Consider the following 61,247-nt stretch of genomic DNA (forward strand, 5'->3'; position numbering starts at 1 on the left):
CAGCTACAACAACATATCACATAATACCTTACAATTCAGCTCTAATAAAGAGAAATTCAATAGCAGTGTCTAACTAAAATATTAAGTAGAAACCTTAAAAAAGCAGCAAAACAGAATAAAAATTGAGCCTTTAATGCAACCCAGATGACTAAAATATCCAAAAATCACTAAAACATCAGAAAATAAGAAAAAAGAACATATTTTTAACCAAATCAAGAAAACCCCAAATATTACAAGAATCTTGAAAAAAAACAGGAAAAAGATAAAGAACGCATTTTTAACTCACTTGACCAGACCCAAATGTGTTAGATTCCCAAAATGCAAAAGAATTTCTAGCTCTGATCTCTGCTTAGGTTTTTTCCAAAAGGCCAACCAAGTACAGTGCAAAGTGGAGCTAAAGAATGAGTGAATTGTGTGGTGTCTTTATATGTATATAATAGTTTATAGGGAAAATGAATAAGTATCCCCAGGCTATGTCCAAAATTCTAAGACACACCTAATTTTTATTAAGGTCTTATTACCCCTCGAATTTATTTTATATATAATTTTCTATCCATTTTTGGCTTACGTGGCACTATTTTGTGGGTCCAATGCGTGTTGGCAATTTTTTCAAGAATAGTGTCACGTAGGCTAAAAAGGGGTAGAAAATTAATTAAAAGATAAGTTTTGGGGATAATAGGACTTTAGTAAAAGTTAGGTGTGTCTTAGGAATTTTGGGTATAGGCTGGGGTTACTTATGCATTTTCCCTAGTTTATACATCATAGTTCCTTTCATATATATTTATATATATTAAAACGTGTATACTTCATTTTTATTTGTCTCTCACTCGATGTTTAGTATGTGTATTAGAATCTCTGATTAAATTAAATTTATACCGCACAAGGACTAAGGAAAAATCATTGTATTGAGGTTTCGATTAATTTTAGATTCATATTATATAAGATTAATTTAGAGGACAAACACCTCGATTAATTTGAATTCACGCGAGATAAAGTCAATTTAAGAAGAATCTCTCCATTGAGGGGCCAACTAATTCATGTTTGCACTGGGTAAGACCTCTTTATTTAAAAGCTTCCTAAAAACTAATAATTTTATATTCAAAATGAATCTGAAATCTCTAATTAAAATGAAGTCATTTTATTCATTTCACCATAGCCTAACATTTGTTAATAGTAATACTTTTAAAAGTTCATATAATGTGAAAGTGATTTTTGTGTGGTGAGTTTACTCGAATTTAATATTAATTTAAATATATATGTAAAATGTTATTGATTTACTTTAATACATTCTAAAATGTGAACTCATTTTTAAAAGTATAATCAGTTTAGTGCTGAAAATTTAAATCTTGATAGATTTGATTCAATTGCCTAATTATGTTTTCCTATCTTTTTTTTCTTTTCATACTCTTTTATATTATTTTAAATCGTGCTAGTCGTTTAGTTTGAACACTATAATATTGGAAACATTTCCACATTAGTGTGAACACATTTTGGACCTTAATCATTACAACACTCCTTTTCTTTTTGGGAAGATACATAGTACGCAACATATGTCCAAAATTTCTGAGATACACCTAATCTTTACTCAGATCTTATTACTCTTTAAACTAATTTTTTAATTAATTTTTTACCCCTTTTCGGCCTATGTGGCACTATCCTTGAAAAAATTGTCAACACACGTTGCGCCCACAAGATAGTGTCACGTAGGCCGAAAGGCGTAGAAAATTATATATATAATAAGTTCGAGGGGTAATAGGACCATAGTAAAGGTTAGGCGTGTCTTAGGAATTTTGGGCATAGACTGGGGTACTTATGCATTTTCCCTTTCTTTTTTGACCAAATTCAACTTATCATATTACTTAGTATGAATTTTAAAAAAATATAATTAAAATTATTAAATTATATGTATTCAAAATAGAGATACTTAAATGTACATATACGAAAATAACAATCATTAAAAAGTAGCAACAATTTTTGTAACAAAACATATTATATAGAGGGAGACTAAAAAATGTCAAGAATAAAATAGACATTGCATTAGACGGGAGGATCGGAGAAGCTAGATATCGTTCTTCTTCTTCTTTTTCGAAAATTGTTTTTATTTGAAAATATTCCGGCAACCAAACACCAAAAAAACAAAATTGGTTTTGAAAAATACGTTTTTGTATTATTATTTTTTTGGTATGAAAGACACCATAACTATACTTGTGACTAAAAAATAAACAGAATCTATTGGAAATCACCTTAAAATAGAAAAAAAGAGCAATTTCAAATAGTACAATAGTTCATACAAAGATAAATAAAAACTTAAATTAAAAGATACTAGTACAAGTTTTTTTTTTTCCTAGTACTAAATTTTACTACTTATTATGCTCTCCAAATGATTCAACATTATTATTTGTCTCATCAGGATTAGCCTGAGAATTTGGAGCAACATTGTCATTACTCATGTGTGCATAAGCAAAGTAGCCATGATGATGATGAGCCATTGTGAAATTAGGTGGCAAGGGATAATTAATATGGGTCATGTTGTCAGCAATGCTAGTTGAAGCCGTGGGGTCAACCATAACACCCCGCGACTTCATTAGCATGAGTGGCTCCCCTCTGAGGGAGCCGCGCTCACCGCCATCGCATTCTCGATAGCGGTGCAGATGCATAGTGAGGGGCTCTATGTAGTCATCAAACCCTAGCTTGCTCATGGCCCAGAGCACGTCCTCGGCAGTGATAGTCTTGCGTTGCTCGCGCTGGCAACGGTCGTTGGCTTCCCCGGTGACAAAGCTAATGAACTCGGACACGCATTCCTGGATGGTCTCTTTCGCGTCATCCGATATCTTGGCATGTGGAGGTAGGGTTTTTCGCATGATTCGAATCACGTTTGCTATTGGCATGAAACGGTCTTGCTCACGAACGGTGCATTCAGAATCGTCTGGGACTAAGGCGTTATTGTTGTTGTGGTGGTTGGTTGTGGGAATGGCTTGGTTGAGTGTGGCAATGCCATCTAGAAGAAATGAAAAGATTAGACAATTCTGACATAAGACTAAGCATTAAAGTGAAGTAAATAATTTAAGAATAATTAGCTATACTATACGAAATTCATCTCTAATAAAGTAAACATGTCATCTAAGGGGTGTAATACAACAATATGGTATATAATTTAAACTCATACTATTAATTTGTTATTTTTTTACAAGGTACACTTCATTGTATATTTTTGGTGTGTATATACATCCTCCGATTCATATTATTTGATGTTTTTACCTTTGACACACCTTTTAATAAATTACTTACTCCTATAAACTAAAAAGAATTTTGATTAACTACTCATAATTAAATTTACATCTTTCTAAGATGATATAAGTATAAAGAGTAGAGAGATTTGATGTGCATATCAAATATTGTTAAAGAAATAGTAAAAATACATGTTATATATATATATATATATTTATAGGAAATAAAACTAATATTAATACCTTCTCGATTATGTAAAATATTGCTTAATTTGAACCAAAAAAAGAAGTAAGAAACACCAAATAATATAGACCTATGGAAGTATATAACTAATTAATTCCAACTAATGCTAATAAAGTGTATTAATTGGTTAATTAGTAGTACACTTGGAAGTTTGAAGGGAAGGTGTAGGAGCAACCGCAAAGTTATCTCCTTGTAATATCTCTCTCTTTATAGGAAATAAAACTAATATTAATACCTTCTCAATTATGTAAAATATTGCTTAATTTGAACCCAAAAAAAAAAGAAGTAAGAAACACCAAATAATATAGACCTATGGAAGTATATAACTAATTAATTCCAACTAATGCTAATAAAGTGTATTAATTGGTTAATTAGTAGTACACTTGGAAGTTTGAAGGGAAGGTGTAGGAGCAACCGTAAAGTTATCTTCTTGTGATATCTATCTATCTATCTATATATATATATATATATATATATATATATATATGTTTGTAAAAGCAATTACTAATTCTTATATTAAAACAGATTGTCTATATCACACCTTTGAGATCTGATCTTTGTCTAAATCTTATATAACACGAGATATATATTTTGTGTATCAAACTTTTTGTTTTTTTATAAAAGTACCCTTAGGAAGTAACCACCAAATAAGATTCTAGGTTATATGTTATAGTGCACACATAAAGACAGCAACTCACAAGAGACCAGAAGAAAGCCCTAGACAATTTCTGTTATAAAAACTCCAAATTTTTTAAAAAGCCACAAGACAAAATCATAGAGTGAATATTGACCCAAAAAACAACAAAAAACATATGTTAGTGGTTTCAAAATCAACCTTTCCCCACTTTTTACTCGGTATTCGATATTCACATGAAAACTCTTAATACTCATAAAAAGTACTTATTGAGAAAAAAAATAAAAAAAAAGATTTAAACTCGAGATTATCAAATAAAAAATCTTGTTCATCTCATGATAGCTTTTGGTTGAAAGATATTTTCTAGTCTCCTTGTTCTTTTTTTTTTGAAGGAATATCAATCCACTTACAAATTGTGTTGATTCATTATTTTTTAGAATATAAGTTACACACAATAATAGACAGTAATTGTTTATAACAAATACGACAATCTAGAAAATAAAATAAGAGATATAATCCAATAGGTTAAATTACATTAATAGAAAAAAATTATATGACAAATGTTTACAGCTTATACCATTTTTTATCTTCATGTTTTTTTCTTTTTTAATTGTTTAATTGATCAAAATATTTCAAAATATTTTTTATCTAAAACTTTTTAACTTCTTGAAAATTAGAAAAATGAACTTTTCTAGTGAACTTGTACGAAATAAATTTCATAAGTAACATTTCATGACACTGTCTCCTATCCAATTTCCGCCACCCACACCCTAATAATTTTTTCTATTTATCTACCAAAACATTAACAAACAATTGTGATGTGGAGCATTTTCTTTCTTTTTCTTTTCTCACACTTATAATATAATATATAATTAAGAGAAGCATGATAGAGTGCCATATGTAAACATAGGGTAGAGAACAAATATGTATACAGTTGGGGGTCAGGAATTTACATGCATATATTCACTTGTTTTTTATTTTATCTTTTTCTTCAAATTTCAAGCAAAGCAATATATATATATATATATAAAAAAAAAAAAATTTGCTAGACCACCATTAATGTAGGTATTATAGAATGCAGACATTTTTTTCTCTCACTAGGATTGAGAAAAGAGTGACAAAATGTTGATGAACATGAGCAATGGCAAAGCAAAATCTTTTACTAAGGGTATCAGAATATAAAAGAGAAACTACAAAAACATAGTCAATATATATAAACCCATTTAAGAAAAATCTTTTAATCTAACTATACTATAATTTCTCGATGAAGATACCTTAAATACTTGTGGCTCCACGACTAAACATGAGGATAAATAAGTAATATTTACAAATGAGTACACAGAAGGGTTTTTAAATTTTTCTTTTCAAAGGTATGATGCATAATTAAGAAAAATAGAAGTGTGTTCCTTGGAATCTTTGATGTGAGATATTTGCATACTTTAACATGATATTAGAATAGTCAAATTTATTAACATAAGAAGAGTATGTGTTGAGACATAATTAAAAAGAAAAAAAATACTTTATGTAACAAATTAAGCTTTTAGACAAAACAACGAAACATCTCAAATATCATGAAAAAGCATATAGTAATACTTTTAAACGAAATGATCACACTTACCAACGGAAGTTGTTTGTGGGAACCTACTGTAGCCATGAAAACCTCCACTGCCATTGCCTCCTCCAAGATCCATTGCTTTCTTCACTAAGAAAATAGGAGAAGAATGCTAGTGTATGTATGTTGGAAGGTGAATAAGCAAAGATATGGTCATTTATATAGGAGATTCAATTAGGGATTGTTTGGTATTTAGGATGAGATAGATAAAGTTATTTTACGAATTGAAAAATATACTCTTTTTATTTTATATTAATTGACTCATATCGACCTAATACACTTCTTAAGAGAACTTTTATGTGTTGTTGGAACTCTAATTCTGACTACTATTATGTTGTTATTTAATACTAAGCTCTCTTGAATTTCCATTCTAAATTTGACAAATAACAAAACATCTGTTTTTAATATATATAATGTAAACAAAAGTATTATAGAATTACTTATCCCATAGTATATATGAAATTAATAACTTATCACTAGTATAAATAGTGTGATAAATAATACTCCCTTATTTTTTATTTATATATCATCATTTTAGATTTTATGCCCCTTATAAGTAGGAACAGAGGAAATATCAAAATTAACATAAAATTATTATCTCTTATCTCTCGTACCAAACAACGATCGAAAAGAAAGTTGAAAAAAGATTGTAGCCGCGTGGCAAGAGGGCGTGGTGAACAAGAAGAGGTAATACGTTGGTAAGAAAATAGAGTTCATCAGTTGGGCAATTATGTGCAGCATTGACCGGCACACCATGCAATAACAAATTGACTAATTTTACTTTATATTATACCCTTCGTTTCAATTTAATTATTTTATTTTGATTTGACACAGAACTTAAAAAAGTAAATAATTTTTTTAAAATTTATTGTATTAAATTTAAAATATGTCGAATGTACCAAAATAACTTTTCAACTTATAGTCTTAAATATGCCACGTGATACAGACAAGAGAGAGTAACTTTTTTCTTTCTCAATGCAATTGATGATATTGAATTTGGCCTTTTATGTATAGTAATCGTAGTACTAGCTAGTTCCCAATCCAATTGAAACTGAATGTTACTGCCAATTCAATCCTCCATTATATTCATGTAACCAAATTAGCAGGAGGGACGTACGGTTTGACATAATTCAATAATTTTAATCGATTTTAAGAGGATATATATAGAGTATCACCTTTTGCTTTTTATTAAAAGTCACCTCTATGGTGAACATTTAGGCATGACCCGTATCACGTATATTAATAATAACACAGCGAAAGGTATGAATAGCCTAACCTCTCCAATAAGATAGAAATATGATTGTCATGCATACAATGAGTATAACACTAATATTATATTCAGTATAATTTCATAAATACGTGGAAAAGAGAAATAAAAGAAGTCAAAGTAAAATATTGTAGTTACTACCTTTTTTTTTCTTTTCCAATTAATCCAATTGAAATTGAATGCTTAAATTCAAAATATCCTCGATTATTGTGACAAAAGTATAGTAGTATAAGTACCAAAACAACAAATTTAATACTATGAACAAACCAGTGTTCCCTTTTAACTTGTAAAGTTGCTGTCTTCTGGTTGGTGTGGAACTTGGAACTTGCTCCTTATATATAATCCTCATCCAATTCATCTTTCTATATGTCCTATGTCATTGTCATTACAATACCTTTTTTTATTTGACGTTTGATATTCATATTAGGATCAGAGGCGGAGCGACATGGTGCAAGGAGGTATAATTAAATCTTATTCAGCAAAAAATTACACCGTATATACAAGTATAAAGTTATTTTTTTATGTATATATATAGTAGATGTTGAGTCCTCTTGACTTCTTCATCTTTTAAACCCTTTTAATGAAAATTGTAATTTTGCACCACATGTGACCTATTTAAGGAGCTTCTGCTAAAAAATATTTCATTTCCACAACTCGAACTTTAGACCTTTAAATCTGATTAAGGATGGAGATATCATATTCATTCTATTGCAACCATTGATATCTAGATTACAATGGTGATAAGTGTTTAGGTTCGAAACTATAAGGCATATGTAACTAAGTTTATTAGTAGTAAAATAGATTAAATCACTTTATTAAATATACCAATTATTAGTAACAACTTAATTTGTATCCGCACATTTTTTTCTGAAATATGTATCTTTCAAAACCCTTACACTAGAAATAATCACAAATCACTTAATTAGATATATCAATTATTGTAACAACTTTTGTTTGTCGCTAAAAAGATTATAATATTATATTTTCATAAGGGGTCTAATTCACTACTAGAAATCAGTCAATTTCCGATGAACAAGTTTATCGGAAACATTTGCAAAAGTACATTTCTTATGGATTTTCGATAGATAGTCCCTAATATTTCCAGTAGTATAATGTTCGGTTTTGGTAACAGTGTATATATATATATATATATATAGAATTTCCATTATATGGGAGGTGTAATTGTTTGATCTAAACATAAAAGGAGTACATATATCTCATACTAAGAATTCTTCGCATTTTCTACAACACATTCAATGTAGTCCCACAAATGGAGTTTGAAGAGAGTATGCAAACCTTAACTCTACCATTGTAGGGTAAAGAGGTAGTTTCCGATAGACCTTTGGCTCAAAAGAGAAGTTTTGGAAGCAAGGAAAATACGATAGTTAAATCTCAAGATATAAATCAAATGAAACAACAGATAGTATCACATAAAAAAAAATAAGAAACAAGTGTTACTTACCACTATTACTGATAGGAGGGGAGGGGATGAGGCAAAAGGATATACTCCTTTAACCTTAACAAAAGCTCTTGAATTTTGAGCCCGGAATGGAGTTGCCTTTGGTAGAAAGTATTTGTCCCCAAAGTGGACTCATGATGCGAATCCAGATTAGTCGAGAAAACCCCATAAAAAGAACACTGAGCTCTCCAACTAGAACTCGTCTCAAATAACTTTCTACTCATAGCTCATCAACAACATAAAATTTCCAGAAATCACCTTCCAAAATGCAAATATTTTACAGCAAAAAAGTAAATGCTTGATGTTTTGATACAATTTATCGCGGTAAACCTAAGATGCATTGAACAAGTCAACTATAGTACTATAGAAAATATTGTCACAACTGGCAATTGTATGATCTTAGGATTGACATGAACCTAAGATGTGTTGAACAATCAAAGCATCTTTCATTTGTCATCTCATTATAATGTTGTTCAAGCATTTTGCACCAAATATAATGACAAATAACATCAACCTAGTGTGGCTTCCCTTCTTAATACCTGTACAAACAGTAGGTAGCATCAGTATTGAAGCACTCATAAGCTTTTCCAAGAAAGAAATTATCAAAGATAAATTTACTCTATGCACTTTGGTAGTCTTAGTATTTTTCTCGTTTCCTTTTTGTGCGGGAGTGGGGGTGGGGCGATTTACGCTTTTAGTCCATCAAATATCAATAAATTCTTGCTTTTTTTGTTAATTACCTTTCCGTTTATTGATATGTGGGAGTTTTGATCCTCTACTTATGAATCTTTACGATTTTAACGAGCTATAAAGTGCTAAACCGTTTAATCACCGATGTTGTATGTTAGATTTGTATTATTTTCTCCATATTTGAGCATAATGCAATTCTAAGATAATCTAAATAACATATTTCTAATATAGAGGGACTAAAGACATTTTTATTAGTTTAAGGTTAGGTGTGCTTAAGCAACCTATTATGACGACCAAATTCAGAATTTACCAATAATTGAGGGACCAAAAGTTCTTTTATTTTCTTTTGGGGGGTTGGGGTGGGTGGGGGAGGGGGTAGTGTGAAGGAAGACATAGGAGTTCTACATCTTCAATGCCGAGATGACTAACAATCTAATAGTATCGTCACGTAAAAGACATACTCAATTTGTCTCATTTGATGTGACACTATTTTCCTTTGAAAACAATTAGCTTTAAGCTTTGCAGTTTACCCTTAATGACATGATTTAACAGCCATGAGTTCTAAAAGGCATTCTTTCTCTCTTAAGCTTGGCGCCCAATCAAACAGGTTTTACAAAAATGAGCCGGAAGAAGTAGCCAATAGAGTCTGTGGCACTTAAAAACTCAGTAGAGCAGCCAACTAGTATATAGTTAAACAGAAAGATCAAATAAAACTGATTTACCTCTTCAGCAAATTTTATCAAAATTGTTGTCCGGGGTCGGTGCTGCCCCTCCACAGGAACAAAATGAGCTGTCACTACTGCTGGGAAACCTGCATTTTCAAGAACTCCCTTCGAGAAGAAAAAAGAAAATAAATTATAGCTCTCAGGAATGGTAAGCGAAGTAAAGCCGATAATGTTCTTACCCTTACAATACCCGCAACAAAAGCTCCGCAGTTGAAAGCACCCATATCTTTTGGAATTGAAATGAATCTAAAATTCAAATGCAAAATATCCCAAAATGGAATACAAGAGTTAGTCCAGTAAGTAGATAATCGGAAGCAATTATAATGGCTTCAGTCGAGATCACCTGTTGACAAGGAGCTCCTTCTCACTAATCATATATTCATCTTCATGTTCAGTGCCTTTCTCGAGAGAGTCAGCAACCTGGTATACAACAGCGAAAATGTTTCACCTAATCCAATCCTCAAACAAATTCATACACAGAATAACTTGATTAGTCACTTAAGGTACCAATTAGGCTAAATGAGCTTGATGCCACTCAATCCAAACCCCTGGAAGTCCTCCTAATGTGGCCATTGAAATCTCCCCCTAGGAAAAGCTTCTCAGTGAGGGGAATACCACGAACAACCTCATCCAAATCTTCCCAGAAGTGTCTTTTGACCTCCTCATCCAAGCCCGCATGAGGTGCATAAGCACTGACTACATTAAAAGTAAGCCCACCCACAACTAACTTAATAGCCATCAACCTATCGTTCACACTCCTAACCTCTACCACTAGATACCTGAGTTTCCCATTGACCAATATACCTACTCCATTCTTACCTCTCTCTACTCCCGAGTACTACAGTTTAAATCCATCTACATTTCATGCCTTGGTACCCACCCACCTAGTGCTATGCTGACCTTCCTCTTTTGGAGAATCTTTACTAACTCAATAGACTTCCCCATCAAAGACCCTACATTGCAGGACCCAACTCTCAGCCTAGAGGTTCCCGTGCACCCCACTCCACCCAAGGACAAGACCTTACTCTACCATTGTTAATCCCAGCCCACATGTCACAATAAACAAGAGTATACTAAGATAGCACTACCACAAACAGTTAAGAAGATAGAAATAGCAAAAAAACTGAAATTTAAAGGCACTAATCTAGTCAGACTACCAACTCCATTATGCTTCATTATAAAGATGTTTTTCTTTCTTGTGACTTCATTCATGTGCAATCTCTCTCACAGCATACTGAAGAATCCCTAGACAAAAGCTCACCAGCATATTGAATTACTACAGAGTATTATACCCGCAGAGTTTATTGATATAATGAAGAAAAGATGGACCGCAAGATTCACATGCTATGTGTAGCACATCCTAAGAAGACGAGGAAGTGATAGAATATAGGCTTAAGTTTCCATGCTTGCTACTAGTTAAGTGAGTTACTTGAAAAGATGGTAATATAGCTCCTAGAAGTGTAAGAACTGAATCTTGTCAAATGATCAGTTTTTCTCCTTTTGCACTGAAAAGGTTTCCAGTCATCCCCACCCCCATGACATAAAACCAAAATAAATACAACCACTAATAAACAAGAGAAAGTTGTAGCACAGTCCCCCAAGAAACAAAATTAGTATAATTCAAAGAGATGGAAAGGTGTTTCAACAAAAAAAGGGTTAGAGAGAAAGAAGAAAAAGAAGTTGACCTTCCCAAACAAAACCTTCCATACTGTGCTATGCACAAATGATAATATACCCAGTAGTCGCGTCTCCCTTCTGTTTCCCTGCAGCATTATGAAGATTTTAGAGCAATTACGTCAACTTTGAAAATAAAGCTTGTCAAATAGTTCTACAAATGGCCATCACAATTTGCTTGCTTAAATTATTGAAAGTAACTTCATAGGATTTTATGTAGTATTGCATTCTTCACATAGTAAGGATTAGCCTAAGTACAGATAGCTCCTCTCCCAGTCTATTCTTGAGTTTGCCCAAATTCTGGACTCTTTATTGGGGAATGACTGATGTCAAGGATGTGGCTAAGCTTAGAGGTAGTCGTCATATTCTCCTCCATAGTTTCCCAGTCTAAATTGTCAAATTCAAACGATCATGGTTGAAAAACATTTCGCATTTCAGTCTTCAGGAACATTTTGAAGACACAAACATGATCATGTTTAAAAATACAGTATGTGAACATGCTTGAAGTATAGATTTCTATGTAATGGACATAGATTAAATGGAAAGAACTGGCCCAGAGAATTATGTAATCAAGGTTTACTAGTTTGACAACGAAAGATACCTAGCATCCAGATATGGAGTTGCTCTAAGTGAAGAAATTCAAAGAAGAACATTACGGTGGCAATTGCATTGAAGCTCCATACCTTTTCCCTATGGCAGAGAAGTTCTAAAATTCGGGCTCCAACCGCATAGCCAGCATCCTCTAACCTGTTTCCCAGAAAATCATTAACATCTACAAGAATGCATTCATGGTTCACAAATACACTGAAATTTGTGGCAACATCAAAATTTTACTGCAAAAAACTACATCAAACTTAAGATACCTTTGTCTCAAAAAAAAAAAAGAAGCTAAATCCAACTTAAAAGGGCATAAAAATCTAAGCTCAAGTTCACAGAAGATACTGCTTAACCTTTGGTAGTTCAGTTAGACTGATATTCAATCCCCTTTCTTAATGCCTTCTACTAGCATTAAATGTTCAGACAAACAGTTCTTTCCACAAGTATAGGTGTCAGCAAAAATAGCAATTTCATTCCTTTCGGTAAGGGAAGAATCCGAGAAAATGGATGTAAAAGTATCAATCATTGCATACAAGCAGTTAAAAATAGCTAATCCTTACCCCAAGGTGATCATTCCTTTCATCTGACACTAATAATATGGAGAATGGAGATGCCTTAATTGTTTTCCTAATTTCTTTTAATGACAAGGGGACCCGCAGCCACTACCCTTTGGGTGCGCACAGGTTAAACTCCGCTCCAGTGTAATTGCCAGCAAACACTCAGGAGAGGTAAACCGCACTAGGCAAGCCTTGAGCAATGAGCTCGACTGACAAAACATGCAAAGGGTTTCTAACCTCCATTTGGGAGATCCCTTGCTCAACCAACTCGGCCACCATCCTATATTGACATGATACCATGGAAAAGACTCTTAAGCACAAAAAAGATATAGCTGGAATGAGAACAACAAAGAGCATCTTCATATTTAGAGCAACGCTAATGTAAAATGATCAATCAATCAACTAAGCCTCCCCTCCAAAATAGTTGGTGTATGAATCTTCCATAACCATTTCGCCCTACTCGGGTCCAATCCAATACTAGTAATTCTCTCAGTTCCACAAACATGCAAGTCGCTTCCCTCTAATTTCAGCAATACAAGGGCAACAACAACCACAACTACAACTCAGTGTCAAAAAAGTCAGGGTTCGACTATACCAATACCCAATTTTTCATTTAAGCTCATTTCATAAAAAATCCTTATAATTCAGCAATACAAGGGCAAATAAACAAAATAACAGAGTTCTTGAAAATCACCTTCGCTCTAATTCAGTAATGTTGTCCACTTGAGTCTGATTGTACTGAACAAGCTCCGAAAACAAGAAAGCAAAAGCACTCAAACTGACCTGCAAAGGACCTCATTCACTAATCAGCAAAGTATATCTCCAAACCCACCCCAACCCACCCATACCCTCTAGCTAAAAAGATTTAAAAGTGGTAACATGGGTCGATGTTATTAGTATCTATAGTGAAAAAGAACCCCACCCCCTTCTTTTCTTGAACAGCTAAGAGAATTTAGAACACAAAATTGAGTTAACCAAAAGCACTAAAATTGATCTGCAAAGGGCCTCAGCCACTAGTCTGCAAAGTATATCCACCCCCACACCCTCTAGCTAAAAAGATATAAAATTGGTAACATGGGTCAATGTTATTAAGATCTATAGTTAAAAGGAACCCCCACCCCCACCTATTTTTTTTCTTGAACAACTAAGAGGATTTAGAACACAAAATTGAGTTAAGCATAAGTACTCAAACTGGCCTGCAAAGGACCTCAATCACTAATCTGCAAAGTAACCCCCACCTTACCCCACCCACACCCTCTAGCTAAAAAGATTAAAATTGATAACATGGGTCAATGTTATTAGGATCAATAGTGAAAAAGAACCCCTTTTCCCCTTTAACAACTAAGATAATTTAGAACACAGAATTGAGTTAAGCTTTAGGCTTCAATCACTAATCTGAAAAGTATATCCACCAATTCACCCCAAACCCAGAACCCCATCAAGAACCTCTAGCTAAAAAGAATAAAATTGGTAATACGGGTCAATGTTATTAGGATCAATAGTGAAAAAGAGCCCTGTTTCCCCTTGAATAACTAATATAACTTAGAACACAAAAATGAGTTAACCTTTAGCCTCAATCACTAATCTGCAAAGTATATCCCCCAACCCACCAACACCCTCTAGCTAGAAATATCTAAAATTGGTAACATGGGTCACTATTATTAGGATCTATAGTGAAAAAGAACCCCTTGTTTCTTCATTCTTGAACTACTAAGATGATTTAGAACACAAATTTGAGTTTTTTTCCTTGAAAAAAAAAAGAAGAGAAAGAAGAAGTACCTCTTGTTTGCCTTTGCTGAGGGGTCTCTCAAGAACATTTGAGTACTGTTTGATCTTCCCTACATTTATCATCTTCTTCCTTCAACTCTCTCTCTAGATCGCTTAGCACTGTAATGTCTACTCTTGTTTTGGTTACTCAGATTTCGTTTCGTTTTTCATTGAAAAGGGCGATGAAGGATACAAGAGAAAAATGACAAAATGACCCTTTTATGTTTGAGGAGGTTTAATATAGTACCTTTCAAATATAATTTTGAGCACTTTTAGTCCTTTCATTTTGTTAAAATTGAGTATTTTTGAAGTCTTGCAAACAAGAATGGTAAAAAGAAAAGAATTTATAGGAGACATTTGGATAGTATCGTAAATCTTAGAATAAATTACAAAAAAATCTGAATATAATTGGGTTGATCTGGTTTTAATTAAAAAAAAAATAATCCAAGACCAAACCAATTAGATATTATAAATATAATTTTTAATATTTATTTTATAAATAAAAGAATTTCTTTGATATAATTTCTAAATATTTCTTGTACTTTTTCATATTTTTTTCTTTCAACATATTATTTCGAGTTTTTGAGACTTAGAATTTTGAATTGTTCAATAAAAGGTTGTAGCATATAGATATTAGTAGCTCAAATCAAAATTAAATTAATATTAATGCTAATAAAAAAGTAATTCAACACTAAGAATGGCAATTATGTTATAATTGAATAATTTTATATTGGTTTAGAAATTTAAAATACATAACCTAATTTTAATTTTTGTTTAATATTTAATCATGTGATTAATACTTATTAGACTCATTTCAACATGATTTAGTACTTTTAAATTATGATCATTTTCATTATGACTTATTAATCATATTATTTAGTTCTCTAGAGTTTGTATGATACATAGGTTATTAAAAAAAAAGAGTTTGTATGATACATTAGTTTATATTATTGGTAAACTCCAAAACGAGAGTAATTGCTAACAATAATGATAACATACCCAATCAAGTCTCACAGTTGGAGGTCTGGAAAAGATTGAGTGTAGGAATATATCATAGAGATAGTGAAAGCTTGTTTCTGAACGATCCTCGATAACGTGGGGCTAACCACCATTGAGGCCAAACTTTATGGACCAAACTGTATTTAACATAACATCAATTTGCCTCTTCAAAAACAGCCCATATAAAAAGCCACATATTTTATTTCATTATCCACTCACTCATTCTTTTACTAGCAACAAAAAATTTTATGATAACACATTGCTGAAAAATCCAAAGTTAGGATTATCACAACAATGGCATCAACATCTCTTGTACATCCACTCAGTAAGCTCAATTAAATCTTGAAAAAAATATTATTTTTTTACTTTTTTTTCATATTCAATTTTGTACTCATTTGGTTTACATATTGTGTTCTTGAATGTAAAGGTTCAGCCTTTTCTATAAATTTGTTCAAGAATCATCATCAAACAATCAGAAAACCTCAAATTGGAAATGGGGTTACTAGGAAATGGGGTTTAAGATTGTGGGCACAAGAGAATTTGATGGGTACTGTTGAAGAAGCTGAAAGGTACAATACAACTAAGCGCAGAGATTTGTTAATGGGGTTGGGGTTTTGTGGGGTTACAAGTTTTTTGGTGGGTTCTTGTTATGCTGAAGCAGCTGGATTGCCACCAGAGGAAAAACCAAAGCTTTGTGATGCTACATGTGAGAAAGAGCTTGAAAATGTATGGTGAGGTTATTTAGCTCCCTCTCATTTTGTTTTTGAACTCTTACTAATACTTGTTCTCATTTTGTTACTTCCTCCGTTTCAATTTATGTGGTGTAGTTTGATTGGACAAGTAGTTTAAGAAAGTTCGACTTTTGAAATGTGTGATCTTAAATATGCCATGAGATTTATGTGTCTATAAAAGTAGTTACTAAGCATTTTAGGTGAAAATGAGATGTTTAAAGTTAAATTAAGATAGGTGTTGTTGTTTCTTTTTTAATATTGATAACCATGGTATTTGAGTCAGCTTTTGTGTATCTCGACTAATTTCATGGGATATGTGCCACCTCCCACCGGAAACGGTACCAGTAACACTGTCCACCAAGTCCAAGACAGATGGAAAGAAATCACATAACTTTTTTTGTCTCTGTTGGGATTTGAACCTTAAATCTGATGGTTTCCAACCCACTTCATTAACCACTAGATCATACTCTTGGGTAGGTGTCATTCGTTGTGAAAGGGACTAATAAAGAAGTAGTGTCATATAAAATGGAGCAGAGGGAGGGGTAGTCATGGTCAATTTTCTACTCCTTCCATCATAAGTCCTATGTTGCTTGGATTCTTCAAACATACCCCCAGATGTGTGATGGATTCTCCAAAAGCTATACATTTTTAGGATCCGACATGGGTGCTGCTGTATTTTTGGAGGTTTGAGCAAACATAAATCATACTTTTATAACAGCATTTGAGTGAATGAGCAATTTTAGATGTTAATCTTTTGTATAATACCTGATAGAGCAATTAGGATTATGGATTTTCAGTTTATGGGGTAGTCTGGGATGCATAGTCACGGAGAAAACTGCCAGTTTGGTTGAACACGTTGCCCATCGAATTTTGCCTCTAATTGTATTGTGCCTTGTGGAGGCGTACATGCAGGAAGGAAGTTTGAGTTAAAGCAGTGGCTGTAAACTTACTTGAATAGAGCAGCCTTCATAATCGAAGTTTAAAATTTGAAAGTTAAATGACTTTGAACTTTTGAAAGTTATGAAATTATAAAGTAATATTATGAATGGAATGATGTTAAGTACTTTGGGATCTCCCAAAATGAAAATTGTGTGATATATAAGGGACGGATATGAACTATTAAATAAAGAATCCTGTGAGGAAATTAATTGTTGCCTTAAAAATTCGATGTGATGCATGGTTTTTATTTACTCATAAGGGGTCGTTTGGTAGAGTGTATTAGCAAAACTAATGCATGCATTAACTCCGTGTATTAGTAGTCCCTTGTTTGGTACATTTTTTCACTTTATTGTGTATTGAGGAGTGTATTACTAATACCATGGATTTCTAGGTATTAGTAATGCAAAGAGATTTAATACATGCATTAGCAACATTACTTTTATACACTCTACCAAACGACCCCTTAGTGATATTCATTTGCCAGGCTAATGCAAATTTCAAGAGAAGTTCTTCGCTTGCATTTGGTATCTAGTCTAAAAAAAAGTTATTGCACTTTCACATTCACGGAGATTGTTGACAAACTATAACCACTATGAATAATTTTCAGCTTTCTTGTGTCGAGTTTATTACTGCACTTATTGAGCTGGTCCTTACTTTTTGAGTATCCTTGTTAAGATCCTGCAAGAATTAATCCCTATTCTAGAATGGTAGGATATTATGTGCCTTTTGCAAAGACATCTAAATATAATCACACACATTTAGGTAACATATTATCCCATTCTGTCTTAGGTCACAGATACACCCCTTTTTTTTTTACTTGCACATGGCAAGTGTAAGTCCACACTTCCAAATCAAGTATATGTTCCTATTGAATGTTTTCATTTCAACCTTTTCTAAAAGAGAATCAATAGTGTTCCTACTTGCCCTCCGGTGTGACTCGAAACCTCAACCTACCGGTTGATGGTGGAGGTGCTCAATCACTTGAGCAAGCCTCACTTGTCCCTATTGAACGTTTTTCTGTGTTTCCCAATTTCTTTTAATAGTATATGGTGAATACTGAATTCTTAACACTGTTTAGATTTAGTGATTTGAAATCCATATAGTTGGACATACAATGGCTATATGCATGCACAGATTTGCAAAAGTTGATATTCTGACTGCTATGGTCCGAAGCTTCTTGCAACAATGAAGTTGCGATTTAGCATGAATTAGGAGTGCCATTTTATTTAGGTAGTCTTTTTCAGATACTTAGCTGACAAATGATAACAAGACCCAAATTGGTCTAAGAATTGAACTGAAATAGCTTCATTACTATCATCTTTCTCGGAGATATTTCGAGTTCGAATACAATCATGGTTTACATATGAAGTTTAATAGAATATCCATCAACTTAGGAATTAGGATGTTGTGGCTGATTGCTGAAGGATACATATAATCAAAGGTTATGTGATGCAAAAGATTCACAAACATATCCTTTATCATAGAAACCTGAGAACCCCGCTAATAGTAGAACTTTTTCATAAATGAAGGTTCCTATGGTAACAACTGAGTCAGGCTTGCAGTATAAGGACATCAAAGTTGGTCGAGGCCCTAGTCCCCCTGTTGGTTTCCAGGTATGTATCCTGATTTCTGATACTTCTTATGTAAAAGTGAAGGACAAATTACGGTGCAATGAACTTTCTTCTTCACCAAACTAGCTTGTTACCTTACCCATTTGGTAATTAATGGTAAAATATTATGCTGCTTTATCTTCTCAAATCACAAAGTTGTCTTTTATCGTGAATAACTTGAAGGGTATTGAGGAGAAAAGGACATGCAAAAAATTGAGAAAAGAGTAGTCTAGTCAAAGTAATGCATCATTATTTAAGGTGTAAGAAGAAATATCTGGCTCCTTCAACATATTTTGAATTATCATGTGGAAGAAAAGATGTCTGGCTCCTTCATCCGTGTAAATTCTATTTCTATTCTTTATTTTGATCAGTCAAATTTTGTTTCATGATGACAGGTCGCTGCAAATTATGTTGCCATGGTTCCCTCGGGACAAATTTTTGACAGGTCATTACACTAATTGCACTCTGATTGGTTTGTTGAATATTTTACAAAATTGTATACAAGCTTTGGCTTTTTTGGTCATTTGGAAATTGCATTCGCTGAAGCATATGAATGTAATATGCCTTAATACAGTAAGGCGATGATGTTTGTATGTGCTCGTGCAGCATGGCATATTTATAAGGAGGCATGTAATGTACTGATCCACAACTAAATAGCATAATGATACTCAGAAGAAAAACAAAAAGACTCAAATTTTAAATTAAATGTATATATAGCCTCCAGAAGAAAAGAGATAAGGAGGAAGGTTCTCCTTGTAAATATTTTTGTTACAGTTTCTTCTTTAGATTTGGTGCTTGTTTTGGACATGAAGGAAAAGTTGCAGAAGTTATTCTTTTCGTTTTCTCACAATGCTCATACATGTAACCTTATAAAAATAACATGGCATTTCTCGTTTAAGAAGTCTGATTCTCCTTTCCTTCAAAAAGCGCATGCATTCCTAATTCTGCATTTAGGATAAATGAGGTTTACAATTCATTGTTTCTTCAAAGTCTTAACTCTCGCAAGATTTCTTGATTTCTGAATTAACAGCTCCCTGGAGAAAGGTCGACCTTACATTTTCCGTGTAGGCGCTGACCAGGTAAACTTTAGTACATGTTCATGAAAATTTGAAGTTAGTTCATACATGACTAACTAATTTCAACGGCTAGAGTAGGTAGTCAAAGGACTTGATGAAGGGATCTTGAGCATGAAAGTTGGAGGACTACGTCGACTCTATGTACCTGGATCTGTAAGTTCTCTGCCTTCTGAATTTCTCATTCTACAGATGCAAGGCAAATGAGAAAAAGATAATAATCAAACCATTAAGCAGGGGTAAATGCTTCTCTGTGGGATTGACAGGTTTAGATATAGCCCCTTTGAGGACGTTTGGTAGAATGTATTAAAAAAAATAATACATATATTAGTTGTGTGTGATTTAATTCTTTATTCAGTAGGATGTTCACCCTATTTATAGGGTGTATAACTAATACATAGCAAATCATGGTATTAAGAAGACAAGAGTTACTAATACATGGATAAACAATGTTAAAGATAGAATTTCCCTTAATACATCAAACCAAACACTGGATATGAAATAATTACAACATTATTAATCCCCACATTACTAATACACCCTATTCAATACTACTCTTATACACTCTACCTAACGACGCCTTAGTTTCTTATTTGGGAAAAGAAAGAAAAACAATATCTCTAGTTGCTTACACAAATAAGAAGCTACCTGCAAGGCTGCAATATTTCAAAGCCTTGAGGTTTCTCATACTTTATCCTCCTAATAATTTGTTCTGCTTGATGAGAAGTTATTCAAAATAATGTCCCGAGGATGGCCTAATACTTTGGGCGGGGGTTTCGTGAACTTGAACCTTTTCATATAAGCAATAGCTTACGGTCAATCTGTTTAACGTGCATGCTTTACTGCATTCTTGGCAATTGACTTGAAATCATCCAAGATAAATGCAGATCTTTTATCAGACCAAGTCTCTTACACATATTTCTGTTGAATAGTTGGCATTTCCAAAAGGCTTGACATCGGCTCCTGGAAGGCCAAGAGTGGCTCCTAACAGCCCAGTGGTATTCGACGTGAGTTTGGAGTTCATACCAGGCCTTGAATCCGACGACGAGTGATCATTTTACATTATTTTTTTTTGTATTGTTTTCCCCTTGGCATGTATCTATAAAGCTAAGGAAAGGCTCATGTAATTATACTATCATTATTCCTACTGCATTTCTTTATTATATGCTCATTTTCTTTGTTTTATACAGTCCAGTTTTGCTATTGTATTTTAGTTCTTGTAAGTGCATATATGTACATGAATATAGACATGACAAAGAAATGTTAAAGAAGATCTTGAAGGGGAGCCTTGACGTAATTAGTAAAGTTGTTGTCATGTGATCAGGAGGTCACTAGGTTCGAACTGTGAAAATAGTCTCTTGCAGAAATGCAGGGTAAAGTTGTGTATGATAGACCCTTGTGGTCGTGCTCTTTTCCAGACTCCGCACATAGCGGAAGCTTAGTACAACATCTGGCTACCTAATTGGTTAAGAATTTCGAGCTAAAATACGACGAGACGAGAATATGGATGAGCTAAACTTTTTATTTCTGCAAAGTTCAAAGGCAAACTTCGTACTTCGTAATTATCTCTTTGTGACCTATAGGTTACTATTCGAGTTGTGGAAAGTCACTTATACTTGTATTAGTTACATCACACTTCTCAAGGTGCGATTCGGGTCGAATCCAAAGATTACCATCCTAGAGGAGAGGACAAATATATACAAACATAATTTTCTTGGAAGTGACTTTACAACCTTTCAATCTTTTTATGGTTACAATTTGCAAATGTGATGGAATAGTGGTCCTGAATAAGTATTTACTGCTCTGTATAACAAACTAGTACTCTGTACCAACTGACACTGGGAGATCTACAATGATTTGAATTATCCGGAGAATGCAATGCCTGATATATATATATATAAAGTAGATAATCAAAACTATTTCTCGATTCACTCAAAGAGGTTGTATTAGGTATGGTTCGAACAACCAAATAGCTTATGTTTGACTTTGTATTTACATTAGGAATATTTATGGAATTGATGGCAAATTCAAAACTCATAAATTATAAATTTTCAATAGGGAGGGATAAACATTAAATATCATAAGCACAAAAGTTTAAAACTTTCAAAGTATGTACATCTTGTTCAGCAACTTATAGCACCAAAATTATTAGATGTTGAGAAAAATCTCTCAAATAGACAATTTAATAAATCTTTATTAGCATATACTAGACTAGAACATATCGAAAATCGAACAATAACAACACTACATGCAATGAAATTTCCTTGTCAGAATTCCTGGTTCCGCCACTGAGTAACCAAAAAGGTTACATGATAGAGCAAGCATTAGGATTCTCATCACTGAAAATCTGAGGGGGGTAATTAGCATACTCCATGAAAATGTAGTCCCTTTGATGCATATATTCATTTTTCTTGATATCTATTGTTGTCTTATCATCTTCCTCTTTGCCTTTTTCTTCTTCACTTTCTTTCTTTTCTTCTTTTTTCTCTTCTTCTTTCTTCTCTTCTTCCTTTTTTACTTCTTCTTCCTTCACTACTATAGCTTGCTTCCCTGTCCTCTTGTACACATCATTCGCTAACTTCTCTGGATCAACGACACCTTTTACTACTACTTGATTGTTTCCTAGGTCCGTCGTTACAGATTCAACACCTACAATATATACATATGTGAGGATTCAATAAGAATTGACTAGTTTTACGTTGACTGTCAGTATAGAAGTTGGTTATAATAATGCACAATAATATATTTGATAATGTATGCATTTGCAAGTTCATTACAAATGTAAGGACTAAACATGAATTGACTAGTTTTACGCTAATTGTCAACATACAAGTTTGTTATACTAATGCATAATAACATGTTTGATGTTTGTCATGAATTGACTAGTTTTATGTTGACTGTTAGCATACAGGTTCGTTACCATAATGCATAATAATATATTTGATATGTGCATTTGCAAGTAAGGATTCAACATGAATTGACTAGTTTTACGTTAGCTGTCAACCAACAAGTTCGTTACAATAACGCATGATAATACATTTGAAATTGTAAAATATGGAAATCATATGATATATGTACCTTGAATTTTTCGGATTCGTTTCTGCATTACTTGTGCACAAGCTTCACAATGCATCTGAACTGTCATCTTCACTGTTATGACCGGAGGAGGCTGTCCATTATGTGAAAAACATATGACATTTTTCGCGTTAATGCACGTACTCAGTGACTAGTTATATTATGAAATATAGACAAATTGACAAAGACAGAACAACTATAATTTGCTATTCTAAAGTAAAATGCAAATCAATGTCTCAACAAAAAATATTACGTCTCAATCCCAAATAAGGTAAGGGTTGGCTCAAAGGTGGAGCCATTACATCGCGTCTCTGTTGAAATGAATCCTGTTAGGGGTCTACTATATGAATCTTGACTGACTATGTTGAAAAATTCGACCCCCAATCCCCTTAGAACAACATTGTCGTCCCACTAACGAATTTAAAATTTTAAATTTATTAGCGTTACGCCAACTCTTCCCCCCTTAAAGCCACTAAGGTCAAGATTTTTTGTTAGTTATAACTTAAAAGTTGATCATATAATATATCCATTTTCTAAGCATGTTTACTTCATTTAACCTCATCTCAAGCCGATACGATATGATATATTACATTAGCACAACAAAAATATGATAACACGATAAATTTGTGAAACGAGACGTAACAACCATCCAACCAAGATGTAAGTTGTTGTATTGGGATTGTTATTTTATAATATTGTACATAACTATTGTTATATTCAGAATACTACAAAATATTGAAATGTCAGTCTCGAGAATCCCTTATAGGCCCCATTTCAAGATTTTACTATACTGCAGTATGGCAGAGTAGCCCACCTACACTTCATTCAAACAATTTTTGAATTTACAAAAAATAATTTAGATTTTACAATTTTTTTATTTTATTTGTAATAATAAGTTTTTATAGGCACACAAATATTACGTATACTTTAAGTTCATTACATACGTCTTCAAAGTATGATATGTTAAAGATATAGACGGATCGAGAATTAGAAGGGGGTAAGAATGTTTATCCAAACCTCCTTATAGAAAAAACACAATGTAAATAAATTTAAACTTTTTTCTATTTTACGTATATATAATAGATGATAAATTTTTTTGAGTCTGTCACTCTATCTACACCACACATTGTTTAGTGTGCCCTTCAACACCCCCCCCCNCCCCCCCCCCCCCCCCCCCCCAAACTTTACCCACCAAGTGGATTGCTCAGAGAGTTGTCTTTTTTGCTAAACTTTTTACTGTAAAAACTATATGTTATGTTGCTTTCATTGTCAGCAAGGATACAACAGCCATAGGCTGTGGTTGCTCTATTAATTCCCTTAACACTAAAAGGAAAAAATAATACACCACATACTTTGTTTGAATTATTAAAAAAATGTATAATATTTGTATCGAATTTTTCAAAAATATAATCAAATATTAATTATTTAGGATCTTACCTTAGGAAGGGTTCATCTAGTACCGGACCGATAATTTAGACAACATGCCTCAAGTTTTTTTTCCAAAGTGTGGAAACCCTAGAATCAGAAATAGTAGGATTGATTCGAAGTAGTAAGATTGAAAATAAAATAAATATATTTAATGTTGTCATATTAAAAAAAATAGTATTTGTGGAGGACTCGACTCACACTTATCGACATTGTTTAAGTATGCAATGACTAGTGATTAATTAGGGTAGTTTGATGCATGAAGTACATGCACACAAAATTCAGAGAAAAACCATACCTCAAACGAATATAATGTAGTCAGTTTATCCTGACGCAAGCATCTATCAATAGCAAATTTCATGACTCGAACTCAAAATATATTAGATCACATCACATGAAAATAACTTTACTGATTAATTAAACAATAATAATATTTACCTCATCTTTCTTCTCTTCTACTTTTGGCAACTCCTCTTTCTTTTCTTCTTCTTTTTTATGTTCTTCTGGTGGTTTTGGCAAAGGTGAAATCAATTCCACTTTTCTACCACTTTTTTTTTTAATTCTTTCACACACTTTGAGAGGATCTGCATTTTTCCCTTTTATCACCACTTTGCTAGCCTTAGAATCTGCCTTTACTTCCTCCACTCCTATTCATTTACCACAAACGAAAAAAAAAATAAAAAAAATTATACTCAAAAGTCTTTTTTTTTTTTTTTTTACCATATGATACAAAAAGAATAGATATTAAGTATATTATAATAAATTAAAGTTGAATCTGTCTCGTTCAATACGAACTTGCGGAAGCAATCACTAATGATTATAATAGAATAGATGGTATGAATCATATATTTTTATTAATGCAAAATATTTTGTGTACTCCTTCTGTTCCACAAGGAGTTATATATAAATAAGAAGATAACTTTACTAATTCACCCTTTAAAAAATTTCATGAACAAATATAAACATTTAAAATAAAATAAAATTGTAAGAGGTAATATAGAAAAAAATTATCAATACTTTCTTGATTTAATAAGATAGACAACTAATATATGATAACTATTTTTAGTAAAATGATCAACTAATATGGGATGGAGGGAGTATCGTCCCAGCCTTTTTTTGTGTTTTGTTTTATATGTTAAGCTTTGTTTATTGGGTGCATTGTTCAAGAATTTACTAATGAATAGTTGAATTGAAAAACGTGATAATGAGATAGGAAACCATAGAATAAATTAATGAAGTCTCAATATATAGTGTATTCTTTAATCGGAAAGAATAATTTAAATTATTTTAAAAAAAAATTAACTTATATTCATTAATAATGTTGTTAAATTTTATATTATCACAAAAAAGGTCAAATTTGACATTATGCTATTCGAAATTGAGCAGCTTACTCTTTCGTTGTTATTTCGATTTAAAGATAAATTTTAAATCATGATTAAAAGTTGAAAGATTAATTTAAACCTCTTTTCCGAAGATACATGAAGTTCAATCATTTCACAATAGAGGTATGTTAATAGCATGGTTATCTCCGTTACAATTTGCTAACGACAAGAATATAAATAGAACAAAATCATAACATATAACATCTTGAGCAATTTTGAATAATACTAGGGATACATTTGAACATTTTTCTTACTATTAATGTCATTTAACTAATTCACTTATCATAGGTAATTAATTTATTTAATTAAAAGAAGGAATTATTAATTAAGGAATAAATTAAATACCTTGAAAACCTTTGAGGGATCTTGCAACTTTTCTTGCACAAGCTTCACAATGCATATCAACTTTAAGCACAATTTCTTGAATTTCATCTTCTTTTTTTTCCTCTACTTTCTTCTCTTCTTCTTTCTTTTCTTCCTCCTTTTTTACCTCCTCCCCTTTGTTCTCTTTTTCCTATCAAAATCACACAAAAAATAAATAAAATTAAAATGAGAATTAATTAAAAGTATACATATATAAATTCTTCATCAAAAGGACAATGTAGAGAGTTTAATGTTATAGGGTTCATCTGTTCAGTAATTTTGGTTCAATTTTATGATATATACATATCTTAAATAAATCTCATAAAGTTTGAATCTTGAATACGTCTTTGTTATCATCATACAACATTAATTCTTGTTACATAACTCAACTAAACATGTATAAATAGTAAATTTCAAACTTGAAACTAGAAATGTTCAAATTTTGAATGTCTTTGCTATTAATGTAGAAAAAATAAAAGATTTCAAACTCAAAATCATAAAAGTTCAAATTTTGTACTTTTTGTTACAAAAAATCCACTTAAACAACTACAAGAATGATAGATTTGGAACTCGAACTCATAAAATTCAAATCTCGAATATATCACCCTTGCTTTCAGTATAGACAAGATTATTATACACTATCAATATTATCCATTGACAAACTGTATATATATGAAACTACAACAAAACAAAATTAGATTAATTTATGGATTGTTGATTTTTTTGAGTGTTTGAACATACCTCAGCCATGTAGTAAAAAAATGCTCCAACAAACTCTTGATTTTCAATGAAAAACTTATAAAGTAAATGAAAAGTTTTTCGTACTTTAAAAACACTCTCTCTCTCTATATATATATATAGAGAAATAGTCAAGGATAGATTTAGTGTATCTATTATGAAATTTATCTGAACTCAGTAATTTTGACTCAACTTTTGTATACGTTACAAAATTTACTAAAGGAATACAAATAATGAATTTTGTACGTATCGTGCACTAAAATTCACGAAATTTAAATCTTGAATAGTTTACGTAAAAACTATGAAACTAAGGCGAAAAAATAGATTGTAGAATTAATGTGTTTGAACATACCTCACCCATGTAGTTAAAAAGCTCCAACAAACTGATGATTTTTAATGTAAAAATAAAGTAAATGAAAAGTTCCTCTTCTTTTTTCCTTCTTTAAAAGTACACTCTCTAAATAGATAGATATATATATATATAGAGAGAGAGAGAGAGGGGTACATTTATTTAAGTTGGAGGAAGATGAGGTGATACTTAAAAAAGTAAAAATTTATCCGTATCAAGTGTTGATACATAACATGTATTTGAATATATATATATATATATCTTAAATTGTGTGTATTTCTCTTTATTATATTACTTGACTATGATAACCTTCACTGATTTGATATAAATACTTTGTGCGCATACGTTTTACCCACAGAAAATAAAAATGATATAAGGTATGGAGGAAAACATTTTCAAGTAAACGTTTTTCAATTTCTATTCCTAAATAGAATTAGAAAATACAAAGTTTACAAATGGTATTTTACATTGATTGTATCGTCCCGCCTCTATCCATCGCCCACCTCACCACCCTTACATTAACCCCGCCTTTTATTGTATTTATCTATATTATTTATAAATATGTAAAAAAACATTTACTTCCGGTCCCTCCATCTTATTATCATCCTTCTTCTTCAGTCCCAAAAAGAATATCACCTTATTATATTTAAAAATAACAAAAAATTATATCTACACAATTATCTAAAAATTATTTTAGACCACAAATTACAAAAATCTTCATTTTTTTCTTAAACGTCATATATATCAAATCAAATAATACCATATAAAATAAAATTTAAAAAGTACTAAAAAATATTTTTCTCCGTATCGAACATCCGGACAATAATTTATTAATTGCAGGATATAATACAGAGACAAATAGTACAGTGGTCATATTTGCTGACTCAGCCTCTCATGATATGTCCTTCACAATATTTACTATCAGTCCTATTGTTATTATTTTGGTCAATGTACAACCAATCAATATTTAGGTACTGTTCCTATTAAAAACCATGTTTTTTTCCCTATTGATTTTAACTAGTAGATATAATAACTACTACTGCTGATCTGTTGGATATGTTATGTATCCAAAAATTCCATTTCAAAAATTTGTACATTATTATAATTAAGGTGTTTCAATTCGAATTCCATTTTTTTCTTAAAAGATAACGAAATTAGAGGTATGAAAGGTTAATTTATGTTGAATGCTCTTTAATCTACGTCAAGTTGTAGTTTACTTACATAAAATATTGGTCCGGTGAACTTATTGGTTAATAGTTGATGCTAGGTAAGAGTTTTCAAGAGGACAAAGAAAAGGAGATATATTGGTGCATATAGTATAGTATTTATTTCATTTTTTCTTTAAATAATGGAATCGAAGATTTGAAAGACTGATTTATGTTGAATGTGTTTTAATCTATGGACAATTCGTTAAGTTAGTAAATTCATGGTAGATAGATATTGAATTATTTTTGTAATTTATTTTACATACGATGTTGATCTGATGGAACTTATCGGTTGATGTTGCGAGTTAAGACGATAGTAATTGGGAGTTTAAGAAGCCAAAGAAAAGAAGAGATATTGTTTTTTTTTTTTTTTTTAAAGAAGAGATATTGTTGCAGTTCAATATATATTTATTTCATTTTTTCTTTAAATAATAAAATTGAAGATAATGGAAGGTTGATTTTGAGTTAGATGCTCATTTCAATGTTGGTCCGATGAAACTTATTGGTTGATAGTCATGACACTACTTGTTCAACTTTATATAAGTTTAAGTATCTATTTATATACATCAAAACTTGAAGGATATATATAAATTGTCGGGTGATGATAACTTAAAAAGGACATATGTAGTATATCATTATTTAAATATGGGGAACTTATGCATATAGCCATTCAAAAATAGCTTAATTACGCTTCATAGTTATAATTTGTTAATTATGATTCGTAGCTATAGGAGAGTGGCGAGCGAGATTAGGAGAGGGAGGAGAGAGCCGAGAGAGAGGGAAGAGAGTGGAAGAGAGGTGAATTGTATATGTATATCAGTTAGATAACTGGTACACATATGTATTATATATATATATGGCAAGCGAGATTGGGAGAGCCATGAGAGAGGCAGGCGAGATTGGGAGAGGGAGAAGAGAGGCAAGCGAGATTGGGAGAGTGAGAAGAGAGGCGAGCGAGAGAGGGCAATAATTTGTATAATTCACATCTCGGTAATATAATTCGCGGGCACGTTTGTACAATTCGCGTGTTTTTGTATAATTGAGTAATATAAAGTCTGGAATTATACAAATATGATAAACTCGAAATAACGAATTGATACAAACATAAACATATCAACTTTATATAGTTATACAAATTATATTATACAAATTACATTATATAAATTATATTATACAAAATCCAAAAACTACACGTTTATACAAACTTTATAAAGTTATACACAAAAAGATTGAATGCATATGGTGATAAAACTGAAAAACCAAAGGAAATCATCGTCATATACAAATACTAACCATCGTATACAAATATAAATCAAACGAAGAATTGTTAGTTGCGAATTATACAAACGTGGCGAATTATACAAATGTGGCTAATTATACAAACTCGAAGTCAGCCCACGTAATTAATGGTTAATGTTAGTCGTGACAAACTATAACTATAGTGACTAATTAAGTAATATAAGTTTGCTTAACCGCATAATTTTCCATTTAAATATTTCTTTATTACTCACAATAACATATTAGTTAAATTAACAATTTACACTATGTGTCCAATTAAATATGGTTAAAAAAGCATATGCAAAATCTTGATTGGGCAATAAAGATTGGACAAGTCACTTTCTTATCTTTGTGTCTCCCCTATAATGGGCTGTATATGGTCCTAATGGGCCTGCCATCACATGGCCCAATAGTATTTGCCACCAAATTTGGAAAGTAGATATTTCCCATTTAGAAGCTAAGGTATACTTACTAAATTATGCTACTGCCCTAATAATTATATAATATAGTAATTATTATAATTCATTTGGTTTTCATAATATAGTTATGATAGGATTTATCATGTCATATTTGGTTACACAAATATAATTTATTTGGTTTTTATAGTATGATTATAGTTAGTGGCGGACCCAGAATTTTCACGAAGTGGGTTTAAGATATAAAAAATAAAACAAAAATGTGGCAATAGGGATTCAAACTCAGGTTGGCTGGGAAAATTGAACTCTCTTCACCACTCAGCCAGGGTGACACTTGTGTTAGTGGGGTCAAAAGTTAGTATATACATATAAATTTTTAAACCTGATAAAATATACATATATACAATGTTATTTTTCAACGAAGTGAGTTCATATCTTGACCCACTGTAGGTCCACCCCTGAATATAGTGAATTTCCATTTTACCCTTGAGAATTGTTTATTAGAGTATTAGTGCTTCTTTATTTTTTTTGTAATTTATCTACTAATGTAATATTATTTTTTTTGTAATTTATCTACTAATGTAATATTTTTCCTTATACAAAATGTCCACGAATCTACAATTTTTTTTATCTTTTCGAAAGTCTAGACCATTTTTATGAAGAATATTTATATTAATTTCTATATTATATTGATCAAGGTAATTACTTAGCTAGTAGCTAAACTATGTTATAACACCCAATTACATCCACATTTTACAATTTAATGTGACCATTCAAACATGTCCTAAATCTTTTAATAAAATAAATTTTATAATTTAGATCTTTCCTTTGTTTCTAAGCAAAGGGATTTATTTGACAAAACAAATATTCGGCCCATTTCCCTAACAACCTTTCCAAGAACAATTATTAATTATGAAATACCTTTTTACTTTATTGATCATTATAATTATTTTAATTATGATTACTTGTAGATTCGGTGACTTTTAGTTTTTTAAATAAGAAGCAAAAGGTGTAAAAATAAATTGTAATTATGAATCTGATGAAAAGTTTGATTCTAGTTCAAGATGAACATTGTCAATGTGTTTTAACACATGTAAGTTGGTCGGAAAGTGATTTTTTAGTAGGAGGTGAGTGAGTAACGCGCAAGAATTTGGGGCTGGGGGGCTGGGGGGCTGGGGGGGGGGGATAATCGAAAACGGATGCTAATATCCTGTGGCTATGTTGAGGAGCAAAACGAGAATTATCCAAGAGAGTTTGCGTCTAATTAGTTAATTAGTTGGTAAAATAATAGCTTATCAAGACGATTATCAGTAGCTGCTGATCCTAAATGATGAGAAATCATACTGTAATTTGAGACATAAAAATACAATTTCTTGGTTATTATATAAAAAATATGAATTAGTGACATATACATTCCATAACTAAATACTAAAGTTCAACATTAATCTTATTTAGGGATAGATCAACGATGAATTGTCATAAAATTTTATTAGCTATGCACAACATAATTTGGCGAAGAAGTTCATAGCAAATTCTAATTATTATTTGTTTAGTATTTTAGTTCAAGATAATTAAAACAATAAGTGAAAATTTATGGTCATGTACCAATCATTGAGCTAGGGTTGATAAATGAAAACAAAAACAAAAAGAAAGAAAAAGGGAAATTGTAATTTTAGATGCAGACGCACCGACAAGAAAAAAATTAAATTATTAGTCAAATATTACACATACAAGTTGGACCATACATAAGAAAAATGGTCTAATAAAATTTTATTAATTAATATTCCATGTTTTTTTTTTCTCGATATGCAGTTGTTTTATATCTTGTTATTTTGTTAATTGTCATATTTTCTCTTGATTCGATTAATATTCATTTTCAGCCGACAGTCTGTTAGAAACAAAGAATAAGATAATGTTTGCATTTATCTTACCCTTTCTAGACTTCATTTATGAAATTACACGGANAGAATTTTAATATTTTTTTAAAATAATAAACTACAAACTAAATATTTTAGTAAAAGAGATGCATACACCAAATTTAAAGTACATTGCCAACCAAAAGGGGTGAAAAAAATATATTCATACACCTTGTTAACAATATTTTAGAGTAGTACTTTTTAAAATTCACTTTAAATACTTATTAGGTTGTTGTCCTTTCAAGGATCTTTGATAGAGCATTTATTTGATTAAGTTCTTTTTTTAAATATACATGATACTTTTCATCTCTATGATTTAGAAAATTAAATTCAAAGTAGATATTAAAATAGTTAGTTTAGCCACTAAAGATTACAGTGAAATGGTGAATATCTTTTTAGATCTCGAGTTCAAATATTAAATCTAAAATCATCTTAAGTAGAGTGTTTTACTCTTTATTATAAGACTTTTAGATATAAATATAAATTAATTAGACTCCGTACAAATACTAAACACGAAAACCAAAAAAAAAAAAGTTCTTTAGTTTGAATATGATAGTTTCCTAATGCATTACTGGCATAATTTCATGCATTTCAATTATTCACCTATATACATTAATAATAGAAATAGAAAAACGTCTTTGATTAAATTTGTTATATATGTTAGGTGTGATAATTTATTGGGAGATTGTATTTTTAATTTGTTGATTCTAAATACTGAAATAGGTTCATTTGGTGAAAAGGAGTTTGTTGCCTTGTGGGGTGGGATTGAGCTTCCAACATTTCATCAGACATTTTGAATTTGAGTTATACAAATAGTTCTTTTTTATATGGGAAAATATTTTTTTTATTTGTTTGATTATCATACTATTTCTTATTATTATTGTTCTTTTCTCGATTATTTTCAGTATGACTTTTTTGTTATTGTGTTTTTCTTTAAAATTTTGTATTGACATATACGTTATTTGAGTCTAGAGTTAATTGAAAATAACATTTCTACCTATAGAAGATAGAAATATATAAGGTCAACATACACACCATCTTTCCTAGATCAATTTACTCGTGAAATTATACTAGATATATTGTTATAATTATTCAACCATGCCATTTAATAAATTTTATGTGGTAGGAATTTGAACTAATCGAATCAATAAAATACCAAACTACCAAAAAATTATAAAAAAAAGAGTCAACCACCACGTTATTTGAGTGACCTAGCTTTAATAACGTTTTACCATATTTCTTTAGCAATAAGACAAAAATGCGCATAGCTAACAAATTAAAGTCATGTTATCGAAGATCACTTTAATTAACTTTATAAAATAATAAAAAATATATACTATTAATGCACAAAAAATAATTTATTTTAAGAAATTGCTAGTATATATCTACCCATTATGCGAAACTAAAAATAAGAAAGAGGTTCAATTGAATTTCCTTCATTATATATATAATATTCTTACATTAATTATAATTATTTATTAAAATTTTAATTCCGTCTCTAATTATACACTAGGTATCTATCAATCCCTACAGACTTTCCATTGATTATTTAATGATACAATATTCTAGAATTTTGTATCATGTAGGGGTCTAGAATTTGGACTTTCCAAGTGTTTGAATGGAGAAACAATAGGGGCCCAAATGTCGTAATCATTTCTCTAGGGCTATTATTATTATTATTATTATTATTATTATTATTATTATTATTATTATCATAAATATAAATATGGAAGAAAAGTCTAATATTGAAACTCCTATGGTCACATATAATATCTATCAATATTTAAACCAATAAAAACCCCTAGAAGATTCTTGGTGTTGGAGGATGGAGATGAGAATGACATTTTTTTTGGAATTTATGTAGGAAAAAAAAAGAGTTAATTTCAAAAAATATTTTTTCTCGAGAAAATAAGTTTTTTTTATGGATTAGAAAAATAATTTTTGTAACAAAAAGAAAAAAAATAAGTATCATAAATAAAATTGTCTACTTCCTATCCTTAGTCATCCGACCTTCCAACTAAGTATATCATAAATGATATTTTACGTTGATTGTCTACTTCCTATCACTAGTCATCTAGACTTTCAGCTAAGTATTTTGTCATGCACGATGTGAATGTGTAAGTATTTTTTTACGCTATCATATCATTTTAAATGTAACTATCTATAATAAGTGCAATTGATTACTAAATAATAAAAGCTATTATTAACAAATAAAAAAAGCCAAACAACCTTTTATAACATATTAAAATTCACTTAGTACATATATAGGGATTGGTTTTATTTTTCATTATAATGGTAATTTTAATTATATAATTTATTTTACAAAAAAATGAAAGGTAAAATATCGAAAATCTTTGTAGAATCATATTATTTTATTCAAAATTTTAGTTAATCATAGGAGATTTTCTCATGTAATTAATTAAATCCTTTTATGATTAAGGGACATAATATAATATGCTAATAAATGAAACTAGTGAAAAAATAACATGGGTTAAGCATACCTGCCATGTGGGGTACATCTTCCATTATTGCCCTAACCAAACTAAAACCACTTCCTACTCTATTCTTTACTTTTTCTTACATAATAATAATAATAATAATAATAATAATAATAATAATTAGCTACAAATTTCGTTAGTAATTTATTAGTATTAATAACTTTTAATAATTCATCGTTTCAATAAAAGCAAAATATTCTATTCCATCAACGTCATATTAGTTGTCATGTTTCACTTTTTAAAAAGATGATTTGACTAAATTTTAAAGCTAAATTGAACTAGATATACTCAGTATTTACAATTAACATATAAAAACTATATGAAAGTCATGAAAATATTTTTTAAAAATATTTGTTGGTCAAAATTTACCTAATTTGACTCTTGAAAAATAAAAATAAAAAACGAAAAAGATAAGTTGTTTTTTAGTTCAATTTAAACTTTGATAGATATAATTATTCACTATCTGTCATGGTGGAAATAGTCAAATAAAGTGCCCATAAGTTAATCAACTACCGACACATAAGTGCCTAGTATAGAAGTGATTATCACTAACTATAGTATTTCCTATTTAAAGGCAGAAGCCAAATTTTCACTAAAATAATTAAAAATATTAAAATGAAAATACTGAAAAATGAAAGAATTCATTATCTACTATATATATATATACATAGAATATAATTTTAACCTACGTAAACAATATCATTTTCCCCAAAAAAAAAATATTCATTCGAATTCCTCAATTCTATCTGGCTTCATCCATATTCTATTCATTCGAATTCCTCAGCTCTATCTGGCTCCATCCCTAATCTATTTATTCGAATCCCTCAGTTCTATCCAACTCCGTCACTATTCTTACTTACTATTAAATGATATAATAATGTTTAGGTTTGAAAAAAATAATATAGAAAAAGTAAAGGTGAGGTGTGCCAATCAAATCCAGCACATGCAAACAAAGAGTATATAGTCAGCAATCAACAACTAGCTAGCTATAGCCACCAAACAAATCAAATCAATATCATGAATTTCAACAAATTCTTCTCCTAACTTCACACATCACACACTTATCTCTTTTCCCTTCTTTCATACTATTAATATCACACCTTTTTTTCCCTCCTTCATTCTCTCTTTCCTTCTCAAATAATCACAAGGAATTCATTTCTAGTTTCAGTTCTTAGCCATGGGTGGTGATCACAAAGAAAAGGTATTAACTTAGCCATCATTTCAATTTATGTGTTTTACTTTATTTTTATTAGTCCGTCTAGAAAGTATTACCTTTTTTATATTTGATGTACGTGGTTGTTCAATTTCGATAGTTCAAAGGTAAAATTGACTATTTTCCCCTTGTTTTTTCGAAATCGATTGTTAGTGGGAAGAGAATATTTGAGGTACTTGATTTGTATAGAGGGTATTTTTGAACTACTTAACTAACAATATAAGGATATTCTTGTTTCAAAAATGAAACAAAGGGCAAAGTTATTTTATTTCGAATCTTTAGGGGTATTTTTTTTTGTACTAATTCTTATTGAAGAGTATTTTTATCTTAGTATTCTAATTAGGTGATTTTATATAGCAATATAAATATTTATGATTTTATTTAAATCACAAAATTTAAGAATTTATCTTTTCTTGTCAAAACTCTGTATCTAGTTAAATATCATCTAGATAAGTTCGAACGGAGATGTATAACACAACAATTTCAAGTTTTAAACATTTTTTTTTTACCAATAATGAAATAATCACCTTACAATATTTTTTTTTAAATTTTTCAACAGACCACTATAATGGTGCTAAAGGTTGATCTTCAGTGTCCCTGCTGCTTCAAGAAGGCCAAGAAAATTCTCTGCAAAATGCCTCGTGAGTCACCTTTACATAGAACGTTGCCTGTCTTATTTTCAAGATTATAATTTCAAAGAATTACTTATAGATATCTTTTGGAGTGATGTGATAATGTTATTTTTTTTTTTTTTGTATTTGATGTTAAAATGATTTGAATTGCAGAGGTTCGAGATCAGAAGTATGATGAGAAGGCCAATACTATCACCATCCTTGTAGTCTGTTGTAGTCCTGAAAGGATTCGCGACAAATTATGTTGTAAAGGAGGAAAAGCAATCAAGAGCATTGAGATCAAAGAGCCCGCAAAGCCCAAGGAGCCCGAAAAACCCAAAGGGGGTGATAAGCCCAAAGAGCCCGAGAAGTCCAAAGAACCAGAGAAGAAACCTAAGGTTGTCACTTTTGAAACGCCCAAGGAAAAAGCAAAGGAGCCCGAAAAGCCCAAAGACAAAACGAAAGATTCTGATAAGCCCAAAGGACAAGAAAAACCCACTGTAATCGATAAGCCCAAGGACAAACCAAAAGATCCGGAAAAGCCCAAGGACGGTCCTACATCTGCAGCAATGGTGGCAACCCCATGGATATCTGAACCAATGATGATGATGCCACCAGTTCACGGATACCCGCAGGCAATGCCTGGTTGTGGCTGTGGGCAATGCCATTATACCGGTGGCCCGTGTTATCAGTATTACGGAACACCTGTACCCCCACAGCCTGCTCCATACTACGGTAACTACTCGTATGGATATGGGCCCGGCCCGGCCCCATCTAGCTATGGAAAGGGTTATTATGGGAACAATGATTACTATAATGAAGAAAATGGTCAAGGATGCACAATTATGTAATGTGACTCAAATCATTGTGGGATACTTAAATGGGCCTACTTAGTACTTCTTTATTGGGCTTATAAAAGAGCCCAGAACAAAGTTTTGGGCTCCATATGGATGTCTATTTTCTATATTATTACTCTGTATTCATTAATAATAGTACCAAATTCGATGTATACAAGGTATATAGTTTTATTTTAATGATAAAAAGTGCATAAAGAATAATAAGTAGGTGACCAGATGGATGGTGAACTGTCTTATTATATAGTAGTAATTGATTATACAATTTGATTAAAGAAAAGCACTTCATTATATAATCATTGCCCTTTTTAAAATAATACTTTGTGGTATAATATTATATCTTTGATTATTTATTTATTTTCCACTTATTTTCTCAATACATGTACCTATGTTGTTTCTATCGCCGTTTTTACTCGTTAGTCTATGATTTATTCTGTTAGTGGTGGAATTCAAGAATTTTGACGGTGGATCGAATTTGAAAAATGTAAGCTAGTACTTGATCGATGGTGCGAGTAAGATTTTACTCCTAAGTTTGTCGAGTTTCTTTATTTTTCTATAAATATTAAATTTAACTCATAATTTGTAATTATAATAAATTTATTATAAATATAATTAAAATTTTCACTTCGTTTCTATTTTATCGTACTATGAAAAGATCAACCTTAGTGTGGATAATGCTATTTTTTTTTGTGTCCCTCCTCTTTAGCACCGACATTGAATTGACCTTTGAATTTTCATGTTCTCATTAGGTATAATATTCAGGCCTCTGACTTTGGTTGGGCTAATTATTAAAGTATAATATATATATATTATATATATATATATATATATATATTTATTTATTTATATTACTTGATTCTTGTTGATATGATGACTGATGCATCCCTTAAGAAGCCTTTAATTAGATGAAGTCGTTCGGATGATAAACATCTCTCACTTCCAACATTAAGATTATGAGTTCGAGTCCTGAAGGGAGCTAAAGAAGGGACGAGGAGAGCCTACGAAGGGTGTATATTACTAAATTAACCTTAATGTTATTTAATACTAAGGGTAATATGAAAAAAAAAACCTTTTTTTGATTTGTTAAAATCATGAACAAATAAATTGAATCATCTATTTTTATATAAGGAACAAGTAAAATGAAACGAATCAATGTTAGAAACATTAAAAATTAAACTCATTAAATTAAATCTGGTATCTGACTCAGCCTCCAAGGGTTGTCAATTAACACCCCTTCGATGGAATTGTGTATAGATAGGTAAAAAGAAAGAAATAAATCTTTTATGTACATATACTAACTTATTCATATGTTTACTTTTTTATATTTGACATTTAATTCACTTTAGTGAAAATTCTGATTCTGTCACTGCCTTAAGCATGCCTTTGAATAGCAGAAGTGCCTCTTGATGAGCTCTTTATTCCATTTCCATATAATAATATACTTCATTCTTTCTTGTTCTTGAAATTAAAATATGCATGGTTGCACAATTTTTTATTTACTTAAAGTTGCTCTTAATTAAAGGTGGTCTGCACGTTTGAATATTATTTTATCACTATGTCATCACTATAAATATAGATAGTCCTTTGTAAATTAATAACTCATAATTTTTTTCCGTTCAATTTTCATGCAATTAATCATGGGAAATTGTATTGATACATTATTACTATCTCCATCTTTGAATAATCAAGAAAAGGATTTATCCAATGATCAAAAATTGATTAGATGTGATGAAAAAGAGATGCAATATTATGTTATTCAACAAGTAATTCATCAACAATGTTTATCTAATGACAAGAATGATAATTGCAAGAATAGTCAAAGAATCAAGATTGTGCTATCAAAGCAACAATTGGAAGTTCTTGTGAATAATGTTAAAGAGCTTCAATTTGGACAAATCCCAATTGATCAATCTTTGAGAGTAAGTGAATCTTGTAAAAGATGGAAGCCTTCTTTAGATACTATTCCGGAATTGTAACAACAACTACGTATCAGGAGTTTCTTCATCTCTAGGGCTGAAATCCGAAACCTCTGGTTATAGTGGAGGGATCTGATCCATCCCATCACGTACCTTGGTGGTATGAACTTGTTGGAATGCTAAAATTTCCAATCCAAGGTTGTCTAGACACATATTTGACCATGGTCAACCCTAATATTTCCAAATTTTACTAGTTTTGGGCGTAAAGTTGTTATAAAAAGAAGATGCGATTCAATATAGGTGCAAAGTTGACTAGTTGTGTTTCTTGATTTCTTCACATTATATTTTGGAAAGGGAGAAATCCATAAATGGAACATTCCTATGTAAATATGTCTCTCTAACGATTTATGTAACAACTTACAAAATGATCATCTAGACACCTTCAAAATTTGTATGATACGTCAACTCTGGTATCCACGAGAAACAGTGGGGACGAGTTGAGGTGTCTAGATGTGCATTTTTAAAGTTGAAGTATTTAGTTGTCAGTTGAGGACAAAGTCTATCCCATCTATGTATTATGCTTTTTTTTTATTGTGCGTCTTGTCAACGTGTTTGAAATAAAAATATATATTCACAAAGTTAAATGTTCGCGTCTCTTTGAAAGAAGGCTCATCTTTAGTTGTGCAACTTCTTGTAGAAATTGCAAGGTAAGACTGCATACAATAGACCCTTGTGGTCCGACCCTTCCCCAAACCCTGCACATAGCGAAAGCTTAGTGCACTGAGCTGGGGCACAAGTGTCAACCTTAATATAATGACATAATTGTATATGTTAAGGTGTTGAGGGTTAAGAGTTCATCTGAATCTAAAGCCGAGAATAACTATAAAAATAAGAAGCAAAACAAAAGAATTATTACATTCCAGTTGTGACAGAGTTAATCACTCACTTTACACATCACAAATTAATTGAATCTTTATTCCTTTGATCAATTACTATTCATTCTTTGTATGTATATACAAGAAATACAAGAATCAGACGGATGAAAACCAAGAGAGTAGCTTCACTTTTTTGTTCCATTACATGAATCTTCAAGATTCATAGTGTCCCACGCATAGCAGGAGCTTAGTGCACCGAGCTGCCCTTTTTTTTACGTGAATCTTCAAGATGTTCTCATGATCCTAATTCAAATATAGACCATCTTCAAAATTAGTATGGTCTAATGATAGTGTACAAAAAGGTTATGTTGCTCGGATCCTTCAAAGATGTTGCTGAGCCCTTGTCAGATCTTCCGAATATGTTAAATGTTTGGATGATCTGAAATACTTTTTGGAGAATCCGAGCAACATAGCAAAAAAGATGATAAAAGATACACTGACCTTGTTGCTTCACTTTTCGTTTTCTTGCTTCAACTTCTATAGCTTTCGACAACATCTCAATCTTCTTTGTTAGCATCTGTAAACATCAAACAGATTGAAAAAAATGATAAAAAGAAGACGATAAACGTGTGTAAGGATTTCTGTTTTATGGTAATACTTCACCTTAATCTCTTCATCTTTAGTGCTCAAAGCTGACTCTTTTGTCTCACAAAATTTCCTCAAGCAGATAACTTCTTTCTGTAGCTTGTCATACAAAAAACCAGATACTATATCATCGTTATCGCTCTGGCTGCATCCATTAGTCTTATTTTCATCCTGATCACCTCCTCGGTTCTTGATCTTATGCGTGTCTATGGATTCTTTGTAGTTTATATCCACAATAGAGTTCTCCTTCATTTCTGCATTTTCCTTTCCAACAGTATTGCCAATGATCTTATTTCGAGAAGTCCATAAACTCTTTTTTACCAAGCTATTTCCAAGATAGTGTTTAGTCTTTTGAGGTTTTGTCGATCCATTAGGATTGAATGCTTGCTTCAAACCTTCTTCGAGTGTTTTGAGCCTCAGTTTTAGCTTATCCTATAGCAAAAAAAATTTACCGGATGAGTAGAAAACAGATTAAGTTAGGTCCAAGGATCGCGTAGTGTATGACAATTGAAAAGCTCACCTTGAGTTGTGCTTCTGCCTTCGCTGTTCTCTCTGATATGTTTAATTTGTCTCTTAATCGTTGCATCTCTGCCTATAAACACATAGGTAAAAAAGTATCTCAGTAAGTCTAACTGATAAGTTATGATCAGAAATACTTATTTAGTAGGCGTTTGGACATAGAAATTTGGTAAAAAGAGTTTTTTGAAGTTGAAGTTCTGTTTGGACATTCATTTCACTTGAAAACAGGTTGAAGTTTTGTGAGTGGAAAATGTTTGAAAAATTGGTCTATGTCCAAACGTCTCCTTAAGTCGCGCAATATCTTGCTTTAGTAACCTGCAACAGCCTTCTTTCTTCTAGCCATTGTTTTACAGGCATAACTTTGTCATTTTCATCTTTCCACTCATTTGCCACGACAGTTGCTACTCGGTTTGCTGAAACCTTTACTCTTGATAGTTCCCTTTCCAATGTCCTCTTTTCCTCCTACATGATTCGGAAAAATTAACCTCAGGCCTTACTGATCTATAAGATAGTCGTACGTCTAGTAGCATTATTAAATATGTGTCTAGATGTGTTTTTAATTACTTGTAACTCAGAAATACGTCGTTTGTAGTCACGAAGTGTATTAGCTGCTGCTCCTCCAGCAAGAATTGCCTCCTCAAGCTCTAAAATAGTTTGGCTAAGCTTTTCCACCTCAAGAATCTTTTGACGGTTCGTCTTATCAAGTATTTTGTTCTCCTCCTGCATTGAAAGGAATGCCGTAGCCAGAATTTTCACTGGGGGGATTCAAGATATAAAGAAGGAAACACACGAAAAAGCTAAGGGAGTCCACCGACTAATGTAATTTTCTGGTTGAAACTCCTACCTGGAAGATTTCAATCTGTCTTCTTAGCTCAAAGTTCTGATTTTGAATCTCTTCTACTATTAATGCTCGTTCTAAAGCACTTTTTAGAATCCGTTCTGCTTCAAGCAACGCGGCTTCTTTAGACCTCGTGTGTCTTTCCAATGACCTTGTATCCTCCTGTAATGCTGCAATCTAAAGAATTTGCCAAAGAAAACAAGTTAATACTTGCCAAAGCACTTGGAATGAGTTCTTTTTATCTTTTTTTAAGTACCTCATTCTTGTACATCTTAATCTCTGCCTCGAGGGGAGCAATAATGGACTCAAAAGGAGGAGAATCATCGTCTTTCTGATCTGCGTATACTCTTCTAAGAGTTGCTTCAGCAGCATATTGTGCAGCCAGTGCTTCTTTCTTCTCGTTAACAAGACGTTTGATATCAAGATTCTGCATTTTGACGCGCCCTTTTTGAGTAAAGAAGTGGTTGATTTTGAATAGCATTACATTTTACACGAACAATGAAATGCCATACCTTTTGTTCAACTACATTTTCGCCAATTTTCAGCTTTCCTTCCAATCTTTGAAATTCATTTCCGAGCTGTGAAAAATAGGAATTTCATTATCAAACAATATAATAGCTAAACTATAACAAGCAAATGTATGCAAAATAGCAAATCCAATTGAGTTGAGAGTACCTCTTCAAGAACCTTGTCTTTGAGGACTTCAGATGCTTTCAGAGCCTTAATTTCACTTACCGCTGCTCCAAGTTCTCGATCCTTCTCTGATGAAATTCACATCAAGATTTGAATGTCAACAGCTAAATATCGCGCTTATATCCATACGTAGCATGTTACAAGCATGCACATATATACGTCGAAGCTTCAGAAAAGCCAGTTACCAAATAATTGATATACTACATCCCAAAATCAGGACTTAAGCTAGTCTTTAAGCCAAAAAACTATCTAATGTTTATACAAAAATGCAAGGTTATCTAATCAACAACAACAACTACGTCTCAATCTCAAACAAGTTGAGGTCGGTCATTTAAGCTCATATCATATCATCATCATACCTAATCGCTAAGATCATTTCGGTGATAGCCTAACAAGGACTACCTGAATTTTATCAGCAGATTTTTATTTGGCCTATTTTAACACAAGCTGGACAGACAGAATCAGAACAAACTTAGAATATACTCAATTCTTGAATTCTTAAATTTTCAGTTGTTTTGCTCTGATGATTGAAAGTTCCACCAACCTCTGTTGCTCGGACTATTCAAAACTAACTCCAAGTACATGTCAGATTCTTCAAAAGTATAGTGCATCTTTTGAGGACTTGACATGTATACAACAACATTTTTGGAGAGTCCGAACAACATAGCTACTAATAGAAAGCTTGTCCCTTTGTTTGACAAGAATCATCAAAAAGAGATCAAACATGTTTCCACATATCTAAATTTGAAAGCTTTTTGGTAAACAGGATGATGTAAAGCTTGTTTTTAACATCTTAAACAGAGTTGTTTAACTCCTCAAGCAACTATTGTTATTGATCATATGTCCAAATCAATCCAATTATGAAAGTAATAATAATATAAAAAAAAATCATCAATTCAACATGTTAGATATTGAGAAAAGACAAAAAAGGGACACTTTGGTCCACCAAGCTCCCGCTATGCATGGGGTTTAAGGAAAGGCCGGACCACAATATGTCTATGTAAGTAGTCTTACCTTGCATTTTTACCAGATGCCGTCTTCGCAACTTGAACCTGTAACTTCCTGATCACATGGCGTCAACTTTTTACTATCCACTTCATATGAAGCATGAAGGGGAGCCTTGGCGCAAAGGTAAAAAATTACCGACATGTGATCAGGTGGTCACAGGTTCAAGCCGCGGAAACAACATCTTGTGAAAAAAGGCAAGGTAAGGCTATGTACACAAGACTTGATGTGGTCCGGTCCATCCCCGTACCTTAGCCTAGCGGAAGCTTAGTGCACCAGGACAAATACACAAGAAGCACAATTTAAGAAAGTGAAAACTAAAAATTAGTTTTTTAACCTTTGAGTTGGTTCTGCAAATTATTGAGTTCCAAGATAACAGGATCAGGATGAACATGAAAAAGTTCCTCACCACAAACTTCATAAAAGCCAGACATATTTTTTTCTATGACTTTCAAACTATAGTACAATTCTTGAAACTTAAAAGGTACTAAAGAAAGAAATAAGATGTGTATAAGACTTCGTAATTGTAGCTAGCTATTTGAAGTGTCCATTTATACATATATAAAGAAAACAAATTGAGTTGAATTAAGAGAATGGACTTCCCCTCTTGTTAAGCAAACCTTAGCAAAAAAACAAATCAAAACCAACTTAGTTATTTTTAATATTATCTTTTATAAGTTTTTAGTGAAATACTATTGTAGAGCCTGACGTAACTGATAAATTTGTTGTCATGTGACCAGGAGGTCATGCGTTCAAATCGTGGAAATAACCTTTCGCAGAAATATAAAATACGATTGCATACAATACAAATTTGTAGTTTAACTTTTTTTTAATCACACGTATACGAAAGCTTAGTGCACCGGATCGACGGCTTTATCTTTTGAAAGACTACAATATAATATTTCAATTCCTCATTCTTTTTCCTAGTTTAACTACTCAACTTTGAAAAAGATAGTAATGATTATAAGGAACAATATCTCTATATGCTTCACACACTTTTTTTATGCTTATTTAATTTGTATGGTTTAGCTGTAACATATTCTTGAAATTTGTTTTTAGTGGAACAGAATTAAAAAAGAAACAATTAAAAAAATGGACCACAACAAATAATAGTAAAAAAATTAGTGAATTTAAAATTAAACAAGACAAAATGCTAGGGAATAAAGGCTAAGTTGTCCTACACTTATCTGGACTTTAACTTTTGAAGCTTTCCTTAAGCAGAAAAGGGGTGTTAGGTAATCAAGTTTCATTTTATTATACTAATAATAAAGCTCTTTTTATTTTTCTATTTTGCCCCCTTTTTTTTTTCTTTTAGGGAAAGAAATTCTTATATAAAAAAAAATTGGTTTAATTATATGATGTTTGGAATCTGTTAGCCCAACTAATTCAGATTGGCAGGTTCATTTAAGTGGGAAATGCCCTCTACTAAAAGTTTCTTCATTTACGAGCTTAAATCACCATTTAATAGTCGAAATCCACATGTCCGATTAATTCATATTTACATGTCGTAGGACTCATTTAAAGACGAAACTGCTCTTTACATAAATTTCTTCATGCCAAGGAATCGAACTCATTGGGCCGCCTAATTCATACAGCACCACTTAAGGTTCATTTAAGTGGAAAACATTCTCTAACAAGACATATTTTCATTCCCAAGGCTCGAATCCACCATATGGCCGGTACCCTGAACCCATTGGCCCAATTAATCCATGTCAAGTAGGGCCCATTTAAGGGGAAATGCTTTCGACCAAAAATTTCTCCATTTTTGATGCTCGAACTTAAAACTTCTGATCAAGAAATGAAGGAATCTCATCCAGATGTAATAATAATAAAAAAGAGATTAAGATGTATAACTCTAATATAATTAGCTATGAGAAAATTAACTTAGGGAATTGATGTGATATTTTCCAAACATAATCTCTAAATATTGATGGAAAGCTCCTTCCACTTTAGATTAAGAGGAAATTAAATTGCTTGAGCGTTAAACACTCCTTAAAATCTTGAAATCATTGATAAAATTCAAAGAAAATGAGATGTTGATGAAAAATAATTGAAAAAGGGGATTTAAACTAAGTTTGCTTTAAAGTACATAAACAAACTTTGTTGCTTTTAAGTATGAATGACTAAATATAATTGAAGATAAGAGCAAAGAATTTTTTTTTAACCATATGCTAATACTTCTCAAGTTTGATATTATATATAAAGCTTCTGATAGTTGGATGACACTTGGCAAATGGAATTATTCAAGTTGTACATGATCAAATGTTTTGGCGAGGAAAACAAAATAAGTAAAACAATATATTTAGTGTGATCACACAAGTAACATCTTGATAAAATAGAGAGTATACATATTTTATTTTTGCCTTGTGAAGATAAAGTGACTGTTTTCGAAAAATCTTCAGCTCTATTAACGCATATTAAAGTAGTTTGAAAAGAAAAAAAAGTGCTAACACAAAAAAATGATAAAAATTTATGTACACATAATATTTACATCAAATTAATATATTTTACTATATTTATATAATAAATTATATTAAAACGTATGCTAAATTAATTATAGTTAGGTGATACGAGACTATGCTATAGATAGAGGCGGAGCTACAATATTAAGTTTGGGTTCAAATGAATTTAATAGCTCTTGCTTAGACCTTTAATATATTTGTATTCGGAGATTTATTAAAGAGAAAAGGGCTTGATATATCCCTCAACTTTGTCATTTAGAGCTGATATATTCCTCGTTATGAAAGTGACTCATATATACCCTCACCCTTACACAAATGGATCACATAAACCCCTACCGTTACAAAAGGTGCTCACGTATACCCTTCATCTAATAGAAGTGAAAAAATTAGTTTTAAATTTATATTTTTTACTTTTAATTTTTTAAAAAATCTTGTTGGGGTATATATGATCCTTCTACCAAAGTTCAAGGTATATTTAATCTTTTTATATCATAAATTGTTTTTTGACTTCTTTGATTTTCATCATATGATCATTTTTAGTGTAAAAAATAATTTAAAACTAATTTTTTTTTTGGCTATATTATAATTTTAAAACTATTTTTTTCTGGATTTGTAAAAAAATTGGGGTATCTATAATAAAATTTACAAGAAAAATAGTGAAACATAAAGAAATTTGACCATCAAAATAATAAATTTAAATTAGTCGTTGAAACAAAAAAGTCAAAAAAAAAAAAACTTGTGAGGAGGATCAAATATACCTCATATGGATTATATATATATTTTTAAAAATAATTAAAAAATTAAACTAAAATTAAAATTTTCACTTCCGTTAGAGGAAAATGGTATATGTGAGTCGTTTGTATAACAATAGGGGTATATATAAACCATTTTCATAACGAAGAATATATCAACTCTAAATGACAAAATTGAGGGTATAACAAACCCTTTCTCCTTTATTAAATATTACTTATGGCTAAAACAAATTATTATACATTTAAATTTCATTTAAATTTTGGCTCCGCACAGAAGGCATATGTCATGGTTTGGTGTAAATACAAAGCACACATATATGTTTACCTAGAATAAATTAATGTGATCCTAATGTTCAAACCAATAATTGATTCAAATACTTAAATGAAAAAAAAAAATAGCAATAAGATTACAAATATTCAAACAAGTCCTGATTGGCAAATGATTTTTCTTTTCTACATTAATTACTTAATGAAATTACAATATTTTATAGTTCTAAAAGTGATATGATCAAATTAGTAGGGTTTCTTTGCTACATTTATGTAATGAAATTCCCAGTTGTAAAGTTTCTATAATTTTTATTTAATAATATCTCTTGATAATTAGCTTTAAGTAGGTAAATTATGATAAGGAATTTGTTCTAATAATTTCCTAATAATTTCTTCCTTCTTTTTTCTCTTTTTGTTTTTTATATTACGTATATATCACTCCATTATTGATGCCTTAAGTACTTTTTTCTTGTTTAATTAGGAGTCCATTATATTAATTAACCTCCGTTGACATATAAATCAAACTTCTTATATGGATAAGAGCAAATTAATTAAGAAAGAACGAAAGTGTGACGTTTTTGACAGAGGGTGGACCGATTAGGACATGTCATAGAGAAGGATCAATAAACTTTTAGGTTGACAAGTTTTCGAAGAAGATCAGATGTACATAATATCTTGGCTTATCTCACGTCGAAATGATTTTTTTTTAAAATTAAGTTTTTATAAGGCTAATACAACTTCACACACTTTTAAACTCGAAGATGTTCAAGGGACAAATTACCGAACCAAATCGATAAATTAAATTTATGTTTTGGTTGTCATAATTTTTTTTTCGAAACTTGTGATGTTTAATATGTATGTCATAACGTTCGCATAACTATTAAAATTTATTATGAGGGATAAAAATGAGAAGTTTAAGTTAAATTAATTTCAAATTTAGAAAAGAAATAATTTTCTAGAATGGTTTGAAATTAATATAATTGTTTGGATGGTTGTTACCCGTTTAGTTGTATTGTATTGTTAATTTAAATGCAATATTTTTTTGATTGTTACTTAAATTTTATTGTATCGTATCATTTAAATTCATAGTTAGGTAACAACGAAAAGACTCATTTTATGTAACGACCTATTTGGTGTGGTCGCGTCGTTATACATTGATATTTTCTTCTCATTTTGTCTTTATTGATTATTTGATAATCATATTTGATCTTTTATCCTACCTTTTCATTGTAGCTCTTTCCTGTATCTTAACTTTTCTTGTAGATTTATCATTCAAATTATGGATGTGTGACATTATATAACGACAAAGATCGATACAATCTATCCAAACACTGTATTCATTAAAATACTACAATACGATACGATACAATATAACACCATACTATAGATTATGAAACAATATGTAACAACCATGCATCCATTCAGAAATGTCTAGTAAATAATCATTTTATTGTTTGCTTAAGTGATATGCCTTATATACGACTAGGAGTTCAGTCCTTGGTAATAAAATATAATAATAATAATCAAAAACTAACTAAAATAATTTCGATTCAGTTTAATTTTTGTAATTTTGAATCGATTTATTTGGAAGCAATTATTAATATTTACATTATAGTAAATTGTCTATATCAGTAAAAAATACATATCCTTTCTTTGAACTCCGATTAACACGAGATACTTTGTGAATCTGACAAGCTATTTTTTCCCTTCATATTTGACCTGTTACAAACCACTAAGATTTGATAATGATAGAATTTAATGATGATTTTGTTGATAATTAATGTAGTTGAATATGTGCACTAATGAGAAGGATTAAATCTTTATCAATGGACTAATAACACAACATTAAGGGCAATTGTCTTGGTAGTAGGTATTGATGTGTATTTTTGCTTAAGATCTCTCACCAAAACCTCCAAATTAAGACTTAATTTTGCAGATGTAGCTATCACTTTAATTTCTTTCTTCATTATCATTTTATTTCCCCCCTCTATTATTACTTTAATTTCCCCCCTTCAAATAATAAATTTTTGGAGTTAATGACAAAAACACATTTGATTAATTATCACGTTTCGTGAGTTTTATATCTCAAATAGATATTGTTTTTCTTTTTTAAATCTAAACTATCACTTTCTTTGTATTAAAACATAGCTCGACGCTGAGTTGTGTCAAGGTAATTAGCCCCTCTCTTTAACTAAAGATTCAATTCAGGAACGCTTTGTTAGGGTTTTGCCCTGATTTTCTTATCTTATTTGAAGTTTATTTTTTCCTAAAAGAAAAGACAAAATATTACCATAAATGTTTTTACTTTTTTCCAAAAGGAAAATATAATTTTCTTCCATATTTGGTTTATTCTTTCCTTAGAAGGAAAGTTTGGAGATCTATAAATTGATGATCCATATTCTCAATACACAACACAAGAGCATCCACAATGTAGTCATTTAGAGAGTCTTGTTTATGGGGAAATTTTCTCCTAAACATCTTTATTTTTTTCAAAATTAGTTTTTAATATATAGGCTAATTGGGCAAATCATATAATAATATTTTGATTTTTAGTATAAGTTTTTGTCATCTGATTCATCAACCATATGATTTGCAAATTATAAACTTACGCATGACGCCCTAATAACTTCCGAACCCAACACGCTTGATATTGATCGAATTGAATCTTCCAGTTTTTTATATCAGTGCGTTGGACCCTTAAGATACTCGATACACTCCCTCTAGTTCCTAGGTTCTTTTAAAGGAAAATTACATGGTTAAGCAAATATATACTACTTAATTAGTCATCATCATAGCTATAGTTTTAGTTAACTACCACTCGCGACCAATATTCAGTGATAATTACGTGGGTTGGGGTTTCGAATGTGTATAATTCGCACTTTTGTATGATTCAGAATCTATATAATATAATTTTGGTATAATTGTTTAAAGTTCAGATGTTTGTGTTTGTATAAATTTGTGATTTCGAGTTTATACAAAAAATAGCTCAAATATACAAACATACTTGCGAATTATACAAACAAGCAGCTTAAACTGTAGCTACATCCTGTAAATATGCAAACTATAACTATGAAACATAATTAAGTTTATTATAGTGAGTATTTGTGAAAATTTCTATTTTAAAATAATATTGTCTTATTTCATTCATTGATTTCTCCAATTCATTTCTCTTTTCCTCAAATAATAATTGTGTTCATAGTCAAATATCAAGAGAATTTACTATGTACATTTTTTCTATATATAGAGAACCTGGAAAAAATTTTTATTGGTTCAATCTCATATCCACAATTATGCCTTTCTTAGAAAAAGTGAATGTAATATTTCAGAGGTGTCCAGATTTATACTTTCTTAAATATGTCTAAGATTCATTCTGTGAACTTTTAATAAGTTTTTATTATTTCATGTAACATACTTTGTTATTTTACTTAAACTTTATTTTTGAATTTTTCTTCTATTAAAAATATAAAGAAAATATTTGTTAACTAAGAAAAAAGAATGAGTTTGATATACATCATACATAATATATTACATATTATATATCATATATTATATATCATATATATATACTATATTAAAAACATAAATGTCCTTAATAATGTTTGATCATAGGCATATTTATATGCCTAAGTTGTCAATATTGGCCCATGAATTGATTAGATTTAAGAATGATCTTTAGTTATTAGCTTGATTTTTGGTGTAACTTGTGATGATTGTGCACTTACCCACATGATTAGTTGTTTCAGGAACTCTCAAAGGAATTGGAGTTGAAATGAAGGAAGAAGGAACAAAGACGTGCAAGAAAATGACCAAGGCAAAAATCAACAATGCCTGGTGTACTGTTGGGCGCGCCGCGCCGCGCCAAGACTTGAAGGACAGAGTCTTGTTTGTGGTGTGCTAAGAGGCGCGACGTGCCACTACTGGAATGACTGGAACGCTTCTCAGGCGCGCTGAGAGAGGCATCGCACCAAAGAGTAAACTTCAGAGGCCTTTCTCAGGCGCTCTGCTAGGCGCGCTGCGCCAAGGGGAAAAAGCCTGCAGCAAGTGCTAAACGCGATGGGCGGCGCGAAGCCCCACGAAATTTTTGACTTTTCAACAAAAACATTAGTTAAATAGGATTCCTAATTGTAATAGACTTTGGCTCTAATTTTCCTACTATTATAAATAGACCCTTAGGGCTCCATTGTTAGGGTTCACCTTTTATTGGGTGTGCAAGAGCAAGTATTCACGTTTGTAGTAGGTTTTGATCTTTTAACTCTTCTATTTTCCGAAAATCGCATGAACAATTGTATTTTGTGGTTTTCTAATAGCATGAGTGACTAAACACCTTAGTTATGGGCTGTAGCTACGAATGAATTGTTGATTATTAAAGGCTTGTTGAATTAATTCTTGGTTGTCATTATAAGTTACTTCTATATTCTTGTTTTAGTATTTTATGATTGATCACCATAAGATAAATATATTGTCTAAACTCAAATCGGGAGAGGAGAGGTTAGATAGACCAGAGAATATAGAGAGCTTGATCGACCCATTAAGTTGAGGTGATTTGTGTTCAAGAGTTACACCCGGACGAACAACTCGCTTGGTTACCAAACATGATGAAATATAAATGCTTGCCAGTTAGTCTATTTATCCCCGCTCAACGATGTAGTTAGATAGATAATTGGGGTAGGCGACTAGAGGTGTGAACCCGACTCATACAATTAACCCTGTAAATCAGTAACTTCACGACTTAAATTAGTGTTAAACCAATAATATGATACATGAGATTCATTGCATGCTGCAACCATCAGAATTGTCTTTTACTTGCTTGAAACATCATCTTAAAGTCGTTCACATTTAGTTACGTTTATTTAGTTCATAATTAGTAGTAGTTAACAATCCATCACCATTTCTAAAATGGTTACTTCTATTTTATTTGTGGAGTTAAGTGTTGGATATAAGTTAATCATAAGTCCCTTGGGAACGATAACTCGTTTCTTTAAGAATCTATATTACTTGAGCGACCATGTACACTTGCGTGCATATTAGGGAGCAACAAGTTTTTGGCGCCGCTGCCGAGGACTTAGAAATTGATTTATACTCGATCTTCTTAAGTCTACAATTAAAATATTCAGGTATTAATTACTTGATCTTAGCTTGTTTATTGCAGGCATTTGATTTTCAGGTCTGGCTCGGAAAGGAGAACTTGTCGAACTTTACAACGAACCCGAACGAGTTCTACGACAGCGCATAAAAATGAATCGAGGACAAGGAGAATTGGGGTTAAGTATTCCGGAAAACATTGATGATAATAAACAAGACAACATGAATAACTCGGAAAATGTATATAACTAAGGGAACTTGAATAACCAAGGAGTACCCCCTGTCGTACCCGCAAGACCAGTCCGTGATGTGGCAGTCCCACTCACAGCCAATTTGGCATCTAGTATTAGTTAGGAAACCTCCACCGGGAGGTAGATTTGAACTAAAGCAGGGCATAGTACAACTCCTCCATTCTAATGGGAAATTCACAGGTCTCCCCCACCAGGATCCTCAAATTCACCTTAGGAACTTTATAGATATTACTGATACATATATCCCAACTGGAGTCTCATCGGACTATGTGAGGCTGACGTTGTTCCCATACTCATTGTTAGGAGCTGCAAGGCGTTGGTTAGATTCTGAGCTACCAAACTCCATCACTACTTGGGATTATCTAGCAAAGAAGTTCTTGAGTCGATTCTTCCCATCTAAGAAAACTGCTAAGCTGAGGAGTGAGTTAATAAGCTTTACTCAAAACCAGGGAGAGGACATGTATCAAGCATGGGTTTGCTTTAAACAAATGTTGAATGCTTGCCCATACCACATGCAAACTAATGAGGTACTTGCTCACACTTTCTTTGAGGTCTAGATTATAATGCTCGTTCACTTCTTAATAGTGCAGCAGGTGGGCAGGCTCTAGATAAAACATGTGAAGAGTTGTTCGACTTACTCAATAAACTCTCCGAAGGGAACCAAGGGTATGAGGGGGAAATGCCTTGAACCACAACCCAAAAAGCTGCGGGGATCTTAGGTGTAGATCAAGCTACTGCCATAAATGCCAAGTTGGATGCTATGTATCATAACATGACCTTACATTTTAAACAGATGGCTCTAAACCAGGCACCGGTTAACATGGTACAACATGCATCAAATTGGTGTGGGGTATGTGGTAGTGGAACTCATGAAACTTAGCAATGTGAGGCAAACCCGGATTCCGTAAACTATGTGGGTAATGCGCAAAGGGGTGGAGTTCAGCAAAATTATGGTAACACTTAAAACCCTAGTTGGAGGAACCATCCTAACTTCTCATGGGGTGGGACCAAAACCAAAATTAGGTGCAAGGGGCTAACCAATACCGTTCTTGTGACACTCCAAAAATCTAATGACCTAAGCTAGAGCCTAAACGATGACTAATGACTTATAGAGGGTAGAAATGATGTTTCAAGACCTAATTCAATGTAACTAATTTGGTAAGAAAGTGTTAGTGCATAAACGTCAAGAAACGACCATGACTCTCGAAAACTAGTGCATTGAACTAGTGAGGTGCTAGGTCTTGTGACTTGACTTTAGAATGTCGTATGTGAACTAAAATTGGTAAAAAGGGTTTAAAAATGTAAAATTACTTGTCTAGGGTCCAAAATTTTGGTTATGACTCCCCCAAGGACCACCGAGGGGTCCTTGAGAAGGACCCAAACTTGGACCCAAAAAGTTGTCCAGAACAGGTTGGACTCACGAGGGGGTGAACCACGAGGCATAGGTTGACTCACGCCCCGTGGCGGGGAGTCGTGAGTTCAGACTTAGAATCCTCCAAGTGGCCTCCAAAACGATCCCCTCAGTCCCAAACTGCAAGCATACAGTACGGTTCGTAGACCAACTCACGCTTTGTGGAAGGGTCTCGTGAGTTGAGACTTATTGTCCTCACCAAAACCCTCATCTGCACCCTCTCAGTACCAAACCACGAGTGGACAGTACGACCCGTGGTTCAATCCACGCCCCGTGGACGAGGACTCGTGGATGGCTCTCGAGTTCACTGGTCCACACGGGTTAAGTGGAGGTAGTTTAGTAATTTACTAATTAACTGCTTAGGGTTAAAAATGGTTATATTTAGTTATATTAGGAACATTAAGGTATTGTTAAGTAATAAAACAAGTCTTCCACCTTATATCTCCAAATCATAAATCAAAACCCACTTCTCTCAAAACTCTCTCTCTCTAAAACTCAAGAAGAAGAAAAAGAAGGCATTGGAGTTAGGGTTCAAGGTTCTTCTCCAAATTTCTAAGAGTCTCTCCATTTATTCTCAAGGAATCATATACGGTATGGTTTCTCTTCACTCTTGGGATCTTTTCCCCAAGAGTCCTTCTCAAAATTGGATTTCAAAGTCCCCCAAATTCAAGGTTTTCTCTCAATTTCGTGGGTCACTTTCCAAATGTGTTTTTATTGAGTTATAATGATTAATTATGATTGTATATGATGATTTGTGGTTAAATTAATGTCATGTTGATGGTTTTAGAATAAATCCCTACAAGACCCATGAATTCCCCTTCTTTCTCACTTTAAACCTTAGTATGACTTTAATGGTGAATGAAAGATGAGAACCTAATATGTAATTGTGGAATTCATTATGGTATTATGATGTTTCCCTATATGATGAATGATTATCAATGAATTAGGGTTAAATCTTGATGTGAGCCTTGAAGGCTATGAATGAAGGTTATCAAATTGATAGAATGTTCTTATATCGAATTGTTGATCCACTTATGGTGGAGGTGCTACTTGAATTATGAATTGTAGTGATTGAGTTATGTTTCCTCTTCCCTATAACCCTAAGTGTTGGCAAGTATGCTATGACATGAACATGAATGTTAAACTATGATTATGGTAGTGTTGGTATGATGAATAGAAGGTAAATCTCATGAACACTATATGACTATTGTATGAATGAACATTGTTATATGTTAATGGTTTTATGATGAAAGGTTATTCTCGTCTTAGAACTTATGAGCTATATGTTGAATGATGGATTGAATCCCTAATGTATTCCTTATTGAATTAATGTTTAAGTAAAGACCTAATACTACTTTAAATAGGATGTGTGCTTAGCACCGAGTGAACATGAATATGAGATGGAAGCTTTTAAGTCTAGCAAGTCCGGCTTCCCATATGAGTTCCTTCTACGTTTAGCAAGTCCGGGTTCCCAATATATATGTTGTCTCATGAGATGGAAACCTTCTACGTTTAGCAAGTCCGGGTTTCTAGTAGCAATCTCCTTGTTCCTTAACTATGTTTGCCCACATAGGTATTAGCTAGTGGATCCACTTAGATGCTATTATGTTAGTTCTACCTTGGCGTAGAGCACTCTCTTTTGGTGTGGGAGTACAACCCATGTAAGCTCACATGGTCTATGTCGATTATTGCTAATATCCCTATGTCATAAGAAGATGGTCTAATGTATGAATATGACTTATGTAAGTGACTTATGAACTTTGGCTAGTACTACTTAAGGGATACTACTTAGTATATGTGAGGGTATGGACTTCACCTATGCATTACACAAGAGGGTTTTTTGAGGAGTTCTTGTGTGAGTCCTTTATATATGGTAAGGTATGAATGATGTAAGGTTGGTTTCACCTATTATGATGTTGATTATGTATGTGACTACACTTGTGTCTTCTTGATGGCTTTCCTTAGTATATATGGGGGTATGGGACTTCATATGTACATTGCACAAGTGAACTTGAAAGGGGGTCATGGGTGGTGTCTTATGATGGTATGATGTGAATGGAACTCAAATATGTAAGGTATGGGTTATGGCTTCTTGTTATGATCATGAATGTCTCTTTATCTTGTAATGTGGATTGGCTAAATGTTTCTTGAATATGCATTATGGCTCTTAAATTGAAATAACATGTTTTCAACTAATGGTCCCTTTTTATGCATGTTTTAAATGGTTTTAATTGCATGACTTCCATACTTAGTACAATTGATTGTGCTAACCCATATTTCTTCCTTTTTCTACCAAGTGTAGGTTCCGGGAAATGATTGTGCTACTAAGAGGTTCCAGCTTGGATTTAGACTTTCTCCAAGACTTTGTGGTATGTCCTCAAGTTTCGAGGACACACATTATGACACTTATGTTCCTTATATTGTAATGGACTATTAGATTTCTTATGTACTTGTCATTTTGAGACAATTCTATTGTAAAGGGCTATGGTCCCTATTTGAGACTCTTATGTGTACTTAGATGGTTTCATTGATATGATGATGTCTAGACATTCTACTTTCTATTTTATATTATGAGACACTTTGACATTGATGTTGAAAAGTTTTAAATTTCTGCATTATTCAATGTCTATATGCAAGGACGAATATGCTAAGGGCATGTATAAGACCCCTTTGGGGTCAAGTATGCCGTGTTACGCCTAAGGGTTGATCTCGGGGCGTGACAGTTCTCAAGGGGCTGGGAAATAATACTAAAATCCTAACCAAGGCGCGAATCCTAGTGCACCAAAGTGGGGGATGACCAATGAAGAGCTACTCCAAATGCTAATGACTGAAATAAGGACCAAATTAAATGCTAGAATAGATAAGTAGGTAGAGAACATCAGAAACATCCAAATGTCCCAAATAAGTTTAGAGAAACAAGTTGCGCAGGTAGCTAATTCTCTGAACTTGCGTCCTCAAGGTGGGCTGCCCGCTGATACTGAACCCAATCCAAAGCAACTGCATGCGGTAAGTACTAGAAGTGGGTTACAATTAGAGGAACTAGCTCTAAAGAAGAGAGATACTGAGGTAAGTACCAAAGAAAAAAAAGTGGAAGAGGTAGTAAAAAGCTCCAATGTTGAGGTACCTGTTCCTCAAAAGAAATTACCACCTCCGTTTCCACAGAGGCTCAAGAAGCAGAATGAAGATGAATGCTTCAGTAAGTTTCTTTTTCTCCTTAAACAGGTTCATATTAATCTTCCTTTGGTTGACATTTTGCAGGGTATCCCGAAGTATTCTAAATACGTGAAGGACATTGTGGCTAACAAGAGGAGGCTCACGGAGTATGAAACTGTAGCACTTACTGAGGAGTGCAGATCTAGGATCCAAAAGAGACTGCCCAAAAAGTTAAAAGATCTAGGTAGTTTTACTGTGCAGATTACAATTGGGCAAAATGTTCATGCCAGCGGATTGTGTGATTTAGGGCAAAGTATAAATCTGATGCCCTTATCATTGTATCTAAAGCTTGGATTGGGTAGTAAAAAAAGAACCACTGTTATTCTCCAACTCGCTGATAGATCCATTGCTAGGCATGAAGGGGTGGTAGAAGATGTGTTAGTTCAAGTAGGTTCATTGATTTTTCTTGTAGATTTTATGGTCTTAGATTTTGAACCCGATTTTGAAATTTCGTTCACTTTGGGACGTCTATTCTTGGCCACAGGTAGGGCATTGATTGATGTAGCAGCTAGTCAACTAACTATGAGGACACATGATAAGGTTGAGGTATTCGATGTTTACTGTGCTTTAAAATTGCCTTCTATCTATGAAGAGTTGTCTGCTATTACTGTTGTTGATCAAATAGTAGAATCACAAGTAGTTGTGCCTGAAGATCCCTTAGAGAGAGTGTTAACAGGTCATGAGGTGGAATGAGATACCGAGGCTCAAGATATAGAAACATGTTTGAATCTAGCACTAGTTGACACTCACAAGCGAAAAGTCGAGTCATTAGATCATGCGTTAGGACCTCTACCAAAGCCTTCAATTGAAGAAGCTCCCAAGCTGGAGTTAAAAACTCTGCCTGCTCACCTAAGGTATGCATTTTTGGGCACTAATGAAACTTTACCTGTTGTACTTTCTGCAGAGTTGTCTGAAATACAGGTTGATGCGACATTGAGGATCTTAAAAAGGAGAAAGAAGGCGATTGGATGGCAGATGGCTGAAATACAGGTGGCATTTTTGTGGCGTGCTGAGAGGCGTGACGCGCCACTACTGGAATTACTGGAACGTTTTTTAGGCGCGCTGAGAGAGGCACCGCGCCAAGGAGTAAACTTCAGAGGCCTTTCTCAAGCGCTCTGCTAGGCATGCCTTGCCAAGGGGGAAAAACCTGCAGCAAGTGCTAGGCGCGAAGCCCCACAAAGTTTCTGACTTTTCAACAAAAACATTAGTTAAAAAGGATTCCTAATTGTAATAGACTTTGGCTCTAATTTTCCTAATATTATAAATAGACCCTTAGGGCTCAATTATTAGGGTTCGACTTTATTGGGTGTGCATGAGCAAGTATTCACATTTGTAATAGGTTTTGATATTTTAACTCTTCTATTTTCCAGAAATCGAATGAAAAATTGTATTTTGTGGTTTTCTAATAGCATGAGTGGCTAAACGCCTTAGTTTTGGGGATTTAGCTACGAATGTTTTGTTGATTATTAAAGGTTTGTGTGAATTAATTCTTGGTTGTCATTATAAATTACTTATATATTCTTGTTTTAGTATTTTATGTTTGATCACCATAAGATAAATATATTGTCTAAACTTAAATAGGGAGAGGAGAGGTTCGATAGACCAGAGAATATAGAGAGCTTGATCGACCCATTAAGTTGAGGTGATTTGTGTTAAGGAGTGACACCCGAACGAACAACTCGCTTGGTTACGAAACAAGATGAAATATAAATTCTAGTCAGTTAGTCTAGTTATCCTCGCTCAACGATGTAGTTAGATAGCTAATTGGGGTAGGCGACTAGAGGTGTGAACCCGACTCATACAATTAACCCTGCAAATCAGTAACTTCACGACTAAAATTAGTTCTAAGCCAATAATATGATACATGCGATTCATTGCATGCTGCAGCCTTGGAATTGTTTTTTACTTGCTTGAAACATCATCTTAAAGTCGTTCACATTTAGTTACGTTTGTTTTACTCGAAAAATATAAATAAAAGAAAAATGACTAAGTTTTTGAAAAATTGATTAAACTTATGATTTAAGAGAAATCGAATTTCCAAAAGAAACAGAGTCGCCACTTAATTTTTAGTAAAAATCAAGAAAAAATTTAAAGTTTCCAAAAGACTCAAACAGATAAAATCGATTGAAAAAGGATTCGAGTTCAATGTACATTCCGAGAAGGTGTTAGGCCCTTGGAATGCCTGCTAACTTGTGGTTGATTGGCGATTTGACTAAAAATAGTTTTGACTAATTTTGAGAGAATATTTGCTAAGTAAAAGAAATTCACTTTTTATTTATTTACTATTGATATTTGTTTACATTTTTTTTTATTATTATTATATAATTATCTTAAGGGAGATGGGACTAAGGGGGATTTTCTTAAAGGGGAATAAATTAAGTATTGACAAGACTAATGTTAAAATAAGAACCAAGTAATAAAATATATGTACTTTAATTTGAAAATAAAATGAAATGACCATCCTTGGGAATTTAATTAAATTGAACCATAAGATAATCAAAGTGTTAGTCAAATACGATAAAATAAATAAGAGAGGGAAAGGAAATAATTAGAGTTGGATTTTGGCCCAAATCCAATTAAATTGGACTTTTGGCCCACCTGTCCTAAGTCTAAATTTGGTCCAAATAATGGGCTTGGGCCCATTTAAACTCTCCTCTATTCTGCTGAATTTTCAAATGGACTTTGGGCCCATTTTTTTTCTTTGCCACCTAGCCCTGTTGGAAATGGCTTAAGGTCTTTGGGCATGTCAGCCTTTAGAAAATCTGTGTATACATTTGATGTATACCACTGTATACGAGCCGTATCCAACCCATTTTTTGGGTTTTTCGAAACCTGTATTTTGTTTGCACTTTGTATTTCTGTCTTTTTTGACCTGTATTTCCCTATTTTTGCACCTGTATACTGTATTTCATCATGCATATTGACGTATACCTCTGTATACAAGCTGTATTTCAATTTTTTTTCCGAATTTTTGGAACATGAAATCCCGTTTTCAGCCTGTATTCATCGATTTTCAACCTATGCGTCTACTTTCCTAATTTTCCATGATAGTTGACTCAAGGAAGAGAGGACATCGGGCCTTAATGGCCCCTTAGTAATGCGAGGGTAAAGGCCTAAGTCCCAAAGGACTCATCAACAAATCACATGCATCAGAAAACAAAAGAAATACATAAGTATCATCCATTGATAATTTAATATAAAGAAAAAACATCAAGTAAAAAATGGACCACACATTATGATCTCAAATAGCTTATGCTATAGTAAGAATAGCTCTTCCAATATAATCTAACAATGCTAATTCATCACGATAAAATAAACACAAACATTGGAGGCAGTAGTATACTAGACCATTAGAGGCAAAGGAGAGAAAAGAGACTAGAAATGGTTAAATAAATAAAAATAAATAAGAGCCCGTTTGGATTGACTTAAAAAAAGTAACTTTTAAAAAACAATTTTTTAAAGTGCTGGAACTTATTTTAAAAATAAGTAGTTATGTGTTTGGATAAAAGTGTTGCAGTTGAAAAAAAAGTTGTTGATGTGTTTGGCAAATAAGTGCTGGTAAACACTTTTTTTAATCAAAATGTCTGAAATATCCTTTAAGCTGTTAACATGATTAAAAATTGATTAATTTAAGGTTTTTATACTGAAAAATAAATTTATATTTTACATCCATAAGTAATAATATTTTTCCTATCATTCACATATTTCTTTACCACCACAAATTATTTATAAGAGGAATAATAATAATAATAATAATAATAATAATAATAATAATAATAATAATAATAGTAATAATAATAATAATAATAATAATAACAATAATATTAATAATATTAATAATAACAATAATAACAATAATAACAATAATAACAATAATAACAATAATAAGAATAATAAGAATAATAATAAGAATAATAATAATATAATAATAATAATATAATAATAATAATATAAGAATAATAATAATAAGAATAATAATAATAAGAATAATAATAATATAATAATAATATAAGAATAATAATAATAATATAATAATAATAATAATAATTATAATTATAATAATAATAATAATATAATAATAATAATAATAATAATTCAATATGGGCAATTTGGAAATTGTATAAAAGAATTAAGGGCAAAAAGGTAATATACTTCGTCAACATAAAAGGGCTTTTAAGTTAAAAAAAAAA

The 61,247-nt window shown here is 32.0% G+C and overlaps 8 protein-coding genes across 9 annotated transcripts in view; 3 read left to right on the plus strand and 5 right to left on the minus strand.

The window, feature by feature from the left end:
- Window positions 1-435, minus strand: part of LOC125855165 (protein C2-DOMAIN ABA-RELATED 11-like) — a 3,700-nt gene extending 3,265 nt beyond the window's left edge. The window contains exon 1 of the mRNA XM_049534848.1: window positions 292-435. The gene's annotated coding sequence lies outside the window, so the exon portion shown is untranslated. The remainder of the gene's footprint in view (window positions 1-291) is intronic.
- Window positions 436-2,360: 1,925 nt separating this feature from the next.
- LOC125855583 (nuclear transcription factor Y subunit B-1-like) lies at window positions 2,361-2,947 on the minus strand. Its single transcript, XM_049535324.1, has one exon. It carries the CDS (start codon window positions 2,886-2,888, stop codon window positions 2,361-2,363), a length of 528 nt encoding a protein of 175 aa, XP_049391281.1. The 5' UTR covers window positions 2,889-2,947.
- A 5,726-nt stretch (window positions 2,948-8,673) lies between these two features.
- LOC125856783 (uncharacterized) lies at window positions 8,674-14,636 on the minus strand. The gene is made up of 8 exons (XM_049536405.1): window positions 14,466-14,636; window positions 13,381-13,469; window positions 12,216-12,279; window positions 11,544-11,621; window positions 10,202-10,278; window positions 10,038-10,104; window positions 9,856-9,963; window positions 8,674-8,982 (listed from the first exon to the last, which is right to left on the minus strand). The coding sequence occupies exons 1-8, from the start codon at window positions 14,535-14,537 to the stop codon at window positions 8,953-8,955; spliced, it is 585 nt and encodes a 194-aa protein (XP_049392362.1). The 5' UTR covers window positions 14,538-14,636; the 3' UTR covers window positions 8,674-8,952.
- A 1,027-nt stretch (window positions 14,637-15,663) lies between these two features.
- LOC125856665 (peptidyl-prolyl cis-trans isomerase FKBP16-3, chloroplastic) lies at window positions 15,664-21,090 on the plus strand. The gene is made up of 7 exons (XM_049536253.1): window positions 15,664-15,777; window positions 15,880-16,178; window positions 18,652-18,735; window positions 19,128-19,177; window positions 19,763-19,811; window positions 19,887-19,961; window positions 20,738-21,090. The coding sequence occupies exons 1-7, from the start codon at window positions 15,747-15,749 to the stop codon at window positions 20,855-20,857; spliced, it is 708 nt and encodes a 235-aa protein (XP_049392210.1). The 5' UTR covers window positions 15,664-15,746; the 3' UTR covers window positions 20,858-21,090.
- An 870-nt stretch (window positions 21,091-21,960) lies between these two features.
- Window positions 21,961-27,164, minus strand: LOC125856854 (heavy metal-associated isoprenylated plant protein 7-like). Of its 2 annotated transcripts, none has more exons than XM_049536501.1 (5): window positions 27,141-27,164; window positions 26,033-26,201; window positions 24,744-24,952; window positions 22,884-22,974; window positions 21,961-22,454 (listed from the first exon to the last, which is right to left on the minus strand). In XM_049536501.1, exons 1-5 carry the CDS (start codon window positions 27,147-27,149, stop codon window positions 22,111-22,113), a joined length of 822 nt encoding a protein of 273 aa, XP_049392458.1. In that variant the 5' UTR covers window positions 27,150-27,164; the 3' UTR covers window positions 21,961-22,110. The 2 variants fall into 2 exon arrangements, with proteins under 2 accessions (XP_049392458.1, XP_049392459.1); XM_049536502.1 differs by lacking the exon at window positions 27,141-27,164 and adding an exon at window positions 26,792-26,886.
- An 8,196-nt stretch (window positions 27,165-35,360) lies between these two features.
- On the plus strand, window positions 35,361-37,419 carry LOC125856509 (uncharacterized). Its single transcript, XM_049536070.1, has 3 exons — window positions 35,361-35,651; window positions 36,223-36,304; window positions 36,449-37,419. The coding sequence occupies exons 1-3, from the start codon at window positions 35,628-35,630 to the stop codon at window positions 37,123-37,125; spliced, it is 783 nt and encodes a 260-aa protein (XP_049392027.1). The 5' UTR covers window positions 35,361-35,627; the 3' UTR covers window positions 37,126-37,419.
- Window positions 37,420-39,951: 2,532 nt separating this feature from the next.
- LOC125855362 (microtubule-associated protein 70-5-like) lies at window positions 39,952-44,129 on the minus strand. The gene is made up of 11 exons (XM_049535080.1): window positions 43,957-44,129; window positions 42,597-42,682; window positions 42,434-42,499; window positions 42,178-42,348; window positions 41,928-42,098; window positions 41,648-41,803; window positions 41,399-41,545; window positions 41,085-41,156; window positions 40,583-40,996; window positions 40,421-40,496; window positions 39,952-40,222 (listed from the first exon to the last, which is right to left on the minus strand). The coding sequence occupies exons 1-11, from the start codon at window positions 44,051-44,053 to the stop codon at window positions 40,215-40,217; spliced, it is 1,464 nt and encodes a 487-aa protein (XP_049391037.1). The 5' UTR covers window positions 44,054-44,129; the 3' UTR covers window positions 39,952-40,214.
- Window positions 44,130-56,736: 12,607 nt separating this feature from the next.
- LOC125856144 (uncharacterized) lies at window positions 56,737-58,179 on the plus strand. The gene is made up of 2 exons (XM_049535700.1): window positions 56,737-57,733; window positions 57,962-58,179. The coding sequence occupies exons 1-2, from the start codon at window positions 56,737-56,739 to the stop codon at window positions 58,177-58,179; spliced, it is 1,215 nt and encodes a 404-aa protein (XP_049391657.1).
- The last annotated feature ends 3,068 nt before the right edge of the window (window positions 58,180-61,247 follow it).

The sequence above is a fragment of the Solanum stenotomum genome, chromosome 2, assembly GCF_019186545.1.
Source record: "Solanum stenotomum isolate F172 chromosome 2, ASM1918654v1, whole genome shotgun sequence".
NCBI classification, from domain to species: Eukaryota; Viridiplantae; Streptophyta; class Magnoliopsida; order Solanales; family Solanaceae; genus Solanum; species Solanum stenotomum.

Excerpts from the sequence above, each read along its gene's own strand:
- LOC125855583 (XM_049535324.1), bottom strand. The coding sequence starts at position 2,888 with ATGCCAATAGCAAACGTGATTCGAATCATGCGAAAAACCCTACCTCCA.
- LOC125856783 (XM_049536405.1), bottom strand. The coding sequence starts at position 14,537 with ATGATAAATGTAGGGAAGATCAAACAGTACTCAAATGTTCTTGAGAGA. Across the intron at positions 13,470-14,465 it reads TCAGCAAAGGCAAACAAGAG|GTCAGTTTGAGTGCTTTTGC; the intron begins GTACTTCTTCTT and ends GGTCCTTTGCAG. Across the intron at positions 10,105-10,201 it reads AAGGAGCTCCTTGTCAACAG|ATTCATTTCAATTCCAAAAG; the intron begins GTGATCTCGACT and ends TTTGAATTTTAG.
- LOC125856665 (XM_049536253.1), top strand. The coding sequence starts at position 15,747 with ATGGCATCAACATCTCTTGTACATCCACTCA. Across the intron at positions 16,179-18,651 it reads GTGAGAAAGAGCTTGAAAAT|GTTCCTATGGTAACAACTGA; the intron begins GTATGGTGAGGT and ends TCATAAATGAAG. Across the intron at positions 19,178-19,762 it reads TCGGGACAAATTTTTGACAG|CTCCCTGGAGAAAGGTCGAC; the intron begins GTCATTACACTA and ends CTGAATTAACAG.
- LOC125856854 (XM_049536501.1), bottom strand. Across the intron at positions 24,953-26,032 it reads ATCCCTCAAAGGTTTTCAAG|GAGTGGAGGAAGTAAAGGCA; the intron begins GTATTTAATTTA and ends GTAAATGAATAG. Across the intron at positions 22,975-24,743 it reads TAGAAGAGAAGAAAGATGAG|CCTCCTCCGGTCATAACAGT; the intron begins GTAAATATTATT and ends CATAATGGACAG.
- LOC125856509 (XM_049536070.1), top strand. The coding sequence starts at position 35,628 with ATGGGTGGTGATCACAAAGAAAAG. Across the intron at positions 35,652-36,222 it reads GTGGTGATCACAAAGAAAAG|ACCACTATAATGGTGCTAAA; the intron begins GTATTAACTTAG and ends ATTTTTCAACAG. Across the intron at positions 36,305-36,448 it reads AATTCTCTGCAAAATGCCTC|AGGTTCGAGATCAGAAGTAT; the intron begins GTGAGTCACCTT and ends TTTGAATTGCAG.
- LOC125855362 (XM_049535080.1), bottom strand. The coding sequence starts at position 44,053 with ATGTCTGGCTTTTATGAAGTTTGTGGTGAGGAACTTTTTCATGTTCAT. Across the intron at positions 42,500-42,596 it reads AAGACAAGGTTCTTGAAGAG|CTCGGAAATGAATTTCAAAG; the intron begins GTACTCTCAACT and ends TATTTTTCACAG. Across the intron at positions 42,349-42,433 it reads AAAATGTAGTTGAACAAAAG|AATCTTGATATCAAACGTCT; the intron begins GTATGGCATTTC and ends GTCAAAATGCAG.
- LOC125856144 (XM_049535700.1), top strand. The coding sequence starts at position 56,737 with ATGTCCCAAATAAGTTTAGAGAAACAAGTTGCGCAGGTAGCTAATTCT. Across the intron at positions 57,734-57,961 it reads CTTAGAGAGAGTGTTAACAG|AGTTGTCTGAAATACAGGTT; the intron begins GTCATGAGGTGG and ends TACTTTCTGCAG.